The 72089-nt window shown below is 32.9% G+C and overlaps 1 protein-coding gene and 1 non-coding gene across 3 annotated transcripts; one reads left to right on the top strand and one right to left on the bottom strand.

Annotated features, from left to right (window-relative positions):
• Nucleotides 1-21236: 21236 nt before the first annotated feature.
• Nucleotides 21237-21343, bottom strand: LOC128032093 (small nucleolar RNA R71). Its single transcript, XR_008188223.1, has one exon. It is a non-coding gene; the product is annotated as a small nucleolar RNA R71 (small nucleolar RNA).
• A 22152-nt stretch (nucleotides 21344-43495) lies between these two features.
• Nucleotides 43496-47338, top strand: LOC105791220 (uncharacterized). Of its 2 annotated transcripts, none has more exons than XM_012619187.2 (5): nucleotides 43496-43990; nucleotides 44088-44293; nucleotides 45584-45682; nucleotides 46585-46658; nucleotides 46866-47219. In XM_012619187.2, exons 1-5 carry the CDS (start codon nucleotides 43660-43662, stop codon nucleotides 46966-46968), a joined length of 813 nt encoding a protein of 270 aa, XP_012474641.1. In that variant the 5' UTR covers nucleotides 43496-43659; the 3' UTR covers nucleotides 46969-47219. The 2 variants fall into 2 exon arrangements, with proteins under 2 accessions (XP_012474641.1, XP_012474640.1); XM_012619186.2 differs by having other exon boundaries at nucleotides 43497-43990; nucleotides 46888-47338.
• The last annotated feature ends 24751 nt before the right edge of the window (nucleotides 47339-72089 follow it).

Raw genomic sequence — 72089 nt, 5'->3', positions numbered from 1 at the left:
ATAATCATAAGATGAAAAAAAATATGTTTACATTGTGAGAAGCTCATCCAAGTATGTTGGTGATCATATGATATTATGTGCTCAATATATTTGATTAAGTGAATATGGTATGCGAATTTTTTTCAAATAGAATGAATGTGTGTTACATTTGTTTGAATAAGTGAAATCAGTACGTTCATATGGTAGAATCTTATGTTAAATTGTTAAATTAGAGATAATATTATGTTTTGTTTTATGTCTTTACTATTGAACCATGAATATTACAATAGTATGAAAATTGAATTGAAAGATCAAATTGAATAGAACGCAGGAATGAGTACTTTCGTTCTATGATATGTGATGAATTGACGGAAAAGGCCATGGTTTGACCATGGCAACATGTGAAAATGTGATTATGTGATTCCGTGTAAGACCATAGCTGGGCTATGGCATCGGTATGTGATATGTGATTACGTGTAAGACCATAGTTGGACCATGACATCGAGAAAATAAAGTACTCAATTCCGTAAGACGTTCTCTAATTTGACAAATGTCGACAAGTAAAATGGAAGCCAAGTATTGGAATTTAATTAGATATTAATATTGAGCTCGAGAAGGTAAATCCATTATGTGAAATTGTGAGTGACAGAAAACATTTGTAATAAATAGATGTGTTAATTTGCTTAGAATGAACTATGTGGTTATGATGGTATTACATTGATGATGAAAGCTAATTTTTATATATATGTATTTGTGAGACTAAGTTAGAGGCTTTACGACCTCACTATCACCCCCTCATCAGTATTGTTTTATGATGAAAATTATCTTGATGAGACATATATGTTTTTCAATTAAATTAATTCTTACAGTATAGAAGTAAACACTTAAATGTTTGAGTGAAAATGTATTGATTATGAGTTGAAACTCATAAAAGTATGGATTAAAGAGTATAACATTTTGTTATTGATAAATGCTATAATTATATGAGCACATGAGTTATGATATTTGGATTATGATGCTATATAGAAATTTCGATTGTGAATTAGTGATTTGAGTTGGCATATGAATTAGGTGTTGAGAAAAAAAAAAGTGATTAAAAGCAAATGTTTATTAAATGTTTTGAGAATGTGAAATTAGTAATGAATTGGCTATTTGTGATAGTATGTGTTATGCGTATTTATGTGTAGGATAAATTTGACCCCCATATCAGTAAAATGTTACAATAAAATTTGTAAGATTTTGATTGAATAAGCTTATGAGTGCAGTGCTTCAGAAGTTTGTGTACGGAAGATTACTAATGTGATCAAAAAAGTGAATGAATTAGCAAATGAAGACAATATAAAAAGAGAGAGAGATATTGGATAGTTCTAAAAACTACTCAGATTATGCAAAGTTACTATCACAAAAGAAGTTAAATCTGAATAAATAATTTATTCAGGTATGTTATTTAAAGAACGAATTAACCAGAAGTTTGTCTGGATCGATTTCTGTTAGTAAAGAGATAATGTGAAAATTTTTAATGACAGAATTAGATAGTGGAATAATATTTGTATAGTATTGATAGCCGAGTACAGTAGCTATAATTGGATAGTTACTATGATTTCTTTTGAACATTCTGTCTGTACGATTATCCTCAGAAGTATATATGACTGTTTAGTTCAGAAAGAATTCTTATCGTATGAGAATATTAGCTAAACATATTAATAGATGAATGTATTATTGGTCTGTTTGGGTTATGTTAGACATTGTCATGTCTTTTTTTGGTATTTATTCCCTTGTGAGAATATGAAAATTGACGGTAAAGTTTGTATAAGGCTAATATTTTGTTTTGTTTTGTTCAATATACGTGAAGATTATATTGCTTCTATTACTTTGGATTCTAATATCTATGAGAGACATTGATCTTTTAGACATTTTTGGGATATCATTGGAATTGTTATTATTTTATATGATGGTTGTGGCTTTTGTATAATGATATGTCCGGGTTATATGAGTTTGAATATATCTACCGGATTTGAAATCAACTTTGAGTGTATATATAGATTGAGGTTTAATCTAGAAGAAGAATTTGTATTCTTGAAGACTTGATACGTAATTATATCTATCGTAATGATTCTAATTGAGAAATGTTGTGGTAAATTAAATTTAATCTGATTGTTGAAGCTTTCTTTTGTACGAAATATTGTCAACTGATACATCTGTTATGATTCAGTCTGAGTTGAATAAAGAGTTATTGATTATCAACATACATTAATGAACTGTTTGAAGAATGTTCTAGTGAAAGAGTGTACAGAAGTATTTTGTGATTTCTTATAGTTAAAGCTACAAGAAAAGAGTTATGTGACATATTTGATGAATATAGGGGTTTAAAATGTTTAATGTCAGTAAAAAATCTAAAGTTATGTCTGAATTTAAAATGTATTGAGTGGAAGCAAATCATTAATTTACTTTTTGATAAGATTTTCGAGGACGAAAATCCCTAAAGGGGGAGAGAGTTGTAACAGCCCGATTTCAGGCCTAGTCGGAACAATGGTTTCTTATTCTTTATATTTTTAGAATCTCGGTAACTTGCTTAAGCTATTTCTACCATTAATTCGAGGTAGAATTTATGTTTGAAAAATTAACCATAGATGAAAAGTGTGAATTGTGATGTTTCATGATAGAATATGAAGCTTAGAATTATGTTAAACAATTTTTGCTACATGATTTTCAGCGAAAATGAGTGAAACGACATAATTGGTAAAAATTATTTTTGTTCATAAGTGCACTTTAGAGCAAGAATGTGATGTTTCTATAGAAGGAAAAAATGTTCAGCATGTCATAAAACATAAGAAAAATGAATAAAGTTTAATTTCAGAGCCTAGAGCCAAAATGTGATTTTTGGACTGGATTAATAATGTGAGTGTTAAATAAGTTAAATGTGTTATTATAAGTCAAGAAAAACAAGGAATTGACTTTGATTAGTGAAAAAGAAAAAAAAATAGAAAAAGTGAGAAATTTCCCGATTGAACATTCGGAATAAAAAAGGATACAAATGAAATGACAGAAATTATCACATATGTGGCATGGACTGTGTGTAGGCCACTATGTGAAAGTGAAAGTGATGGCCACGTGTGTAGTATTATGTGTAGGCTACTACGTGTACCAGAATGATAGGTCGCATGTGTAGTACTATGTGCAGGCTACTATGCGTACCGAATAGCTTCGATCAGGTGTGTAGTACTATGTGCAGGCTACTACGTGTATCGTATAGTGATGGTCACATGTGTAGTACTAGGTGCATGCTACTATGTGAACCGGTATCATTAATTATAAGGTGGTTGCTATGTGCTGATCCCACCAGATATCATTGATTACAAAGGGTGGTTGCTATGTTCTGAATCCACCGTCTATCTGTTATTATTCCGAAGTGTTCATCGAGAAATTGACTAAGTGAAAATACATGAGATCATGTAATGATTAAGTGTGATTGAATGATGAATATATGTGCGGAATTGAATTGAATAATGATTGAAAGTGAAAAGTGAAATTATGAAAAGTAAAATGTGCAACAAAATAGTTTTAGATAGTAACAATAGTGTGAATTTGAAAATTCACAAAAATGGTGGAAATTTAATTAGAGAGTGAATAAGATATGAAATTAAAGCTTAAGGAGTATATTTTACATAAAAGAAACACAGTAAGCAAAAGAATTATACATTTTGAGATATTTGAATTTTAGTGAGGTAGGGTCGAATTGATTTGAATCCCTGTTCTAACTTTGGAAAATAATTAAAAATTGTAAAAAAAATAATTACGAGTTATAATTTATATTCTTAGAATTCTTAATGAGCCTATTTTCAAAGTAAACAAACAGAAATATCATTTGAATTTGGTATAATGAGATAATTCATTTTTAGTGAAGAGAGGTCAGAGATGTTGAGCAGTGAAATAGGGGTGACTTTAAAGAATAAAATATCCTAATTGGCCAAGTAAAAACTTTTGAAACTTTTATGGTAAGAAGAAATATGAGTCTATTTTCGGGTAAAATTTACGGATCTTAATTTTGAGCTTTGTAGCTTTTGATAAAAATTATTTTGTTACTCTGACTCAAATAGACAGCTTTGAATTTAAATATAAGTGAATATTGAAATTTTGTATAATGCTATTTAAGCATGTTTTATACATAAAGGTTGTGGAATGGAGAGGAGGAGGAGGACAATAAAATGAATGAGTGAATTGTGTATAAATGGTCATATGCCCGATTATAATCGGTAAATGTTAAATTGAATGGTAAATACGTATTGGTACTTGAAGGAACTATTGCGGTATTGAAAAGCAATTGATCAAATGTTTAAGAAATTTAGTCATGATATATATATGTGTGATAATAATGATATATGGATGATTATATCATTGAGTTGCATTGATTAATTCGGTTTATGTGATGGAAATGTCAAGAACATTTGTCTTTGATATGTGATGATCATGTAATGCATGAAAATTTGTTTATTTGTGTGGTTTAAAATGTATCAATATTTTTTATATAACTTATTTTGTAATCTATTTGACGAATGATAAAAATAATTCAGTTACTATGTGAGGTGAATTATGATTTGTGAAGCATATCTATATTCGCAATAATGGATAAAATATATTTATGTCATGGGTGAATGGTTAAACACTTGGGTTAGTATAAAGTGTATATTTAGTAAGGTTTGTTGGAAAAGAAATACGGGTTTTGGTTTATATCGAATAAAGAATATTTCTACTATCTTTGTGGCTATTTTGTTAATGTATGGGAGTTGAATGGATAATGTATATATGTGACAATTAGCTTACTAGATAGTGAACAATTGATATATTACAATAGTTAAAAAGAAAAATTTGACGATATGAGAATATGTAATGACACGAATCAATTCAGGTACTCAGGACGAATTCAACAAGTAAGTGAAAATTTATAAATTCATACGATGAGGAAGTGAAAGATTGTGAGTATATTTAGCCAAGTAAACCCTAATTAACGACTCAGGAATAACAATTTGAAAGTTTTAATTTAGATGAAATTTTACAACTCGGTTTACTACGGTTAAAAGTGTATATGTTCTGGTAATACCTCGTACCCTATTCTGGCATCGAATACGGGTAAGGGGTGTTACAAGAATTCAAACATAAACATTAACCAGTCAAACTAAAACTTAACTAACTTTCATAGCTTCTATGATTTAGTCATTTTTACTAAATTAACTATCTAATCGTTACAATTTTCTAACCATATTTTGATACGACATTGTAATAGCCTTGTAGATATTAAATAAATAATAAAATACTGACTAACTGATTGGAATTGTGGTCCAAAAACCATTTTTTTACATCACTAAAAAAGGTTCTTATAGAGGCCCTACATGAAGGTCATACGTAGTTGAAATGTTAGTAAATTATTTGAAAATGGGGATTTTAATGGAAATTTCATGATCTTGTAAGCAGTTGCTACTACTGGATTAGGAAGGAAAATCGAAACAAACAGTCCATGTCGAAGCAAAGGTAGGTCTCTGGTGAGTCTCTAGACTCGACTTCTACACCCTATATTATGATGATTCCTTGTACGGTCGATGTTCATATAGATGTGTATATCTTCTTAAAAAGTTTGTGTATGTATGTATGGTGGTGTGTGTTCTCTGTGAAACATTTGTATGTATGCACTGAAGTGTACGATGCACTGCATGAATATGATGATGTGTGGTAAGCATGCATGGGAAATCATGTGTTAAGAAGTATGATTTTGTTAAGATTATGAGTGAAATATGTGTAGATGCATCGATTATTTTATTTGAGTGATGCACGATTAAGTGTGTTTGGTGATAAGGGGTTCGATGTCGCTTGTGAGTATGATGTGCGAATTGTGCAAGTATACATCTCGAACAAGTAATAAAGTGATGAGTGAGATCATCTCCATAGGGTTGGATTAATGCTGAAGCAAAACAACAGTGGGAATATAGTGGAAAAATGAGAGAATGATGATGTATAAAGTGTGCAACACAAAAAAAAGTAAATGAAACAAGAATATCATGACCAAGTAACTACATAAAAGAAGATTAAGTAATTGCAATCTTGATTAGGACGGTTGGGATTACTGATGCATCTACCTTCTCTAACTATTAATGCCACAACAAAGTCTTGAACATTCTACTGCACGATAGGTTTCTATAGTAGTCTGCTTCTCTCGAGAGTAAACCTAGGGCTACCTTTCTTAAGGTACTATATGTCTATAGACTTAAGTTTGGCTACCACTAATATTTTGTACCCTCTTCTGAATGAGGCAAGGCTCTATGCCTAGAGGTTGCTGCGAATAAATAATTTTTCATTCACTCATATTATCCAATGTCTATCCAAATAACCTAACCCTATCGACATGAAGTTATCTTAATAACTTGCTACGTATTTGTCAATTCACAGCCTGTAATAAGCATGAAATACCATTGAATAAAATAGAAAAATAATTTCAACCTAAATTGTGAACACTAATAGAAATTAAAAGGTTCAGCCAAATAATCCCAAGCCTAAGAGATTTAGCTCATAGTTGGGAAAATCGAGTTCAAGTTTAATGTAGTAATCAATATAATCTTTTACAATTAAGTTCTAAAGGAAATGTGATAAGAATCAAAGAAGAAATTTCGGGATCTTTGCTTTCACCTTTTCAACTCTCATCATTGACAACATAATGTCTTGCAGCTGTCAAAGAGGATGCAGTCATCTTCTCCTTCTTCAGCCACATTCCTTCTTGTTCCTTCCCTCATTTCCTGTCAAAAGTTGCTCCTCTTTTTCTTCTATTTGAAAAGACTCCCCTTTCTAGGGTTCCCCTTTTGGCTTTTATAGGTTTGACCTTCTAGGGTAGGTCTATCAGCCCATAATCCTATCTCTCTTTTTCAAGTGGATTTTTTTGGTACGAGTATAGTTGGGACTCAAAACGGTTCGCATTAAGTGCTCACTAGGCATCTCTCAAGTATTTTCATAGCATTTATGTTGGCAAGCTACCTGAAATTTGTCACATCAAACCTTCAACCCTCTACTCTTTCTCTTACACTTTGCACTTGCCATCAACCAGTAAACACATCCTTCTAACAAGCATTAAAAGCAACATGTAATAGAACTTAAGGACAATCCAAGATTTTTAATGTAATGCTCTAAAAATACTAATGCAATATCCTAAAATGAAACTAAATCACTTAAGTACAGGCAATTAACTAAGTCTAAAGGCATGAAATGTAACTCTTTCCAAGAGTTATCACACCTCCAAACCTGAGTTATTGCTTGCCCTCAAGCAAACTATTCGTGAATGCGTGAATGCAAGAATTGCCATGGCCACATAATCACTTTTGTATTGTCAAACCATATAGAGAGCATTTTATACTTCAGTTCTTAACAATCTTCTATGTCTAAAACATTTGTTCAAGTTTCATAAGTTTCTTCAGCAAAGACAGTGCAGAAAATATTGCCCTAAGAACAAAAATTCTACATACTCTTGTATGCAATTTGACTATAGCAAATAGCTCCTAATTTACTTGGCTCATCTTTCATCTAAACTCAGTTTGGTTTTTTTTCTTATTAAAACAGGGGGCTCAAATCATCACACAATTCTTTGACTCGATAATCATAATGGAGCATACACTGAATTTGTAGATACTTAATCTTGTCACAATTTGAATAGAACTCACTCATGAAGCTAAGGCTTTGGACTTAGAAGATGGATGAAACAAATAACTACCTCCTTAGCTACTCAGCCTATTACTATAGTAGAGTGCCCCTAAAATTCTTTTTCTTTATTATACACTCTTGCCTAAACTCGATTTTCATAATCAACAACACAATGGAGCAAACAAAGGGTTGTTGACTTATTTGGTAATTCTAAGCATTAGATTGTCTTATGGCATTTCCTTGATTTTTCTTAAACTTTGCGATTTTCTTCATTATTAAGTATTTCCATTTTACTAAGCTTATCTTCAAAATTCTTTAAGTTTATTAAAAGAACCTACTATAGACCAATTGCAATAGAAGATAGGATATCTCATTTTTTAAGGGTCGATTCTCAGGAAAACTATCCTAGGATGAATTTGCCTAATCCACTATCTCATTTTTCTAGATTTATTAAAAAATAATCTCATCGTCGAACATCATAAGTGAAGATTATACTTTGCATAGGTAAAACAATACTTAGTAGTTACATGGCAGTGGCAAAACAAATTTATTGAGACTAGAATGACCATATGTACTAGATATATAATGCAACCTAAATGTATAATACACCCCCAAACCTAAGGGATGTATTGTCCTCAATGCATGTAGAGATATGTAACAGAAAAATAAAAATATAGATATGCGCAAAAAATTTCATGGAAAAAGAAATAAAATACATGAGGTAGGGAAAAAAACCATTCTTGGCTTGGGCTGGAGTGTAATTACTTCATTTGGCCCTACGAGTGGATTTTTGGGCCCTGACTTTATACTACAGCTTCCTCTTCATGGTGTTCATTTCGTCCCCCACCTTATCAGTTTCTGTGAGTTCATCAATAAGATGATCAATGTCACGGTCTTGTGCAGTGGTGGAAGTTGGTAGGCTGGGTGGAACAAGATCCTTACCTTTCGTGGTGGCAATAATGTCTGTGGCAATCTCATCTTTCTCTTCTTCTTCTTTGTTCTCAAGATTTAATGATGTCATCTTTTTAGGCTCCTCAGCAATAGTTTCCCATTTGTTAGCACTGGTTCCCAAATTTGCGGATTCGGCTCTAGCACTAGGAGTTTGAGCTGGCTCCTCTACATGTAACAACCCGTTTTTAGTGAAATCAAAACAGTGGTTTTGAGACCAAAAATTTGACATAAAAATATTTATTTTATTATTATTTTAATGTCTATAGCATAATATTATTACCGTATAAAAATTTTGTTAAGAAATTTTACCATTTGCATGTTTAATTTTATAAAAAGAACTAAATCGCATAAAGTGCAAAAGTTGAGTTGTAGTAGCTAAAGGTATTAAATGGCTATATAACCTTAAAGTATGAGTCCTTATGTGGTAAATAGACCATTAATGAAGATAGTGGATGTACATGGCTTGGTATTAATGAAATTATGAATAAGTTTTAAGGATTAAATGGTAATTTGGTAAATAATGATAAATAAAATAAAACAAAATCAATGTATCATCTTTTTACTCTTTCATCAACCAAAAATAAAAAGAAAAAGAACTCATGGAAGCTTGCTAGGTTTAGCCTTGGTGTTTTGTGTGCATGGTATGTATATTAGTCCCGTTTCTAATTATTTATATGTTCTCGGGATCATTGTAGCTTAATCTAGCTAGCCCGGGGACTAATTTGTGAAACTGTTAAAAGGTTAGGGTTTTGCCATGAATGATTGTGTATGATTTTTGATGTTTTATGGAAGAAAATGGTTAGTTAAGGCTTGTTAGGGACTTACATGAAACTCGACTATGGTGGGTTAAAGGTGAATTGCATGAATTTTCATTTCATGAGCTACGGACTAAATTGTAATGAAATAAAAATTACAGGGGCAAAAATGTGATTTTTCTAGAATTTGAATTTGGATTGAATTGAATAGAATAGTTATTAAATTGATCGAATTTATTCAATTAGATAAAGATAGACCACACACGGCTCTAAATCGAGGCAAGGAAAAAGCTTCATATTAATCGACTCCATTTCTACATTTATCGTTGAGGTAAGTTTGTACGTTTAAATAACGTTTTAGATTATGTTTTAAATGATATTATTTTAGATAATATCAAATTATGTTTCGGAGGAAAATCCAGCGACGTATCAACGATTATCAACTAATGGAAAGGGATAGCTTTGGCTATCAAATTAATGAAAAGGGATAGCCTCGGCTATCAAGTTAATAAAAGGGATGGTGACGACCATCAACAATGACAAGGGATGATGATGACCATCGAACAATGAAAAGGGATAGCTTCTGCTATCGAATTATGAAAAGGGATAGCTTCGACTATCAAATTGTGAAAATGGATGGAGACGACCGTCAAATTATGAAAAGGGATAGCTTCGGCTATCAAATTATGAAATCAGTTAGCTTCGGCTATCGATTGGTAAAAAAAAGCTATCGATTGGTAAAAAAAGGTATAACTTTGTGTGAGCTCCGGTAAGAATTTTCAATGCAATTTATTTTATTATGATGGAAGGTAAGAAGTGTGTGATTTTATGATAATGAATAGCATGATTTCATTTATTTAATCTTAATAATTATCTGTTCTTATGTTTGATTGAATTATATTGTTTTGAGATTGTTCAATGTAGTGATGAGTTTAGATTGCATACGTTACGAACTTACTAAGCATAACATGCTTACCTTGTGTTTATCTTTTTCTAGTTTTGTAGTCAAGCAGAAGCTTGTTCGGGTTGGAAAGTCGTCGAAGATCTTTCACATTATCCATCGACTAAATCGGTAGATTTTGGTGTTTCTGAGTTTTGGTTGTAATGGCATGTATAGGTGTTTTGGTTGATGTTTTAACCATTATGTTTTGGCTTGTAAATTTAGTATTTTGAATGACTGAAATGGTTGATATGTTGAGATATGTATGTGGCCTTTTGATGGATGACTTTATAGTCGTTATGATGCTTAGATGATCGAAGTTGAACATGGTCATTTTGGTATGAAAAATGTAGTTAGTATTTGTGGCTTTTGATGCTAAATGTTAAATGGTAAATTTGGTATATATGAGTGTGGATTTGATATGTATAAAAAATGGTAAGTTTTGGCTAAACTAAGCATTTAGTTATACAGGTTTAATTGTTGTGATTGAGGTGCCTTTCTGGGCATATTGGTTGTGTGAATATATACTTTATTGGTCTAGCTTGTTGATGCTTTATTTGGGGATTTTTGAATGCTTGTTTATATGTGGAAAATTTTTTATAGGTGGGTGCATGAATAGATGAGAAAAATGGCTTGGAAATAGCCTATTTTTCTTCCACACGGCCAGAGACATGGGCATGTGTCTCAGCCATGTGTCATGACATGGTCGTGTGTCCCCTGTAGCTTTCAAAGGGTTGCAAGTCAGGCAATTACACGGCCTAGCACACGACCTGGAACACGGGTGTGTGAGCCCATTTTTAAAGGTACATAGCCTGGCACACAGACGTGTGGCTTGGCCATGTGACCCAAGGCAAAGAGTTACACGGGCATGGACACAGGCTGGGACATGACCGTGTGTCCATACTTCAAATGCCACATGACCTGAGCCACGGGCGTGTGTCTCAGCCGTGTGAGTCACACTGCCTGGCCACATGGCTGTGTGACCCCTACAATTTGAAATTTTTTATCTTTTTCTGAAAAATTCTATATGTTTCTGATTTAGTCCCGACTTGTTTCTAACGTGTTTTTAGGGCCTCGAAGGCTCGTATAAGGGACAATATGTATGTTGTTGTTCGACTTTTCTATGATTGATGTTGTGATATTAAATGTCTAAAATTATTGATAGTTTAGAATCGTAAACCTCCGGGAATGCTCCGTAACCTTATTCTGGTGATGGATACAGGTTAGGGGTGTTACACTGTAGCTTTCGGAATTGGGAGCAAAGAGGTGGGGAAGGCAAGAAATTTTGGCATCGGCTCTGTAAATTTCTTCTATAGGGATCTTTTTAGAGCCAAATCTCTGCTCCTCACATAAGTCCAATATTGAGCCTGCTACTCCTAGGCCTTGACCATCTCCTCAGCTAGTTGAAACTGCTAAATCTCAAATAGGGAAATCCTTTTCTCCAGTTACTTTAAGAAGTGCAACACTTGTTGTTGAAAGTGCTGCAAGATGATGAGAGTGCTGCCATGGGAAAATGTGCAATAGTAGAAGTGGTAGGCTGACTATGCTGAGTTAATTTTGCAGCATCAATGCCTTGGACTTTGGCAAAAATGGCTCAGGATAGTCCACCCATGCTGCGGTTGACATCCTCATTAGCATTGAGAAGGACTTTAGTAGTGCGGCACAAACAAGTAATCAGGGAGGGGAAGTTTAGGCTGCCAGTATTTTTCTCGGCACACCATTACACCTTCTAAAAAATGATCCAACCAATATTGATTCTTCTCCCCATGATGATGGAATGTAATAAGAGCATTATCTCCTTGAAAACAATCGTATTGTGAGTTGATGGCATGAGGCAGCTCTTTAGAAAATGGCACCACCCTTTCCCAATAGGCTTTAAAGAAGCCCTCTCAACAGTATAACAATCTTAACTCAAAATAGTCCAACACGGACCTTCGACACATAAATCATTCAAGACTTGAGTCAATCCATTAGCAGTGACATTGTTAGTGAAGGGTCTGTGTTCATCTTGCACATCCGTGATCCCAAATTAGGCGCTAATATGATCTTCATCGAACGGAATTGAAGTGCCACGAACATAGATAAAAGGAGAATTAGGTGAATTAGCATGTGCATAAAATTCACAAAAAACCTTTCTAAAAATGTTCTCAGGGTGCAAAAAGAAAATACTCCACCTGTGCTTCTCTACGATGGAGGACACAGACTCATCATAACCCATGTGTGGTTCATCTTTGAACAAGAACCCTTGTTCAAAACAAAAAAGGGCACCTTTAAGATGTTATTGTTGTATTTTGTGGCCACAACACTATTGAAAAAGGTTTTAGGTCGGGTAGTGTTGGCCCGTGATGATTTAGTAGCCTTCGAAGCAGTCTTTACTCAGCATCATTGAAGGAGGACAGAAAGAAATCTTTGAAAATGTGGTAAGAGGAAATGTAGGAGAAGTTGAAGAGAAAGAAATGATAAAGATGGAAACTTTGTGGGAAACATAATAGATGTGAGTAGTTGAAAAGAGGTGAGTAGAAGAGATAATGTTGACAATTCAAAACAATGAAACATGCAGAGTAATCTTTGTGGTGTGGAGAAGGGAAAATAATGTGGTTTTTTGGGAGGAAATGTGAGGTAACCTAGCCCCAAAATAAAAGTTTTAGCTTTTCCTCCCTGAGGCTACCCAAGTAACAGAATGGGTTTAGCTATCCAAAAATCTCTCCCTTGGACTTTTCTGTCCGATCAACCGATGTTACTTCGTACCTCGACATTCATTCACCCAGTTTGTCATGGCATAATTTCCTTTTGAGATGTTGCGGTAAGGTCCTCTTTGTATCACAACTGATAATGCCACACTTATATTCTGTCTTCGAAAATCTGGAAAAACTGCTCATTAATCAAAGATAAAAACATAAACGAAACAACATTAAATAATTAATGATAACAACTAATAAAAATGAAGTGGAAGTAAAGCAATTAAAGAAAAGAAAAATAAACACAAAATTGCTAACTCAAACATCTCGAAGGTCAATGGATTGATAGTCACGAACCACATGAGCACCCCAATAGTGCTTCAAGCGTTGTCCATTAACTTTGAATGTAACCCCTATTTTTAGGTCTTTGATACTAATAGCTTCATGAAGGTATACTTGAGCTACTTCAAAGGAACCTGGCCAATGAGATTTTAATTTACTAGGGAACAATTTGAGCTTAGAGTTGAACAACAACACCTATTGCCATGGTTCAAATTTCCTAGGCATAATTCTATTATCATGCCAATGCTTGGTCTTCTCCTTGTACAGTTTAGAATTTTCATATGCCTATGCCTTGAATTCTTCCATTTCATTCAGCTCTAGCAACCTTTTATGTCCAGCAGCGATCAAATCTAGATTCAGCTTTTTAATGGTCCAAAATGCCTTGTGCTCCAATTCAACAGGTAGGTGACATGGCTTTCCATATACAAGCTTAAAAGGTGACCTCCCCAATGGTGTTTTAAAGGGCGTACGATAAGCCTACAAAGTTTCATCCAGTCTGGACAACCAATCCTTATGAGTTGGGTTCACCACTTTTTCTAGAATATTTTTAATTTCTCTATTAGAAATCTCAGCTTGTCCATTTGTTTGGGGATTATATGTCGTGAAAATATTATGTTCACCTCATACTGATATAAGGCATTAGCTACTAGCTTGCAATCGAAATGAGATCCTTCATCACTGATAATGGCTTGTGGTGTTCCAAACCTTATAAAGATATTCTTGTGCAAGAACTTTAGCACTAGCTTTACATCATTAGTTGGAAAAGCAATAGCTTCGACCCACTTAGAGATATAATCCACTGCCACGAGTATGTATAAGTTGCCTAATAAGGGTGGAAATGGACCCATAAATTCTATTCCCCACACACCAAACAACTCAATCTCCAGGACATTTTGTAGCGGCATTTCATTCTCCTAGATAGATTGCTTTCCCTCTAAAAATAGTCACATGATTGATAAAATTCATGAGCATCCTTGAATAGATGATCGGTTGTTTAACGTCGCAACAATAATGTGCAAGCATACACTGTCGATGCAAGTAAAGTAGACAGATATGAGTCTGTTGGATATCGATCCCACGAGGATGGTTGTCTTTTGTTTATCAGTGTTAGTGCAATAAATGGATGGAAACGAGATAAATTGTGAGAGTAGGTGTCGAAGCAATAATTTGAAAACAACAAGATAAAATATGATAATGATAAACTAGTATCCCATACATGAATATTCAACAGAATGTTAAGTGCTCACAAGGTATAAAAGGATAGGTGATTGTCAATGCATTAAATTGCAATGAATATCTTACCGAACTTAACTTCTATATTTAATCTAAGACTTAAACATGGAGATTAACCCCAGCTTCTGATGCTGGCAATGGAACACTATTAAGAGCAAGTGGATTAAATTCCTCTAATCCTTAAGCAACTTTTGTTGTCATGCTTGTTAGCTTGAATTGTCACTACACCTTCCAGTGTCAGTGACTGCAATAACACTTCAATACTAAAAACATTCAAACCCAAAGATTAAACAGTAGAAGCAAGATTCAATAAAATAACATTTAACCTAGAAATCATGTGTACTTCCATACTAACATGAAATAGAAAGTAAACACCAGCGTTTAGAAAAGAAAAATAAAAGAAATAAGTAGAGAATACTATTCCTAGACAACTCGACTTGAATCTCTCTATTCCCTCTTATACTGCACTCAGGGCTCCTCGTCAAGAGCTAGTTTGCATCTCTTTTGTGTCGGTTCACCCTTAGGAGACTTAAGCCACCATAGCTGAAAGCTTCAAAGGATAGGTTGAAGAAGATGATAATTCAAAAGCTCTTTTTTTTCTTTTTATGTGAATATTTATATTTTTTTCCCAAATAGCTTAGGTGTCCTTTCATCAGAATCATGCTACCTCTGTACGTACAAGCTAGTTGTACCAGACTGGATAGCTCACACATTTTTGTTCCTATCCGGATAGCTGTCATATGCGGCGACAATTATGGGCGCAATCTAAAAATACTCATGCAATCTTGAATAACATCTGCTACAACAGTCTTCTGTTTAGCCTTTTCAGTTGTCCTCTTCTATAGTGGTGTCTTGAATAACATCATCCAACTGTGTCCCACTTCTGAGAGTGATGGCCTTGCACTGTGCCTTCCCTTATGTTCTCAAATTCTTGGTATTTCTTGGCAATGCTCCTTGTGGCCTCGAATTTAAAGCATTCACTATCTGCCCTACTTGATTCTCAAGAGCCATGAAGGACGTAGCCTGGCTCTAAATTACAGCATCATTTTTTGCCATATATTCCTTAAGCAAGGCTTCAATGGAGGTGGAAGATGATGCTTGACCCTATTAAATATTTTTCCTTAACATAGGATGATTATAACAAGGCGGTGCACTATTAGCATTCTGTCTCGCAACATTATTTAAATTCCAGGCACCTTGATTATTCCAACTAAAGTTTGGATGCTACTTCCACCCTGGATTGTAGGTGTTGGAATAAAGTTTATTATTCTAATTAAAAGTATTCATGTATATATAGATGCTAGATTTGATGGGCATTCATCAAACACATGGTCTTCACTGCTATAAACACACGATAGTTCGACTGATTTCATCTCCTGGATTGTTGATAACTCTTGAAATGAGTTATATTTTAGGCTTCTAACCTAAAGTATTTGTAATACCCCTAACCAACATCTGTCATCGGATTAGGGTCACAGGTATTACAGAACATTTAATTACAACATAAGCAGAGGAGCAAACTGACAGTTAACATCATATTATATAAGAAGCAGTACATACTAATTTAATATTTCCATATAATTATCTTGAATAACTGAGTGATGAGATATGCTATGCAATGCTAAACTTAGTCTTCCACTGTCTACACTCTTATCACTATTTATACACTCTTGAAAGTTAGAAGTTGGATACATAACAAGACTATTCCAATTATTAGCATCAAAGTATTGAACTATACTCCGATACCTTTGATGATATTAGTAGAATAACCTACTTCACCTAATTTAGGTTTGTTATTTCATTCAAAATCAGAGTAAAATACTGTTATAGTCCTTAATACGAGTTTAAGGGACCCTAAAAATAATCAAAAAAACAAGCAGGGGCTAATTTGAAAGAATTCAAAAAGTTCAGGGAAAATTTCAAAAAAACTTAGAAATAGGGGTCACATGGTCGTGTGGTATGCCCCAGGCTGTGTGGCTTTCAATGTTGGGACACACGGTCGTGTCCCAGCCCATGTCCCTACTTGTGTAATTCATTGACTTGAGACACACGGTCGTGTCCCAGCCTGTCTCTCTACTCTTATAACTCACTGACTTGGTTCACACAGTCGCGTCGCAATCTGTGTGAACCATGTCTCAAGACGTGTGTACCTAAATGCACCCTAAACCTCAAGTTTACCAAATCATGCTTACTTGGACACTAAGAAACCCAATTACAAGCCATTTAACCTATTCAAAACACAATTAAACATGCTTAAAACGTTCCTAAACATCCATATCAAGTGTCTAACCAATGTATCCTCATTGGTACCACATTTTATATTTGCAAACACATTAGTAAGGCATTAATCATCCAAACTCTCACTCATACTAATTTGCCATAATCAACCTAATGTTTTAGCTATTTAGGCTACCAAGCTTAAAACTAAAACACATGCAAAACATTAGCTTGACTATCATACCAAAACATAAATTTAACCACAACCATATGAACACTAAGTACCATTACACGTGGAACTCAAAATAACATCACATAAAGGCCTCTTAGGTATATGCCTTTACAAAATAAAACACCACCACACTTGATTCTCAAATTGTTGTTGGATGCTGAGTTGTCGATAAACTGAAAAGTACCTAACCTACGCACGGGAAACAAAACTGTACGCTAAGTATAACTCATTGGTATTTCTATAATCCGAACAATTTAAACTTGATATAAGTAATTAAAATTTAAGAATGCAACAAGAAATGTTATGAACTTATGTTTCAATTCAATAATAAAAAACTGTTCATTCTTTATTCACATCCACATGTCCTAGTACATGACAATGGCATTTCATATAGCATTCAATAATTTCAACTCATGCAATGGAATGATTCATCTCTTTGTTCAACACATGAATTCATTTCAATACTCATCCCATTTCATCATTTCATATTCCATTTCTCATTTCATATCCATTTCTCATCTTTGTCATCTCAATATCAACACATAAATATTATCATTTAATTTCCCTTATTAACAAGACTTAGACTCAGACAGATACACGGATCCAACCAAAACACCAATTTGGCACCCAGTGCCTCATCGGATAAATCTGAAGTAATAACTGCATCCAATGCTATATAAGTTGACACTAAGTGTCTCATTGGTTAAACCGAAGCAAATTGGCTCCTAGTGACTCATCAACTCAAAGTCGAAGAAATCCCTAAACTCTTCCTATCCTATGGTATGCCATCTATATCCGACTTAGCCTAAAACAGTTAATAGAGTTTCATTTCACTTTTAATAATCCAATGTTCCAATTTCACATATGTACATCATCACACATATTATATGTTAAATTTCTCAATACACATATTCATAAGAATACCACATTTCTCAATACACATAATTTGTTCATTGTAATCAACAATTGAGTCAATTCGGCCCAAGTACAAGAGTTCTTACCTTAATTACTTACCATATGCAAACAATTCAAAATGCAATAATTTGTAATTTAATTCAGATTATATAAACACAAACTGTATATCCCGAGCTACTCGACGTCAACCTTATTTTTCCCCTTCTTACTCGAGGATTCTGGAACGACATTTGCTACAGAATAAAATAATTAAAATAGATTAATAATACACAACTCAATTTTTATTAAGTTTCAATTTTTATACCACATTTTGCTAAATCTTCAATTTAGTCCCTAAACCAAGACTAAATTTAATCTCCACATTTAACCTCTAATTTTTATACTAATTTCACTCTAAGCTAAATTTAGCTCCATGTTTTCCAATTCTACCCCTTAATTTCAAATTTCTTTCAATTTAGTCCCTATTGCTCAAAATCAATAATTAACTTCACTATTTAGTTCTATTTCACTTCTAACTTTAAAAATCTATCAATTTAATCCCTAAAACTCTAGCTAGATAACAATGGTAACATCCTCAATCTTGAGTAACATTAAAAATTGTAACATGGGTCGGATAGCTCTAAGTATCGGGATTCCAAAAACATAAAAATTATAAGAAAATGGACTAAATTGACTAACCAATTGAATTTGAAAGGTTAAAAGTCTTTAGGTGTCGTGTGTTTCTATCTTCTCTTCTTCCCCAATTTTTTTCTTTGTTTTGCATTTTAAGAATAAAAGATAGGAAATGGTTTTTGTTTTGTTTTTAATGCACTAACTATTATTATATAACTTATATATATAATATACACATGTATAAACTATTAAAACATGACTGTCCACTTTAAATGAAACAAAGGTATAATTGCTTCTTTAGTCCCTTTAATTTATTTCATTCTATTATTCAACTTATAACTTTAATGCGATTTAGTCCTTGTACCTAAAGAACTCTTAATTTCATGAAAATTACTTAACCAAAATCAAATTCACCACTAAACTAACCTCGTAAATATTTATAAATATTTACGAGTTCATTTTACAAGAACAGAGCCCCGAATTTCACTTTCCATCACCCCTGACTATCGGGTCGTTACAATATTTACTTGTAATTAAGAAAATATGTTTGCATTTTAGACTTATTACAAGAGCATTACATACTAAAGCTTGGATTGTGTTATAACTATAAATTTATGTTACTTTTAATTGATGGAAAAGAGGTGTGGTAGTCTTTGGTAGTAAGTACAGATAGGATGAAAGAGGCAAGAAGAAGGAAAGAGAAAGAGGAAAAGAGAATGAAGGAAGTGAAACATTGCCGTAGCGAATAGTGGGATAGATTGCTAACAAAAATGCCATGGCAATTCCAAGAATATAACGCAACACTCATTCCACATCACTCTCAGTCAGTTGTACGTGTGCCAGATAAATCACCCTAGAAAATAGGAGCAAAATATGTGTTCTGAGAGGGATGGATCTACCGTATAAAGGAGGAGAGAGAAGAGAAGAAGAACACGTGGATTGTGAGGAGAAAAGAAAAGAAAGAGAACGGTTTCTCTCTGTGGAACAGAACCCTGTGGGAAAACTATATGGAAGATTTAGAAGAGAAGAAGAGGGTAGCAGCTAAAAAGAGGAGATCACAGATGTGACAAGGGGAAGAGAAATTTGCCTTGGGTTTTGCGTAAAATCTTGAGAAGAAGATGAAGTGTATAGAGAATTTCTTGGAGTTCTTCCTTTTTTTCTATTTTTCTTGGTTTTAATTTCTGTGATTCGTAAACTTGAAGAATGTTGATGAATTATTTAATTTTGGTTTTCATTGCCCAACCCATGAGCTAATTTTCTTTGGGCTGGAATTATTTGGGTTAATATTGAATTATTTGTAATGCCCATGAGATAATTTTGATTAAAGTCACTATTTCATTCGATATAATTTTGATTAAAGTCACTATTTCATTCGATTCTTGTTTATTTGGAATGCATGCATGCATGCTCTAGACATAGTTAACTACGTGTTATGTTCTTATATGGATTTGAATCTGAAAAGATTAAATACATCAAGTTATTAATCGATTGATGCAAATAAGCACTCGAAAGAATATTCACAGCACTCTAGGAATAGAAGATGTGATTTGTACAGGTGAAGAACGTTAGTGTGATTATCATTCGTGAGTCTTGTAGACATACACTGACTCCGAATAATAACTATAGTCTAACTCTCAAAAGAAGTAGGCTGCAGTGGTAATTCTATGGGCAATAGTTTAGTCAAAAATTTGCCATAGTATTATTATGTCATGAAAATATTTCCTTGAGTAATTCCAACCTTTATAATTCAACAGCAAAAATACTCTCTACTTGTTCTTTGTGAATTGCCACGAAATTTAGAATGTTTTGTCACTTATCAGTTGTAATTGATATTATTAGTTAATTCGTCAATTCCCTTCACCAATTTATACTTTGTTTCTTTTGCATAGCTTCATTAGTTAAATTTACAGTAATACTTACCAATACTAATCAATTTATGGTCCATGTGGAGATGATACTCACTCATCATTATATTATTTGAATTGGCGTGTACACTTTCACATTTGCATTACACATTTACACGCAACAAGTTTTTGGCTCCGTTGCCGGCGATCAACACTATTGGTGGAAAATTGATTTGTTATTATCTGTTTAATTTTTGTTAGTTTAGTTTGATTAGTTGTTTTAATTTTTAATTTTCAAGTCTGTGTTGGTGCATGCATAGAAATATTCTGGAGAATTCAAAATAATATTTCAATCTAGTGATCGAGAGAACCTTAAGGCGAAGGAATAGAGTGTTGTGAGAAAAGGAAAGAATTAGAAATGATCAAGTTGGAAAAGAGCCACTATATCAAGAAAGAAGGGATGTTGATATTGCTCAGATTGTAGGTGACAGAGATAGACCCATCAGAGAACATGTAGTGCCAATCTTAGATGATTTAAATCTAGGAATTGTGAGGCCGCATATTCAGGCTCAACATTTTGAATTAAAGCTGGTGATGTTTGAAATGCTACAAACAATGGGGAAATTTAGTGGGTTGCCTACTGAGGATCCAAGGTTGCACTTACGACTCTTTTTGGAAGTCTACAATTCATTTAAGCATCAAGGTGTTCCTGAAGATGCCCTGTGACTGAAGTTATTTCCTTACCCATTACGAGATGGTGCCAGAGCATGGTTAAATGCATTACTGTCAGATACGGTGGCATCATGGAATGAGCTGTGTCAGAGACTTCTGCTAAGATATAATCCTCTTAACATGAATGCTAAATTGAGGAATGACATTACATTGTTTAGAAAATCAGAAGATGAAACATTATATGAAGCATAGGAGCGGTTCAAGGAGCTACTGAAAAAATGCCCGATGCATGGTTTCCAGCATTGGATGCAAATGGAAATGTTTTACAATGGATTGAATGCTCATACAAGAGTGGTTGTTGACGCATCTACCAATGGAACTTTACTTGATAAATCATACAACGAGGCTTATGAAATTCTGGAAAGGATAGCAAATAACGATTGTCAATACCCCACTACCAGAGTTGGAACTGGCAGAAGAGTTGCAGGAGCAATAGAGCTTGATGCAATTACATCTCTAACAACTCAGGTACCATCCTTAAAAAATATGATTAAAAAACTAAAAAAGCCATCTACAAGGTGGGAAATGAAAGCAATAGAGTTAGCATGTGTTTACTATGGAAAAGATCGTGTCTTTGTTGAGTACCCATCAAACCCAGCCTTAGTTTATTACATGGAGAATTTTAATTGCAACAACAACAACCTATACTCTAACACATACAATCTAGGGGTGGAAACAACATCCTAATTTTAGTTGGAGTAATCAAGGGGTGGGAAATGTCAGTAATGCCATTCGACAAAATGTTGGAGTGTACAACCTTGGTACAATAAATCTTTGACAAAATGCCCAGCAAAATTCATCTTCAAGTTCTTCATGTATGGAAGCTTTATGGAAAGAGTATATGGCTAAGAATGATGCTATCCTTTAGAGCTAGGCTGCATCTTTAAGAGCTTTGGAAAACCAAGCAGGGAAAATTGCCACTACATTTAATTCCAGACAACAAGGAGCATTACTGAGTGACACTAAGAGTTCTCAATCTCAAGGGAAGGAACAGTGCAAAGCCATTACACTACGAAGTGGTACTCAGCTGCTAGGAGTTGTGAATGACACCATTATTGAAGAAGGTATTTCAGCTTTTACAAATGAAAAGAATTCTGAATCAGTAGGGGAGCAAGCTATAAAGGGAAAGAGCAACTAAAAAATGCTGAAGCAGATGCAACTTGTATTGTCGTTAAAAATGTCACTAGAAAACAATCTTGACAAATGGATGGAAGGCCACAACTACCTTTCCCTTAACGTTTCCAAAAATCCAAGCAAGATGTTCAATTCAAGAAATTTTTGGAGGTCCTGAAACAATTTCATATTAATATACCATTGGTGGAAGCATTGGAACAAATGCCTAACTATGTGAAGTTCATGAAAGATATTTTATCAAAGAAGCGAAGGTTAGGAGAATTTTCAAACTACTACTCTTAGTGAAGGGTGCACAGTAATGCTCGGAAGCAAATTGCCACCAAAATTGAAGGATCTAGGGAGTTTTACTATACCTTGCTCTATTGGCAATCACTATGTAGGCAAAGCATTATGTGATTTAGGTGCAAGCATAAATCTAATGCTCATGTCTATTTTCAAGAAGCTAGGAATAGGAAAGGTGAGACCCACAACTACCACACTATAGTTAGCTAATAGATCCTATACACATCCAGAACGTAAAATTGAGGACATGTTGCTAAGAGTTGACAAATTTATTTTTCCAGCATATTTTATTATTCTAGAATGTGAGGCTGATAAAGAGGTACCAATCATACTTGGGAGACCTTTCTTAGCAACAGGTAGAACATTAATTGATGTCTAAAAAGGCGAATTAACTATGAGAGTTAATGATCAAAAGTTTACTATTAATGTCTTTGATGCTATGAAGTGTGTAGATACTGATGAAGAATGGCATGCTATTTAGATTATTGATACAACAGTACTAGAAAAAATTGAAGATTTTTGTTCTAACAATTCAAAAATTGATGTAGATGTATGTGAGTTAATTGACACAGACATTATTACAGATCTTGATAAGCTGATGGAAATTTAGCAAATTGGAAATGAATCAAAGAGAAGTTTCGAATCATTAAATATGTTCAACAGTTCGTTTAAACCTCCTTGACCATCCACAGAAGATCCCTCTATACTGGAATTGAAGCCTTTGCTAGTACACTTGAAGCACGCATATCTAGGAGATAACAACATATTGCCAGTAGTCATATTTACTGAGTTACCAACATAACAAGAGGCTCAATTGTTGGAAGTTTTAAGAAAATCTAAGAAAGCCTTGGGGTGGTCAATTACAGATATCAAAGGATTCAGTCCAACAATTTGCATGCACAAGATAATACTGGAGGATTGCTAGGGAAAATCTATTGAGCAGCAAAGGATATTGAATCCCATCATGAACGAAGTGGTGAAAAAAGAGATTATCAAATGACTGGATGCTGGAATCATATACCTAATTTCTGATAGTTCTTGGGTGAGCCTTGTTCAATGTGTACCCAAAAAAAGGATTGTCACTATGGTAAGCAACAATAACAATGAATTTATTCCCACTTGTACTATCACGGGATGGAGGGTTTGTATGGATTATTAGAAACTCAATAAAGAAAGAATGAAGGATCATTTCCCTTTTCCATTTATCGATCAAATGTTGGATAGACTAGCAGGGAAAGCCTTCTCTTGCTTTTTAGATGGATACTCTGGGTATAATAAATTGCTATAGCTCCTGCTCATCAAGAGAAGAACACATTCACATGTTTGTATGGAACTTTTTCATTTCGAAGAATGCCATATGGATTATGCAATGTCCCTACAACTTTTCAACATTGCATGATGGCTATATTTTCATACATGGTGGAAGAATTCTTAAAAATCTTTATGGATGGTTTCTCAGTGTTTGGCGATACATTTGAAGACTATTTGCAAAATATAAAGTTAGTTCTTTGTCGATGTCAAGAAACCAATCTTGTACTGAATTGGGAAAAATGCCACTTCATGGTGTGTGAGGGCATTGTTCTGGAACATTAGATTTTACAACAAGGAATTGTTGTTGACAAAGTAAAGATTGAAGTTATTGAGAAATTGCCACCACCTAATTCAGTAAAAGGTATTTGAAGCTTTCTCAGTCACGAAAGATTCTATCATCGATTTATCAAGGATTTCTCCAAAATATCAAAACCTCTTTGCACATTATTGGAACAGAATAGATCTTTTAATTTTGATGGGTCATGCTTGCAAGCATTTGAGGAACTGAAGAACTGATTGATCATAGCACCAATAGTCACTGCACAAGACTAGAACCTACCATTCAAATTGATGTGTGATGCAAGTGAATTTACCGTAGGAGCAGTACATTGACAGATTCACAGCTAAATTACACCACCACTGAGAATGAGCTGTTAGCTGTAGTATTTGCCTTCGACAAATTTAGAGCTATTTCTTGGGCTCTAAAGTCATAGTGTATATGAACCACTCTGCTATTAAGTACTTGGTGACCAAGAAAAATGCTAAACCCGGATTAATTCGATGGATTTTCTGCTGTAGGAATTTGATCTGGAGATTAGAGATAAGAATCCCACAAAAAATCTAGTGGTTGATCATTTATCACGCCTGGAAGTAGGAAATGAATATGGTAACATTCATATGATTAAAGATGAATTCCATGATGAGCAGTTGCTGGTTTCCATAGCATTACCATGGTTTGCTAATATTGTTAATTTTCTAGTCAGTGGATTGTTGCCACCCAAGCTCTCTAGTCAAAGAAGAAGGAAATTCCTCCATAATGATAAGCAGTACTACTGGGATGAGCCATTCTTATTCAAGCAGTGTCAGACCAAATCATTCGAAGATGTATTCGAGATGATTTAGTATGTTCTACACCACTGTCATTCAACACTGAATGAAGGCCACTTTAGGGGTATACGAACTACTGCAAAAGTTCCCTAGTCTAGTTTTTTTGCCAACAATGTTTAAAGATGCTCATGAATTCTGTAAGGCCTGTGATCGCTATCAAAGGACTAGGAATCTATCCAAGAGATATGAAATGCCCTTGTAAAATATTTTAGAAGTGGAACTATTTGATGTTTTGGGAATTGATTTTATGGGGCCATTTTCACCTTCTTGGGGAAATATCTATATATTGGTCATTGTTGATTACGTCTCCAGGTGGGTTGAATCCATTGCTCTACCCACAAATGATGCCAAATCGATACTAAAATTTCTTCATAAAATATTTTATGCTATTTGGTATCCCTCGTGCGCTAATCAGTGATGAGGGTTCACACTTCGATTGCAAGTTAGTTGCCAATGCTCTTAACAGATATGCGGTGTGACATAAAATTGCCACGGCGTATCATCCTCAAACCAATGGACAGGACCAAATCTCTAATAGATAAATTAAACAAATTCTGGAGAAGGTACTCAATCCCAACCGAAAAGATTGGCCAGCAAGACTAGATGAAGCTTTGTGGGCATGTCGTATAGCTTTCAAGACACCATTGGGCATGTCACCTTTCTAGCTTGTTTATGGTAAATCATGCCACTTGCCTGTTGAACTGGAACACAAGGCATTCTGCACAATCAAGAAACTAAATATGGATTGGCAATCTACTGGAAATAATCGCTTACTAGAGCTGAATCAGATGGATGAATTTCAAACTCAAGCCTATGAAAATGTCAAAATGTACAAAGAAAAGACCAAACGATGGCATGACAACAAAATTTTTCCATGGAAATTTGTTCCTGGACAACAAGTATTGCTTTCAATTTTAGGCTTAATTTTTTTCTTGGAAAATTAAAGTATCAGTGATTGGGTCCATTCGAAAATGTTCAGGTACATCCTCATGGAGCAGTAGACGTCAAAGACAAAAAAAAACTTGGTCTACTTTGAAAGTCAATAGCCAGCGGTTAAGGCATTACTTTGAAGCTCCTACACTTCATGATAAAACTTCCACCATTTTTTCCAACTGATTAATATTTCTCTCCTTCACTATTTATTTTTCATCTCTTTGTTTCAATCGATTCAATAAATTTAATTAACTTTTATTTTCTTTTTATTGCATGCACGTTGCGGCCCAGGTTTGTAAGCCTTAACTTCCTCATTCTATTAGCCATTTTTTAGTTCAAAAAATTTACTTAGTATTTCAATTTTTCCCCTTTAAACATTTACTGTTACTTATGCCAAACCATGATTAAGGCCCAATCTTATCACCCACGTCACAGATTCTTTCTCTTCAATTTTTTACCTTAGTCGATTCAGTTTCCTTTTCACCATTACCTTCACTTTATTTCTCTATTATTTTTCTCTTTGTTTTCATCCCAAACTTTTATAGGTCTCAACTTTTTCACTCTTACAGTCATCATCTTTTGTGCAGTGGCTCATCAAGCACCATCTACTTCTTCTGCTACCCAATCACGTACATTCGTTAGTAAGACAATGGAGACCAAATACCACCAAAACATCTCTAAATGCCCGTTGTGCATGGAAAAAGGATTCCTTTTTCAAGATTCCCATTTTATTGGCTATATTAAATCCATTTTCTCAGTCGTAGAGCAACATGGATGGCAGTTTTTTTGTCTCCATCCTAACAATGTTTTCCCTCAAGTAGTGAAAGATTTCTACGATCAACTTACCTCCACTAAAATGCATTTATATATGTGCAGGGTGCTTCAGTACTATTTGATGTTGACTCGATAAATACATCATACGGGTCGTCTGATGGTCCTGATGAACACACTGATTTTGACAAGACAATGACGGTAGAAAATTTAAATCACATGCTTATTGATGTCTGTGTTGAAGGGACTGATCGACTATTTAATGTCACAGCAATAATGTGCAAGTGTACACTGTTGATACAAGCATAGTAGACAGATATGAGTCTATTGGATATCGATCCGACGAGACTTGTTGTCTTTTGTTTATTAATGTTAGTGCAATAAATGGATGGAAATGAGATAAATTGTGAGAGTAGATGTCGAAGCAATAATTTGAAAACAACAAGATAAATTATTATAATGATAAACCAGGATCCCCAACGTGAATATCCAATAGAATGCTAAGTGCTCACAAGGTATAAAAGGATAAGTAATTGTTGATGCATTAAATTGCAATGAACATCTTATCAAGCTTAACTTCTATATTTAATCTAAGACTTAAACATGCACATTAACCCCACCTTCCGATGCTGGCAATGGAACACTATTAAGAACAAGTGGATTAAATTCCTCTAATCCTTAAGCAACTTCCGTTGTCATGCTTGTTAGCTTGAACTATCACTGCACCTTCTAGTGTCAGTGATTGCAATAACACTTCCGTGCTAAAAAAAATTCAAACCCAAAGATTAAACAGTAGAAGCAAGATTGAATAAAATAACATTTAACCCAGAAATCATGTGTACTTCCGTACTAACATGAAATAGGAAGTAATCACCAGCGTTTAGAAAAGAGAAATAGAAGAAACAAGTGGAGAATACTATTCCTAGACAACTCGACTTGAACCTCTCTATTCCCTTTTCTGTCACAATCAAGGCTCCTCGTCAGAAGCTGGTTTGCAGCCCTTTCACGTTGGTTCACCCATAGGAGACTTAAGCCGCCATAGCCGAAAGCTTCAAAGATAGGTTGAAGAGGATGATAATTCAAAAGCTCCATTTTTTTATTTTTATGTGAATATTTTTATTTTTTTCCCAAATAGCTTAGGTGTCCTTTCATCAGAATCATGTTGCCTCTATACATACAAGTTAGTTGTACCAAACTAGATAGCTCACGCATTTTTGTTCCTATCCAGACAGTTGTCAGGTGTGGTGACAATTCTAGGCGCAATCTGAAAATACTCATCAGCGACATCAGTACCAAAACATGACAAAATTAAGGATAACTAAGTTAAGATCGACTGAGTTATAAAATGTAAATTACTAAACTAAAAATGCTAAAATATGTGCTAAAGATAATTAAATATGGACAAATTAACCAATAAGTAGGGAGAAAATGTTTGTTCTTTCTAGTACTATCAGGCACAAAATGGATGGTCTCAAGGAATGATTGTTACACCATTGACAGGGAAACTTTGAAGCCCCACTCTAAGGTTTGGTATCATTTCCTTAAAAATTGTCTCATTCCGTCCATCCACAATTCCACAATCTCAATGGATCGTCTACTGCTACCCCTTTCAATTATGGTGGGACGAGGGATAAATGTTGGGAACATTATCTTTCGAGAGGTCCAACCTTGTGCTTAGAAAAACATCAGTACGTTGAACTTTTCATCATTTATAACTGCACTCTGTAAGAAGGTCAAAGTTTTTCTTCAAGTTAATGCAGACAAAACCCCAGACAAAGGTTTTATCACTAAGCACATTGCTCTGAAGTTTTTTGACGAGGAACTGCCACGGCATCTGAATCCTTCCCCGACATCTTATCCTCCTAGGCCCAATGATGCAGCTCCATCAGCCTCTACGAATGCATTTGAGCAGAAGGTGATCGAGACTCTACAGGTCTTACAACAATAATTTTAGAAACTAGAAAAGCAACAATAGATGATGGCCATTTATCTCGGCAAGGCTCAAGAGGAAATGGCCATATTTTGGGGATATGTTAGACGAAGGGACAACGCTATTAAAAATTCCCTTCAAAAGAACTTTACTCATCCAATGCCAGCATTCCTTATTTTTCCTAAGGCGTTGTTGCCAAAGCCTGCAGAGGATGATGACGAGGGTGAAGAACCTACTGCGGAGAAGCAGACCACCGAACAAGAAGGAGAAGAAATGAAAATCAAATTTGTCCATGTTGAATCTAATAAGGAAGATGATGGTGTAACACAAGCTACTGCACCTACAGACACTACCACTACCACCACACTGAGATCTAAAGCACTTATAATTGCACTAAAATGTGTAGTTCATCAACTAATTGATGAAATCATGAAATCAAATTCTGATGATAAGGAAGATGTGCCTATTAATCAGCTTAAAAGGAAGCATTGCAAGACAACTACTGGAAAAGTAGTCTCAGGTGATAGTGGCGAAATAGAGAGGCAGTCGCATTACAAATGTGCAGCCAAGAAGTTTACCAAACCTAATTAAGAGTAACAAATATTATGTCCAAGCTTTTATTTCTAATTCATGCATTCATTTTTTTCTGTCATTGCATTTCCATATTGGTATATATGTGTTTTGTTTTCTGACATTTTTCAAAAAAAAATTGTTTTGCATTGAGAACAATGCATCCCTTAGGTCTAGGGGTGTGTGTTCATCATATAGGTTGCATTAGATATGTATGTTAATATTTGTTGTCTTGTCATTCATTTTTCCATGACATACAATTGCTAAATAATTTCCATACTTTGCTAAGTATTTTTTGTCTATGATGTTCAATGAGGATAATAACTTTTCGAAAAATTTAGAAAATTGTGACAGATGATTGGGTATGTTTAGCTTAGGATAGTTGTTTGAAATTTGATCCCTAAAAGTAGAACGCCCTAATTATAATTGCAATTAGTCTATAGTAGGTTTCTTTTAATATACTTAGAAATTCTTGAGCCTAAGATCAGTAAATTAGCATTGTGTAATAATAAATACCACGGCAAAGTTGAGGGTAAATTAAAAAGACGTTATGGGGCACTCCAATGTTTGAAATTGTTGAGTAGGTCACTAATACTCTATTTGCTCCGCTGTATTATTGATCAAAAAAGAAAAATCAAATAAGAGTGAGTAAAAAAAAGAGAAAATAGTTTAGGGGCACTCCATTGTAGTAGTAGGCTGAGTAGCTAAGAGGGTAGTTATTTGCTCCATCTATCTTTTTAGTCAAAAGCCGTAGCTTCATGAGTGACTTCTATTCAAATTGTGGTGTGATGTAAAACTTGGCAATCTAGTGTATGCTCCATTGAGATTGTCAAGTAAAGAAATCATGTGACAAGATGAATTCCCTAGAAAAATAAATAATTAAAGTATACAATAACAAACTACTTATGAGTAGAGATACTGAGTTTTAGTTGAAAGATAAACTAAGTACATTAAGGGGTACTTGCTATAGTAAGAATTGCATAAATATTTAGGAAATTTTATTTTTAGGTAACATTTTCTACACTTCGCATGCTACACAAACTAATAAAATTTAAACCAATTTTTTGAGATAGAAGATTGTTGAGAATGGAGATATAAAATATACTTCTGATAGTTTAGCAGTATATTATGTAAGTGAAGTGTTATGGCAAACTCATGTATATCTGCATTCATGCATACTCATACATATTTGCTTGAAGACAAGTAAAAATTCAGGTTTAGGGGTGTGACAACTCTTGAAAAAAGTTATATTTCAGGCCTTTAAACTGAATTATTTTCTTGTAATTAAGAAAATATGTTTGCATTTTAGACTTATTACTAGAGCATTACATACTAAAGCTTGGATTGTGTTTTAATTGTAAATTTATGTTACTTTTAATTGCTAGAAAAGAGGTTTGGTTGTCTTTGATAGTAGGTGCAAATAGGATGAAAGAGGCAAGAAGAAGGAAAGAGGAAGACGAAAAGAGAACAAAGGAAGTGAAACATTTCCATGACAAATAGTGGGATAGATTGCCAACAGAAATACCATAGCAATTCCAGGAATATGACGCAACACTCAATCCATGTCACTCTCAGCCAGTTGTACTTGTACCAGATAAATCACCCTGAAAAAGAGGTGAAAAACATGTGTGTTGAGAGGGATGGATCTACCTTATAAAAGGAGGAAAGAGAAGAGAAAAAGGACACACAATTTGTGAAGAGAAAAGAAAAGACAGATGGTAGTTTCTCTCTCTGAAACAGAATCCTATGGGAAAACTATGTCAAAATTTAGAAAAGAAGAAGAGGGTAGAAACTAAAAAGAGTAGATCACAGACGCGAAGAGGGGAAGAAAAATTTGCCCTAGGTTTTGTGTACAATCTTGAGAAGAAGCTGGAGTGTAGCGAGAACTTCCTGTAGTTCTGCCTTTGTTTTATTTTTCTTGGTTTTAATTTCTGTGATTCGTAAACTTAAAGAATATTGATGAATGATGTAATTTTGTATTTCATTGCCCAACCTATGAGCTAATTTTCTTTGGGTTGGAATTATTTGGGTGAATTTTGAATTATCTATAATGCCCATGATATGATTTTAATTAAAGTCACTGTTTTATTCTATTCTTGTTTATTTGGAATGCATGCATGCAAGCTCTAGACATAGTTGACTGTGTGTTATGCTCTTACATGGATTTGAATTTGAAAGGATTAAATACATCAGATTATTAATCGATTGATGTAGGCGAGTACTCGAAAGAATATCCACAGCACTCTAGGCATAAAAGGTGCAATTTGTATAGGTGAATAATGTTAGTGTGGTTATCATTTGTGAGTCTTGTAGACATATACAGACTCCGAATAATAACTAAATTCTAACTCTCGAAAGAAGTATACTACAGTAGTAATTCTCTGGGCAGTAGTTTAGTTAAAATTTTTCCATGGTATTATTATGTTATGAAAATATTTCCTTGAGTAATTCCAACCTTTATCATTCAATAGTAGAAATACTCTCTACTTGTTCTTTATGAATGGCCACGACATTTAGATTGTTTTTTCATTTATCAGTTGTAATTGATATTATTAGTTCATACGTCAATTCCAATTGCCAATTTATACTTTGTTTCTTTTGCGCAGATTCATTAGTTAAATCTACAGTAATACTTACCAATTCTAATCAATTTGCGATCCCTATAGAGACGATGCTCACTCATCATTATATTACTTGAATCGACGTGTACACTTGCACATTTGCGTTCCACATTTACACACTACAACTATTCTGATCATATTAGCTAAAGAAGATACATAGGCTGTCAATGGAGTGATTGCATCAAGTTCAATGGTGCCAGCATCTCTCCTACCAGTTCTAACTAGCACGGTAGGATATTGATAATCATTGTTGGCAATCCATTCTAAAATCTCATATGCTTCATTATACTATTTATCCAACAAAGTACCATTTGCAGAGGCACCGACTAGCATCCTTTTATGTGCATTCAACCCATTATAAAACATCTCCATTTGAGTCTAGTGTTGAAAACCATGGATAGGGCATATTTTAAGTAATTTTTTATATCTTTCCTAGACTTCATAAAGTGTTTCACTCTCTGATTGCCGAAAAGATATGATGTCATTTCTAAGCTTGGCATTCATGTTTAGCAGATTATACCGTAGAAAAAATTTCTGGCACAAGTTATTCCATGATGCCACTATTCTTGACAACAAAGCATTAAGCCACGCTCTTGCATGATCTCTCAAAGAGTATGAGAACAATTTAAGCCACAAGGCATCTTCAGGAACACCCTGTTGTCTAAATGAGTCACAGACCTCTAGAAAAAGTCTTAAATATAGTCTTGGATCTTCAGTGGGCAATCCCCCGAACTGCCCTACGTTTTGCAACATTTGAAACATTACTGGTTTCAGCTTTAATTGTTGAGCTTGTATGTGTGGTCTTACTACCCTTGGATTCAAATCATCCAAAAGTGGAACAACATGTTCCCAAATTAGGCTGTCTCGATCATCTATCACATAATGAATACAAATATCAACATCCCAACCATTTGGATCCAATGCATCATTCAAACCAGGATCATTCCTTTCCCTAGCTATATTACGTAATTCCCTTATTCTCCTTACAAATTTCTTTCAATCTCTGGGTCAAAAGGATACTCTTTGTTAACAGGAATGCTTTTAGTCATGCACTGATGGCAACCATGCAGTAATTAAATACAACAAAGTTAGTTAAAACTAAGAAAACAGAAGAAAATAACAAAACCAAATTTCACCAATTATCAATCCCCGGGGATTAGAATGGTATAATTTGGTCGAGTTATTATAGTTAGGTTGGATTAATGCTAAAAAATAATAATAGTGAGAATGTAGTGGCAAAATGAGAGAATAATGATCTATAAAATGTGGATCACAAAACAAGTAAACGAAACAAGAATGTCACGACCAAGTAACTATAACAAAGAAGGCTAAGTAATTGCAATGTTGATTAGGATGGCTGGGATTGTTGATGCATCTACCTTCTCTAACTATTAAGGCCACAACAAAGTCTTGAATATTCTACTGCTCGATAGGTTTCTACAGTAGTATGCTTTTCTTGAGAGAAAACCTTGGGCTACCTTCCCTAAGGTACTATATGTTTATATACTTAAGTTTGACTACCACTTATATTGTCTATTCTCTTTTGAATGAGGCAAGGTTCTATGTCTAAAGGTTGCGACGAATAAATAATTTTTCATTCACTCATATTATCCAATGTCTATCCAAATAACCTAACCCTATCGACATTAAGTTATCTTAATAACTTGCTACATATTCGTCAATACACAACCTGTAATAAGCATGAAATACCATTGAATAAAAAAATAGAATAATTCCAACTTAAATTGTGAGCATTAATGGAAATTAAAGGGTTCAGCCAAGTAATCCCAAGCCTAAGAGATTTAGCTCATAGCTGGGTAAATCGAGTACAAGTTTAATGCAGTAATCAACATTATATTTTACAATTAAGATCTAAAGGAAATGCGATAAGAATCAAAGAAGAAATTTCGAGATGTTGGTTTTTGCCTATTTAGCTCTCAACACCGGTAACACAATGTCTTGAAATTGCCAAAGATGATGCAGTCATCTTCTTGGTCCTTCCCTCATTTCCTATCAAAATCTGGTCCTCTTTTTCTTCTATTAAAAAAAATCCACTTTCTAAGGTCCCCCTTTTGGCTTTTATAAGTTTGACCTTCTAGGGTAGGTCCATCAACCCATAATCATTTCTCTCTTTTTCAGGTGATTTTTTGGTACAAGTACTGCTGGGACCGAGAATGGTATGCATTAAGTGCTGGCTAGGCATCTTCCAAGTATTGCCATAGCATTTGTGTTGGCAAACTGCCTGAAATTTGTCACGTCAAACCTTCAACCCTCTACTCTTTCTCCTACACTTTGCACCTGCCAATCAACCACCAAACAAGTCCTTCCAACAGGCAATTCAAAGCAACATGTAATAGCACTTAAGCACAATCCAAGCTCTTTAATGCAATGATTTAAAAATAATAATGCAATATCCTAAAATGTAGCTAAAATAACTTAAGTATAGGCAATTAATTAAGTCTAAAAGCATGAAATATAACTCTTTTCAAGAGTTATCATTTGGGCAGAGTGTTGAGAAAGTAAGAAACACTATAAAAATAAGAAAGAAATGAAACCCTAGACTATGGAAAAGAAAACAAAACCCTATGAGATAAACAAAGTAATCCTAAAAACCTAAAAATATGAAGTGTGTAATTTGCTTCAGCCAATTTGGCCTGTTTCAATTGAGTTCATATACAAAAATATTAACCAAATTGCCCCTAAATGTCTAATTTTAGTTGGGGGACATGTTGGACAAGGACTGCCCCTATGGTCGATTTTCTCTCCCTCAATAGTGATATCGCGATACCTAGAACCTGGTATCGCGATAACAACTCCAGTATTGAAATGGGGGTCCTTGGGAGTCTTGGGTATCGTAATACCCTATCGCTCGCTATCATGATACCACTATTGGTGGCTCGAGCTTCCTTATTTCAACACGGTCAGGGATATCAGGACTTCAAGGCTTCGATATTGTGATACCCCCTTCGATGATGTTCTCGCTCCATTTGGGCCACCATGGGCTCCCTACATCATCTACCAGCCTCGCTAGATGCTCCAGATGCCAATTAGTCATATTAGGTCTCAAAATAGCATAAAATACACACTAATCACTTTTTTGTGGAAAGAACTAAAACTACGTAAAAGCATGAAAGAGACATATAAATTACTCAGAAACAGGCTCTTTAAGCGTATTAGGGAGCTTAATTTGACATTAAATTACAGTAAATCAGCAATTACAATCAAATTTAAAGTAATTAATCTTTTACACTTGTAATCTAATACCAAATACATTCAATTCATGATAAATAATCAAATTCAAGTCTTAATTGAGCTTACGAAAGCTCTTATATTAACCCAAGCACAAAATAGGGCCAAATTGTAAGGTTTTAAAAGTTCAGGGATGATGTCATAACGTCATCAATTCCATGTCAAGAGATCGCCAAAATAGTATGTCACACTACGACGTCGCGACGTCACTTACTATCGGTCGATGTTGTGATGAGAAAATATGCTCATCGGGACGAGGACCCTGTATTTGGGAAATTTTGGGTAATTTGGTACCTATTTCATGTTTCCAAACAAACAAACCAGTTTTTACACCAAATACCAAACTCAATTGAATCAAAACATACCGAAACACATAACATTTCATGTCAAACCAAGTCATTTAACTATTTACATTCAACAATTTCAACCTAGGTTCAATATATTACTAATTATTCAATTCCATACATTCCACCAAATACCAGTCCAAATAAAATCATTCAATTATCAATTTTTACCTAAGTCAAGTCATATTGAATCATGCCATTTCATTTCCATTTGAAGCACTTAAGCATATATACACATCTATTCATTTAACTTAACATTTCTTCAAAACTCAACTTTTAGCATATCTAATGACTTATTCAAGTTTAAAACCATCAACTGATCCACATCAAACCTTACCTAATTCATGCACCATTCGGTACATACCAACCTTTCAACAACTCAATATTTGCCAAAAATATCCAACATACCAAATGATCAAGATAATGACCACTTTCTTAACATTTAATCCCTATATACATGCCACAATTCAAAAACCCAAAGTGATCCAAAAGCTACAAATTCAATGATAGGATAGTGGAGCTTCGAACAATTTGATTTGACTTGTTGACCGGTATAATATCCCGAAAATTACTACTGTAATACCCCGAAAATTACTACAGTAAGAAAGTAGGTATCCCTGATAGTAAAATAAGGAAATAAAGTGACAAAAAGGGAAATTTTGAGTTATGGCAACATTGGGAATTATATTATGACATATTAATTCAAGAAAGGATTAAATTGCAAAAGTGAGAAAAGTCGTGTTGCCCAAGAGTAAATACTCAAAATTTGAGGGGTTAAAGTGTAAATATGAAAAAGTTAAAGGACCAATAGTGTAAATATTTTAAGGGTAGAATAATCTAGAAACTAAGGAAAATGGATGAATTAGGACCAAATTGAAAAGGTGAAGAATTTTGAGGGACTAAATCACAATTTTATCAAATTAGTTGATGACTCAAGGATGGAACTTTTAAAGATTATGAAGGGTAAAATGGTCAATTAGAAGAGAGAGAAATCTAGAAGGTAATGATGATGTTGGTGATATTTTAGATTATTTAATTAAATAAATATTAGTTTATTAATATTTTAATTTGATTTTAAATGATATTTTATTATTTTAGTATTATTCTATTTAGTATATATATGGAAGGAAAGATGAAGAATCTTCATCTTCTTCGCATGCATCCAACGAATGAAGAGAAAAGAAAGAAAGAAACATTCTTTTCTTTACAATTTGGTCCTTTCACCAAAAATTCACCACTTTCACTTAGAAATCAAAAGAATTTCCATAGCCATCAAGAGAGAAAGATAACAAGAAGACTATGGGGAGATAGAATATCAAGTTAGATTCAAGTAATAGAAGCTGGAGGAGAGAGAAAATCAAGTTAAAGGTTGAAACCAATCGGACAAGGTAAGAACATTAAGATTTCAACATATTTTTAAGTGTGATATTATTGAAAAAGTATGGAAATGATGTTATAGTAGAGTTTTCTTATATAAGGTCTTATGTTTTTGATATATTAGTGAAGACAAATAAGAGAAAGTGATGGGAAATATTATAGAGAAAGGAATAAGGGTGTTATAAATTTAGTAATAAACATTTTGCACTAAAACAGTTATGGACAATGACAATAGTCTAATTTTGAAAAATTATCAATAAATTGTGGGAATCAAATTAGAGTATGAATAAATTATGGAATTAAATCTTATTAACTCTAGTTTCTCATAGAATAAACGGTGTAAGTAATGAAATTGTAAATCATGAGATATAATAAATTATGTGAGACAAGGTCAGAATAAATTTGGGTTCCCCTGTTCTGACTTTGGAAAATTATAAAAAATTGGAGAAAAATAATTATGGGCTTAAATTTATATGTTTAAAATCCTGAATGAGTCTATTTTCAAGAAAAACAAACCAGAACATTATCTAAATCCTGTACCAGGAGATAATTAATTTTTAGTGAAGAAGGGTCGAAATTGTCAGATAGCAGGACAAGGATGACTTTAAAGAATAAATTGTACTTATTGGCTAAACCAAAATTCTTAAAATTTTATAGTAAAAATATATGTGAGTCTAATTTTATATAAAATTTACGGATCTCAATTTGGAGTTACATATCTCAAGATATAAATAATTTTGTGACAATGGCTCAAGTGGACAGCTTTGAATGAACAAATAAATAAATAGTGAAATTATAGATAATGTTACATATAAGCATGTCATATACATTAAGGATGTGGAATGGAGAGAAGAAGGAGGAGGAGGAAAATATATGATTATTCAACTAGCATGAGTTTTCATTAAAATGGCTAATTTTCATGTTTTAAGTTCAGGGACTAAATTGAATAAAAGTAATATTTTAAGGGTAAATTTATAAAAATGTCAAAAAGTGACCAAATTGCATGAAATGAATTGTTTTATTATTTAAATTAATAAATTGAATGAAATATTAATTTATATCAAGATTGGATGGAAATTGAGGAAAATAGAAAACTACCAAAATGTCCCGAATTTTGGTATTTCTACAATTTAGTTTGGTAAGTTCGTGTAACTTGAATTATATTCTTAGATGATTGAAATATATATATTGGATTGAGAAATTGATTTGGATTGTGAACATGAGAAATTGTGAATTAAATGAAATGGAAATGAAGCTTTGAATTACATGAGTAAATATCGGGTCTCGTAGGCCCTATTTGTTATGAATATAATATTTCGAGGATATGTTGTAAAGAATTATAAAATCACGTTAATAATTTAAAAGTTTTAATTTGGATGAAATTTTACAACTCGGTTTAATACGTAAGCAAATGTATGTCTTTTAGTAATGCCTCGTACCCTATTCTGGCGTCGAATACGGGTAAGGGGTGTTACAATTTGACATCGCCAGATTCGATCATAACTTTTAGACCGGGTTTGGGGTGTTACAACCGGCTCCAAACGTGCAAACATTTAGAGTTAAATCGTGCAAATAAAAAAAATATATATATATATATATATATATAGAAATTAAGTGTGTATCTGCAAGCAAACATATTAAATTGTAATATAGTTTTGTGTTACAACAGAACACTGATAAGTATTCTAAGGATCATACCCAAGGGATTTTGGATTGGAGAAATTTATTATTAAATTAATTATCGAAAATAATTACTAATCTAATCGATTTAAAAATTAGTAGTGTGAATATAAAATTAAAATATGAATTAAACTAATTAAATTAAAATAACCTAATTGAATTAAGGAGTCTAAAATAACTTAATGGAATTTCCTATTCCCAGTGTCAACGATGCGAGTTCCCAGCCTATTTTCAATTAAATCACTAATTATCAATTAAGTCGCTAATTACCCTTGATTGAGTTATTTATCACCTTTAGCTAAGAATACCCTATTGGTCTCATCTTCACTGAGGATTACCACCTAAGTCACCCTTTTCGTCTCTTCCTAGACATTCGGATACCCTCTCAGCCTCTAACCGCCTCCAGACAAACTAATGTCAAGAGTGTGAATACTGCAATAAAATATAGAAATACGAGGCGGTATTCGCAAGTATACGGGTCAAGTTGTAATATAGTTTTACAACGAAGTAGGTGAGTAGAGGATCATACCCAAGGGAGGTGAGTGCCAGATCAATCCTAACCTAAATGCTAAAAGATCTAATTAGTACTTTAAATTAGTTATAGTACGAAAACATTAAATATATGATTTTTAAGGTTTTTATAATAATAAAAAAGTATCATAAAAGAAATAAACTTCAAAAGACAGAAAAGGAGAATGAATCAAATCTTGATTATGGGTGATTAGCTCACTTCGGTAATCCCCATCAACTATCGTTTTGGGTTCGTTGTCAATTAACTAGTCGCTACCCTAGTAGGATCTTCAAATCTTCCACTAACATAACGAGTCAGCAAGGACTACTTATCTTCCAACCTCATAGTCTAGACTGGCTTGGGGTAAAGGTGTTCAGGAATAGATCATACTAATTTTAGGTTAATTCCCACCTTGATGACTTCCCGGGGTTGTCATGCCTAAGGTTTGTTTCACGTTCTTCCTTTCCCAAATAGTTGATCCGTTGAGTAACCCTACAAAATAGTCAATAGATCATACCTTCACTCGTTAATCCCACATAGAGGGATTAATTCCTCATGGTTTTCATAGATAATATAAAATCAATATAAAAAATCCCTCGACTGCAACAAGAGAGGCATCTACGTACATGCCTCTCATAGAGGCTTTATTGTCCCGTGGTTTCAGAAAAATCACATAGAATTCCTATACAATCAATATAACGGTTGGTTTCTGAGTATGTCGGCAAAATGTGTTCCATTGTAAGCGATCAACCCTTGTAATTATAGGATCGTGAAAATTTTGCGTGGCAAAATCGAAGCCACGTTCTGGAATCAGTGGTATATCCACAAAATTGCTAGCTCGGGTAATGGCATCGGTGGAGACAAATCATCTCCTTAGTTCATTGGGAATATCACGTTCCTTGATTCACCGAGACATGGGTTGTTTGCGAGGAGGCATGCTTAACTATATTCCAATTTCAACAGCCAATAAACCCAATAATATTGATGCAAATAAGTTTGCTAATCTATTTATTAAAATAAAAAATCAATGGAAATATACATTTAAATTTAGAGAAGATCATTATATTACTAGGTATTTGTTGCTGTTGTCGCGTCAGCATTACTGTGATTCCACGTCGACCGTTGTTGGTATCTTTGCCGAAGAGGGTTGAAGCACTTAATAAGGGGTTGTTTCGATCCGAGAATGGCAAGCAAATAGATAAGAACGGAAGACTAAAGACTAATAACTAAAGAAAAACTAAAGAAACATGGGTTTTAAAGTGGTGGTGGCGAAGAATGGTGAAGACGATGAAGAAAATTACGTTTGGGGTGGCACTTTTATGACTCATTGTGATGAAACCCTTACATAATTTATTTTATTAACCAACCTATTCGAAAAAATTACAAGTTTACAAATGAATATACTACACTTAAGGCAACAGATCCAACATCACCTACCTAAACCTAGAGTCGTCAATTCTAAGTTTTGAACTTTATTCAATTTAGTCAAATTTTTACAATTTAGTCTTTGTACCCAAAACTAGTCAAGCGACATTTTCGTCAACCAACCACCATAGATTTAGTTACCATTCATTATCATCATGCAAATAATAGTCAAACACATGCACAAATAGTTCATTAAAATAAAGGCAAAAGCAAGGTTAGAGGAAGCTTAGGAATTTCTTGATGGATGCTTTGAAGAAGATGATGGAAACAATAATGGAGGTGGAAACACAACTAAAGTTAAGATTTTTATGCTTTGGAAAGTGAACGCAACTAAAGTTAAGAAGTCTTGTACCCTCAAGGCAAAGGGACTCGACTTCATGAAATCCATAACATCAATATCACAACACCCACGTTGAATGTTGTTTCCTCAAGGTTGGGCCATTGTCGTCTTCCTACACTAACTCAAACGCATCATTAGGTTTCTCGTGACACAATTTTGCCAATTTTGGTCTCAAAAGGGGTAAAACTAAAAAAAGATTATTATTAATGATAAATATTAAAAGTCAACAAAAGTATGTAAATGACTCGTAAATTGCTTGAGAATAAGCTCATTGAGTGTTGAGGGGAGCCTAATTTGACGTATCAAATTATAGCATGTTATTTTGCAAAGTTATAAAGCAGACACCCCGAGAGGAGACTTCTCACTAAGTTTAATAGAAGAACCACTTATAGCCTCATAAGGCACTTAGCTTTATTTTGCAAAGTTACAAAGCAAACACCTCAAGAGGAGACTACTTGCTAAGTTTAAAAGAAGAACTACTTCTAGTCTCTTCAGGCACTTAAATAAATTCAACAAAGTTATAAAGCAGGCACCCCAAGAGGAAATTGCTCGCTATGTTTAATAGAACTACTTCTAGACTCTTTTAAGGTACTTAACTTAATTTTGTAAAGTTACAAAGTAGACACCCCAAAATGGATATTGCTCGATTAGTATATTCATACACTTTCAATAGTATCGAATATGTGTAATTTGATAATTGACACTCTTCGCCAACCCTTCACCTATTTAATAAAAATATGCCCATATTTATATTTTAATTTAATTTGTGCAAGCAATGTATCTCGACCAATGCCTCACTCATATGTAAGCAGTCATATAACTGGTCATCGGTACAAAATTGGTAACCCCTTTATTAGTATGAGAAATTGAAACCGTTAATAAAATAGTGTCTAACATACAACACTGAGGCTTTGCTCATACTTTTGTCTTGGAAAAATGTTACTTTATAACCTCTACCTCAACAGGAAGGCAATTGTTATGCATATAAAATATTATATATATAAAATATATTAGGGGACCTACAAGTCTATATCCCTTGTAACCTTATGACAACCTAAATATAGTAGGCTATCATTACCAAGGCCTTAAGATAAAAAGGAGACAATGAAACAACAAAAGATCTTCTTTTCCAAGCTTATCTATTCTTCATCTTTCTCTATAACTCTCCATGAGAGAGCTTACTCCCTTCATGATTCACCACTAGAACAATCAGTTTGTCGCCTCACCTTAAACAATTAATTTGGTGCCTCATCTTAAATAGAGTGAACTGACTGATAACATCACAACCTCCGTCTTATCTAATTTTTGCATTAACAATATTCAAATCCATTTTTCAGATTTAGATTTTGGCTGAAGTAGCACGATACTTACATAACTATATTTATTTTTTTGGTAATATTTGATAGCAGTAATTTGAATCACTCTATTAGGGGCGAGCAAAACTCGATTCGACTCGAAAAAATTGAAAAAATTCGAATTTCGAGTTAAACGAATCGAGTTATTCGAGTTAATCGCGTTATTCGAATCAACTCGAATTTTTTTTTCAAATTTCGAGTTCGAATCGAGTTGAGTTTTCGAATTCGAGTAACTCGAATAATTCAAATAATTCGAATATCAAACTATAATATTTTACATTTTTACACCAAACTCCTAAACCTTTTTACTTTTCCCTCAAAACTTTTACTCCTTCCCACTTTTCCCCCAAAACTTTTACTCCCCTCCCCTCCCCTCCCAACTCCCCAATCTACCCAAAATCCATTTCCCACCAAAATTTTACTCTCCCATTTACTTTTTCTCAAAATTTTACTCCCCAAAACCCTCAAAACCTTTTATTTTCCCCCAAAATTTTTACTCCCTCCCACTTTTCCCCTAAAACTTTTATTCCCTTCCCATCCCACCTCTCATCTACCCCAAACCCTCCCCCCTCCAATTTTTTTTTTATATTTTCCCTCCAAAATTTTACTCCCCCTATTTACTTTCCCCCAAACTTTTATTCACCAAAACTTTTTATTTTCCCCCAAAACTTTTACTTCTCACCCTTTACTCTCAAATAAAAAATCAAAATTATCCAAAAAAAAATCACTAAACATAAATAGTAATAATTTTATTTATATCTACTATTTATATTATTGAATTAAATTTCACATTTTATATTATTTATATTATTGAATTGTTTAGTCATATTGAATATTTATATTAAAATTGAATTATTAATTATGTCATAAAATATTCGTGTTAAAATTTTATATTGGTATCAATTTCACATTTTATTTTTAAAATAACTTTTATTAAAAATCATATTTTTACATTTAATATATTTTTAATTCCAAAATACATAGTAAGAAGAATCAAGATAATTGAAACAACTAAGCAAACAAAGAAGCTAACCAATATATAAAAAATTAATAAATAAATTATGAGGTGATGAAAGTTAATAAAAATTTTAATTAAGGTGGACAAATTTTATTACGATGGGTGACAGTGGTTACAAAGACCCAAAATTATTTTTTAAAATTTAACTCGAACAAATATATTCGATTCGAATTCCATCTCACTCGACTTGATTCGAGAAAACTTCAAATAAAGTTAAGATGAAAAAATAAAATTTAAAAACTCGATTAACTCGAAAATTTTCGATTCGATTCGATTCGATCGAATGCTCACCCGTACGCTCTCTAACCTACTTTCACCCACTTTATGTATAGGTTTTCGATCAGCTTAAACGACATAGTTTTATTTCCCTTTTTTTCTTTTTTTCTTTGATCATTTTTATTTCCTTTGTGGCTGAGAACGTGCAAGATATATTTTTCCGTCTTAACTCTTAAGGGAACACAAAGATTATTTATTTTCCTCCTCAAAATTTCCTCCTCGAATTTTCCTCTAAACCAAACAGGACCAGAAGGAAAGTTTTAGAGATTTTCAAATTCAATAGAAAACATTATTTTTTGAAAAAAAGAAAAAACACAGATGAATTTGAAAGAACCATTATGGAGCAAGAGAACAGAGTCAAACGAACCTCCTTCTCCATCATCGTCATCGCCAAGAGACCCAGAATCAGAGGCTGCCGCGGCTGCTGCAACGAGTGCGGTTGAAGAACTTGTTAACTCTCTCAACAAGCAACGAATCTACAGAGAAGTCACCCTCGCTCTCCGCACTGGCTTGTGCGACGTCCGCGCCGAGTTCTCTTTCCTCCGAGTCCGTGGCCTTCGTTTCCTCCTCAAATCCCTCCGATCCATAGCGCAGTCTGACTCCTCCATCACTCTCTTTTCCCAAACCCAGTCCATCCCTGACCTCCAAGGTTCGTGATCTTTAAATCTTTTATTTTTCTCTAAAGAATCTATCGGTTTTTATTTTCTTATTTTTTTATGTGTGAATTATGAGTCTCTTGATGGCAGTGGTTCCGCTGTTGTTTGAGCATTCATTTAAAGAAACAGAGGATGAAAAGGTGGGAAGCTTGGATCACATATTCAGCGTGGAGCCAATGAAGGTTAAAAGTCCTTCCACGGATTCAGAAGTTGCTCTTGCGCTTAGAGTCTTGGAAGGTTGCTGTCTACTTCACCCTGAAAGTACTCGTTTGGCCCATCAACATAAAGCCATCCCGGTAATTAGATTGCTTTCGTGAATGACTGACAAATCTCTCGTTGATGGGAAATGTGAACTAGGATTGAAAAGTGAACATTACATACCATTGTAGAATGTAGTTTTGAGCATGTCAAATTATCTTAAACCAAAACCATAAGGGGCGTTTGGTTCAAGGAATGGAAGCTTACCTTTAGTAAGGGAATTATCCAAATGTAAGATTACTTAGCACTAATCGGATATATTACATTAACCTGTCCTTGTTATGGCATTTGCTTCTTTTTTAACATATATAAGGAAAGAAGTTGAAACAATTTTTTCCGTCGTTAGCATGCAAATTAAACTTATATATGCTCCACGAATGTATTGAGATTACCCCTATATTACTGAATTTTAGCTCTGTTCAGAATGTAAGATTACCTGCTCGATAGTCTTTGGAGTCCAAACTAAGGGAATGTAATTCCGGCATTTTTTATTATCATCAGGAATGTAGGATTTTATGAACCAAACGCCCCTTCAGTGTGTTGTTTTACGGCTGCAATTTGCCGACATTTAACCACTTTATTTTTTGGATCAGGTTTCAACCAGCAGCATTTCCTCATCCATTGCCTACAATAATATGCTTATGGATTCAAATTTTTTCTAAACATTTATTAAATTACTAGTTCCATTCATTATAGTTGTCTTGAATAAATTTGTCATAGTCTATAATAGGCAGTGAATATTTTGGCTGATTAGGTTTATATAAATATATATGTATATATTTGGAATTTTGTGGTGGTTAAAATTTACAGTTAATACATGCATTCAATCTTTTTGCAAATAGAAATATATGCTAAGTTTTAATTTTAGCTTTTACTTGAGCATAGACTAGTCTACTGAATTTAAGTTTGTGTCCCTCAATAAACAATACAAGCCTTTTGAAACAAAATAAACTTAAAGGTTGTTACTATTGACTCAAGGAAAGAAAAACATATAATTAGAATCTTCTATGCTTAATAAAACTCTTCAAATGTAAGATAAATGTAGTGGATTATTGTTATCGAATTTTTTTTATGTGGAAGAGGGAGAAGTTGACCTCAACTCTTTGAGTAGGGGGAAGCATACGCCTAAATGAACCAACCGTTTAGTCGTGTGAATTATTAATTATTAAGTACCATGATATATCTTTTTATTGTACTCAGAATTTGGTAATATCACTTCAGTGCTCATATGAGTGGACAAAAATGTTTCAAGAATGGTGCAAAGTATTCGGTCTTTAGTTATATAGTATAATGTGTAGTTTAATCCTTGACTGCTTGATATGATACAGGTTTTGATGAATGTTTTGTCAACTCGAGGAGTTCTTGAACAAGGTGCATGTCTGGATGCTTTAATCTCGATACTGTTGGATTCGTCAGCCAATCAAATGGTATTTTATCCTTTTTTGGCTGTGGAATGTTATATCTAAACTTACTAATGCTTTTGTTTAAACTATAGTCTGTTGGTTTATTTCAATTTTCTTTTTGGCTGCCAACTTTTATTAACAGCTCTCAGTATTCTAATGCTACTGTCTTATGGACCTATATTCCTGCATCATCATGGTTGCATAACCTTGATATCTGTTTCAGCTTGGACAATTACTCTTTAAATTTGTTTGTGCCATTTGTAAATCCTCTTTTCCGTCTTAATCCTTAAAGAAGTTAAGTTTTCAAGTGTTAGCTCGACCAGTATTAGTAAATAATAGTGAAGGCGTTCTTCTGCAGCCTTCTCCTTTTGTCTAGGAGAAGAAAAAAATAGCCCAACTTTACTTGGTATCCACTTCGTTTTGTTTCTTTTATGAAGAAGAAATAATCTCAAGTTCTCTCCAGGCCTTCTCAGTTTTTAACAAGTGAAAGACTTGGTGACTTCCAGGCATTCAACAAGATTAACACTATAGGCTTATAGGAAGCAAATTGGTCTCCTATCAGCTAGTCAAAATCCTCTTGAAAGTTTGTTCCTTTAAGCAAGAATGATGCACAACGGCTGTTATAATTAGTTACTTAGATTTACACCAGTCTCCTGCCATTTCCCTTGTATAGGTCTTCCTAGAAACTTAGTTTCGTGGAAACCAAGTTTGTCATAAAACAGAAATATTGTAGCAAGGATTGGATACACTCAGGTAAGTACCATAAGAATGCATCTTTCGTGAAGTTGAGCTGAGGTTTTATTCTAAACTTTGTAGCCGAAATGAGGCATCCCCTGACTGTTTTTGCTTGGTTTCTGGTTAATGATGTCTTTCATTTGTTCTTTTGTTCGTTGTATTTGCATAATGTTTGTGCTATTGCATCCCAGGATTTTGAAGCATGTAATGGCATTGAGGAAGTTGCTGAGCTCATACGAGACAAGCAAGTGGATGAAAATCTTAGGTACTTGAAAATAGTAGTTAGGATATTTATTTCAAGGCCTTCGTTCTCTTTTTCTGATGCTCTTGTTTGTTTTTCTTTTATTGTATCCCATGCGATAAACCAGTGGAAATGAATTAGGTTATTTATGTAGATTACATGATCTCTGGATTTTCTTTTTTGTCCGATTAATGCAATACCATGTCTCATTAATTTAGTTTTACTGAAAAGGAAAGATTGTTCTGCCGATCAGATTGAAATGTGGAGAGTTCTTGCTTCTACTCATTGGGCATGTAAATGGGAGGGAAAGGTCTCCCATAGCAACCATTCATGAAGAGGTAAGGCGACTTTTAGGTGAAAAATCTGCTTCGTTGATATGGGCCGCTAGTCAGTTCGGTTCAACTCTTGATCCAGAGCAGAGACTGACAGCTCTTCACATCCAAGCCCGTCGGGTTCTAGAATCCCTAGACTTGTACTGAACTTTAATTTCTACTGTTCTTTATATTGCTTGTAGTTTCATGGGACATCATTGTTGATTTAGAAGGATGCAAGATGTTGCCTTATGGAACCAGCACTCTTCTGGTAGTTAGTGGCTGCTAGTTAAGTTAGGGGAGAATATTGCAGAAATTCAGATCTTATGATTCATTCTATACTTATATAAAAAGAAAAATGAGACAAAGCAGAAAGTATCATGCATTTACCAAGCAATTGTTTTCATGTTAAGGGTTAGTTGGTCTACACTAGCATACATCATACATGTCTTATGAATGAAATTGCCATGCGCATGGCATACATGAATATCGTCTCGTTCCAACTATGTTCTGGGACTTTTTACACATTACATCGACTGAGTTTTGCCAGTATAACCACATGTATGTGTATTTGTCAACAGTAGTACATGGTCCCCTGTATTATGTGGCTCCGATCTAATAATTGCCTGCAGCAATTTCCCCCAACGCAACGCTACCATGTATAAGAGATCAGTGAACCAACTTCCACTGAAACGCTATTGATAAGTTCATAAGCTTCATTAATCATGCATGTATATTACTCTATGGTGATGGGTTAGATGTTATAATCCTGCATCAGATGAAACAATTCTTGGCCCCAACCCAGTCAAGAACACATGAAGTATTAGTGGAAGGAAACCGTTACTAACTTTTGAAACAAACTGATATTCAATCCATGTAATTCTCTTCGTATTTCCATGTTACCAATAGAAAGATGAGTGAAAACTATGGTAAGATATAAGACCTTCAAAATAAGCAAAAATTTCTCTCAGCTAAAAATAAGTCATGAGTTGCTAAAAATGACATTACATTAAATAAATAAAAGTCATATGGTAATTTCTTGATAGGCTAAAAGGGACTTACTATCAACACTAGATTATGACATTCTCACGATATATTTCTTAAAGATTTATGAAAAAAATATAATTTTGGTTGAAATGGTAAAGATGAAAGTTTACAAATTATAATATCTTGCCAACAATCATTTGGTCTAGTGGGAAAAGTATTAATTTGTGAGACATGATAGCTTGGGTTCAATTTGAATCATCCACATCCTCTACCCCAATTAAATAAAAATAGTAAAAGAAAAAACACCATTATCTATACTATATATAAAGTGGTTCGACACTAACTCGTTATGAAATTATTAAAATACCCTTACTTTAAAGTGTTGTTAATATTATTATAAGAGTATTTTCACCTTTTTCATACTTTTATATAATTTTCAAATAAAACAACTGAAAAACATTACTTGGAAATCAAACACAAGACCAATAAATTCATATAAAAACACTTACCACTCCACTAATAATCAATTTTAATACATTTTATAAATATATTTTTCCATATAAAATATTTCTGTTCACCCACATTGTGAGTTAAAATCTAGTATTCAAATCTTCAATTTCTTATTGAAGAGCATTTAAGTAATTTCCTTGACTAAGTTGGTGACTTGTATTTAGAACACAAAGGTGTGTTTAAAAATAACATATAATAAACAACGAAACATATGGTTTTAAACTAAATATTAATTATAATAACAGATGTACTATATTAAAATGAAAAATAGATTAATTTGTGAGGAAAAAAATTTAAACATGTAAATACATCAAATTATAAATATTAAATGCACTACAATTGTTTATCTTTGTATTGTCATCAATATTTAGTTGGTGTCGATTAACTTTGATACCCTTGAGTCAACAACTTTACCAATAAGAAATTCTATCACATGCATATGTGTGTGCAAATTACGTATTTAGAACATAATGATGTGTTTAACAATAAAATATAACAATTAATGAAACTTATAGTTAGGAACTAATTAATAATAATACATAAAATATGTATGATATTAAAATGAAAGAAAATTATTAAATTGTGAGTAAAACGAAATTTAAACACATAAATACATCAAATTAAGAATACTAAAATGCACTAGAATTATTTATCATGGTGTTGCAATCAATCTTGAGTTTGTGTCAAGCTAGCTTGTGACACCAACAACACAAACTCAATCAACAACATTATCAATGTATACAAATGATGGAGGTAATAAAGTGTGCACAATAAAATTAAAATGTATAAAAATATTAAAATAAAATTTTGTTTGAGTGGTAAAGTTAAGGTTTTATTGATGCAATTGACATGAGTTTAAATCTTATCATAAGCAATTTTATTGATTTTAAAAAGAATAAAACGACTAAAGTACCGTCAAATAATATAACTTATTCTAAATACGGAAAGACATTTCCGTAACTTAGTTAGGGTTTAAATAGAAATAAATATAGATATACAATTGACGGAGGTAATAAAGTATGCATAATAATATTAAAATGTATAAAATATAGTAAAATAAAATTTTGGTTGAGTGGTAAAGTTAAAATTTATTGATGCAAATGGTATGGGTTCAAGTATCTCAATAAGCAAAGTTTTTATTTTTAAAAGAATAAAAGTTAAAGTACCATTTAATAACATAACTTATTCTAAATACGGAAGAATACTTTTGTAATTTCTCTAACTGAATTGGTGTCACGAGTCAACTAGACACTAACTTGGTTAGGAAAATTACTAAGATGTTCATTCATATTTAAAATAAGTTATATTATTCAATGATACTTTTAGTATTTTATTTAAAAAGAATAAAAATATGCATATGGTAGGATTTGAAGCCAAGCTAATTCCATTAGTAAAACGTTAAATTTACCACTTAACCAAAAATTTGTTTTATTACTTTTATACATTTTAATTTTATTATGCATACTTTATTATCTCCATCAATTGTCTATATTAATAATGTGTTGATATTAATAATTTTATTTTTGAGTTGGTGTCACAAATTAACTCGACACTAGTGATGATAATACCATGGAAAATAATTGTATTCATTTAGTATTTTAATCTATTTTTATATTAATATAATATATATTGTGCTATTATTAATTAATTCCAAACCATGTTGTTAGAATTGAGTGACTCGAATCCTTATTAAAATAAAATACAGTGGTAAAATAAAATAAAAGTAAAATACATATAAAATTACACTTCTTTTACTTTATTTTAGAATAAGGTTTTTAAACTATATTACACTTCATCTATTTGATATTGATTAGACTAAGGTGTTTTAATCTTACTACACTTCTTCTATTAGAATATGGTTTTACAAGCCTATAAATAGGCATAGTCTACTCCTCTTGTAATTATTCGAATTCAACTTAGTGAATTATCTTTTCATCTGCCTGTGGTTTTTTCTTGAAAGGGTTTCCACATAAAATCTGTGTGTTTTTTTATTTTTTCTTTCTCTTTTCTTTGCGATACATTGTCATTATCGACATTCTATTTTTTAACACATGCTTTTCATTCCAATCTGATCGTCGAATCTAAATGCATGACGTTACATTGCGTTGTCGAAACAACTCGAACAACATACATCATTGAGGTCAAAGAAGTAGCTTTCAAAAAACATTTTATAAAATAAAGAAAAACAATGAAAAACATTTATTAGTATTTAAAGTCATATTGGAATACTTTAGAATTGGTTTCTAGGTGATTGGAAGTATTCAGGGTCGAGTATGAATCCTTGATGGTCAAAACAACTCAAACATGGGAAGAACCTTGTTATGACCGGCTTGTACCAATATAAGTAGGGACTTTTACTGATACAAGTCTATTTTATTGTAGCAGTTGACATATTGTTTTACTTGTATTTATACAGGTGACCCCTTGTATCAATACAAGTTTGCTTGAACCCAAAAATCTCCTCAAAACTCATTTGTTTTAGCCCAAAACAACACCATAATGAAATCATGAATTGTAAGACTAAAAAATCAAGTTCAAAAAATTGTTCTCACTCACATTAACACATTCAAACATTATGGACACAATCATGCTCAACAAGTATCAAACTTAACCATTAAGTAAGTTTACTTGGGAACTAAGCAATCGATCATTCATGATCTTACTTACCTTTAAATACATATATACTGTTGGAAAATGTGTCCATATTGTAGTAAACATGCAATTGTTTTCTATGTATTTGAACGATTAATAAATAAATTTCACATTCCACTGTTATGTCTTTTGTAGTTCTGTCTTTCATATTTTGCATGCATAGCGAAATTGTCGCAAGCAAATATTAGCTCATTGATTGCTTAAGTTCAAACTGATGATAAATGGCATTGTAGAAACATTTACATTGTGAGAAAGACAACTTACTTCAGTAGATAATCTAAACGAGTCCCTAATCCCGTAAAAGGATCAAAGTGAGAATTTGATTCAATAGTGAGAAGGATTATTATGTCGTCTACAATTCCAATTGAGGAGATGGATAATCTTGGCTATTAGAGCAATTGAATCCACGGGTAGAGACATAGATGTATTCATTGGTAGAATGATACATTGGGCTGGACCCAAGATGAATTAATTCTGAATCCGTTTCTAAGTTAATTCACTTGTGCCATTCATGGTGTGATTTGCGTATGTAACTCTTATGCTTTGATTTAAGTGGAGACTTATGCTCTAAAGATGATTGAGCTGATAGCCAATATGTTGGGTACATGACTTGTGTATGGCATGGCTTTACTAGCAACAATGAAATTCATAGCTCAATTAAAGAGTTAACGATATCCTCTGATTGGTATTGTGTGGATTGATAAATATGGAACGTGGTCGTGGGTTGCTTGTTCTTGAACGAGTAATTTATCACATTCATTTGTTGAAAATGATCATATTAATCATTAAGAAGACACAATGGTGACAATGAGATAAAATAAGATTGTATTGAGTGAACATATTTAACTTAAAAGAATCAAGGATATCATATGAGCGTAACACACACATGACAAGGTCATTGGACAAAGTAGTTGGATGAATTGCTTTCGTAAAGAGTATACTTGTGGACTGACTCCATGATTAAGTAATTGCGAATCATCGGAATGATACTTCTGGACATAATTGCAATTACTAGAGCGTAATTGTATATGTTTGATTGGTCTCTCCACTAGCTCAACAAAAGCTTGATCGGATTACATTTGAATCAGAAAAAAATTCTACAACTTTAGAAATAATTTAATTGAGTCGATTTATTCGATAAGGAATTAAATTGAACGATCATAAGAATTGTTCAACTAGAGAATTTGTTTACATAATTTTCTTGAAAATTAATTTAGAAATTCTAAGTGATTTTTGAGAAAATTAATTTTGATCAAGTAAAATTAAATTAATCAAATTAATTAAAATTAATATGAAATTTTTGAAAATTAATTTTCAAGTTAGACAATTGACCCAATGGGTAGTTGAACTTGACAATTGGACTTGAGATCGTAAATTGGGCCCAGGAGCACAAAACTGAAACCAAGACCCAAAAACTGGTCGAACTGGGCCTAATATGTGAAACCGAGGCAATGGTCCAATCGGTGGCTAAACTAGGCAGGCGAGCCATCATCGGCCCATCGGACTTCAATCGAACCAACTATATATACATATATTCTTCATACTTCATGCATTAAACATAAATAAGGTATATACATACAAGCCATAAACATAATTTAGTTCAAACTATACAATCATCTAAATATCAATGTCTGATAGGACTCCAACAATTACTTATTAAATTAGGTACTATTGAGATCTAATACCCTTAGTGTAATCTTTTCGTCTATGTATACTTTTATTTTTAAAAAAAGTAATTTAATAAAATATCAATTAATGGTATTAATATCATTTGTATATGATCCTCAATGGTTTTTTCACGCAAAGCAAAATGGAAGCAAATATTGGCTTAGTGATTCTCTAATGTTTAACTAATACCAAGCAGTATTATGTGGTCGGATCATAATACGGAAAGACAACATATATTAGTAGATAATCTAATCATGTCCTTAGTCTGATTAGAAACGAGCAAGCTGATGGAAAAACTAATATGTCATTTATCAAGTCCAATTGGCAAGATGCCTTCTGTTGGGCATTTGAGTGGATGAGCCTTAAAAGATAGAGACATATATGTGACTTATTGGATTGACAATACATTGGAAATGGCCCAAGTAGAATATATCTTAGATCTGTTTGTGGATTTATCCCAAAAAGATTAAGGATATCCTATGGGCGTAATACACTTATGACAAGGTCATTGGACAAACACTTATTAAATAGTTTTCATGATGTTATATAATAAGGAAATGTTCAGTCACAATACTTTCATGAAATGACTTTATGACTAATAAGTTTATAATTAATAGGTGAAAATCTAAAATTCAGTTATAAATTATTTGAGCCCTAATTTTATATATCCAATCAGTCCTCCGCTAGCTCAAAATAACTAGAAACAAATTGCATGTAGAACCAATGAATAGAAATCAATGGAAACAATGAATTAAGAGAAATAGATCACATGAATCACTGTTCGCAATGAATGTGTTTTCTTGCCAAGTACAAAAATGACTTAAGAATTAATACAAGGGTCTTCAAATTATTATTTAATTAACTATAATTAAATAATTGATGTTCGAATGTAATTAAATGAATTAGTCATTACGAGATTTGTTGAATAATGAAAATAAATATATTTCTTCTTACATTTTATTACATAAAGTTGTTATGACTTTAATGAAATTATAATTGGATTGAGAAAATTTTTAATTGAGAAATTAATTAATTTACTTTATTAATTAAATTAATTGATCAAAAAATATTTATTTTAGAAAATAGAAAATAAATATTGTGTTAGATTTAATCATATAATGTTGAGTTGAAAGTCCATGAAGCACAAATGATTGAACCCAATACATGAAAGACCCAATTAATCCTCATAACAGTATGAGGGGTAGCAACCCTAGTAGGAAATACAAGGGTGTGCCGCCCCCTACTCTAGTTGGAGTAGGATTGTATTTTCTAATTAAATAATATTATTTAGCCATTACTTATTCAACCAAAACTCATGTACTTCCATCTATGAATAGAGAGCACCTGTTGAGCTAAACACACAACATACATTGTTATTCTTCCATCAAGTAATGAAAATTTATAAATTTTATTTTCTAGGAATTACAAGTTTTACCAATTTATAAAGATAACTTGCTTTCCTACTTAAAGTAACTAAATCGTTTCTTTTTTGTTTCTGATTTATGTTGCTTGAGCCTAGACTTGATGGAATTTAGAGTATGAGGATAGCGGAGAAGTTCATTTGTTTGAAAGCTAGGATCGACTTGAGTCTGCCTCGCACAAAGCATAGGTATAATTCTAGTTAAGATTTATTACTATAAATATCACAAAAATGTTCGATTTTAGAATATTTTTTAAAACTTTCACTGTTCCTAAAGTAACCATTTTCTAAATAAATTTTTTGAACAATTGGTATCAGAGTCAGTTTGAGTTATATTTATAGTAAGTGATTAAATTAGATAAAATGTGACACAATATATGTATGTGACTGAGTTTATGAATATTATTTTATTTATGATAAACTAATTTTACCAAAAGTTGAGATTCCTAGAAACTAGATTGGGTGCAATTTAGGTTTTTCATAAATTTTGGATTATGTAATTAAATTATGGATTATCATCTCCACACAGATTTTATTTATTTTTAGAATCATTCATGTGATCTAGAAACAGACTGAGAATTTATGTAACCTAATTTTTTTAGCGAGAACCCAAAGATACGAGACGTATCCCAAAATGATTGAGGCAACAGAAGCCGACCAAATCAACTAGTAGGAGATCGATAGTGGGTCAACTGACGATGTCCGCCAGTGAGTTGATTGGCAGTGGTCAGTGGTGAGCTGGCCGTGTGGTCGATGATGTAACACCACAAATTTGGCGAATCCAAGAAGAAGACGAATAGATGTGAAGGTTACTTATTTTGGCGCATTGTGGTAGCATAGTCTGCCATTTTACAGGCTTCTGGCTTGCTAAAGTTTGGCGCATAAAGTATTCGCCCGGAGAAGTATCTGAGATTTTCATCTTGGGATGTTTCTTAGAAAAGAAAGAGCGCGCCCATGAGAGTGTGTATGTAAGCTCCCAAACCTGGCCTAGTTGTTATGGTCAAAGTCTAAAAGTTACATTGGCCACCGGAATGACCCAAAAAATCTTTCGTGGTTTTTAAGCATACTTTTAAACCATTTGTGTAAATCGTTCAAAACTAGTGAAATCAAATATTTAATTTAATCTCGTAAAAATATGAGAATTATAGAAATCAATAATTTTGGGGTTGTTGCCGCTCATACTATTGTGTAAAATAAGAACTTGATTATTCAACATCATTCATTTATTTATTCAAAACTAAAGAACTTAATTATTCGTCATTATTCAAGAAAAACATGTTAACTTCGAAATAAAATGTCTTAAGAAATCTCATTTGTAAACATTAGTAATTTAAAACTAATTCTAATTTTATTAAAACTCGTTTATTAGAATTGCAATGAACAACTGTAATATTGATGATTTTTATAAGAATCTCAACAAAAGTTTTACTAAAACCATATTTTGTATAAAATCAATATTTCATGTAATTTCGATAAAACGTTAATAGACAATTTTAAATCTCAAAAACTATGTTTTTTTCTTTCTAAAACTCATTTCCATTATCGAAGTAGAAAAGAGTGATTTTGTCATGTTTTAATAAAAATCTAGTTTCATGCTTAATCTTATAAAATACTAATTTATGCAGTTTTTAAAACTTAATGCCATGCAAACAATTCATGAAAATCAGAATGAAAATCCCCAAAGTAATGTCCCATGCCACAGTTTCTACTTAAACTTGTTACAATCCCAAAATAACAAAATATTAAGATAAACTTTAATTACTTTAACTTAAAAAAAATTCTAAGGAACTGCAAATGCCACCATCGAATCCTGACCTCGGGGTTATATGTAAAATCAAAAAACTAAAGGGGGTGAGCTATAAAGCTTAGTGTGAGTTTTAACTCCAGTATTAAGTCAAAATTCAATATACAAATCAAATAACAATAAACACATACTTATCATACAAAATAACCAATATTTATACATATGATCATGACAATGCAGTTTTTATAAAATAATTATGCAAATCTTTTAAAAACATCCTACCCATCATCACTACACTCCAAAAAGAGTTCCCCATAACTCATCCATCTAAACACTCCAATGTGGACAAAGCCACCAATATTAGTAGACAAGCTGTCATGTAGGTTGTGGACAAAGCCACCAATTCCTCCTCCTTACAGTGTCCCACTCCATGCATGTGATATGGCCACAATGAACATATATAAACATATTTTTGATTTCAAGGCATTACTAGTCACATTGGGCATGTTGAGACTGTTGGAACGCCGGTACCCCCACGGCGCAACAAAAATTAATACTTCCGGCGATCCAACCCATGGATCCATGTGCGAGGAATGAATCGGGATGAAATAAGGTTTTGAAATTACCGAAACTTTAATCTTAGTAGACAACGATGCCCCGGTAACGAGTATTCTAATCTACTATCGAACCAAGCCGCAACCTTTCGTGATTTCGACCTCTACGTAATCCACCCAGTTTGACAATGAATGGAAGAAATCCCCAAAACTATTTTTGGAGAATTCTTTGCTTGACGGCTACTAGACTTCACAAGCAAAATTTTGGGATTTTATTTTTTAGGGTTTTTTTAAAACTCTCTTACACTATCCCTCTTATAATTGATATATATAATGAATCATAATTCATAAAATTTTTATCCGGACATAATAGTCATAATTAAAAATAAATAAATATAATAATTTTTTAAATCGAAAATTATAATTACATTAATTATAACAAGGATTTGGTAAACTATATTTATTTAAATTTTATACTAACCAAATTCATATATTAATAGAACTATGTTCTCATTATGTGTACAACAACCTTGTACATATAATGTGTTCGATATTTGATTACCCAATTAAATTAATTCTATAATTAATTTAATTCATGTGACAACCAAACACAATACCAACTATGTTTTATTCCGTTCATTTCAACCATAGGGTGTGACCCTGTCGGTTCTTGTAACGTTAGCAGTAATACTAGAACGATTCTAAAGTTACAAACAATGAGTGGCATCTAGCAATGCATCATTGCTACCTAAGTTACAAGAAATCATGATTTGACATAACCTTTTTGTGATTAACCTTTCATGTATTAATCCTTAAGTCCTTTATCTCTGGATTGGACACAAGTCATGGAATAGTCACACTTGCATAGTCCATCCCATGTTACTTGATATCTTGAGTAGACTATGATATACAAATAAGTATGACATCTCATATCAACTTATTTGAGCATGGCCATGCATTTTTAGTCTCACTCAATCAAGTGGCCTAAGATATTACTCCCATTATGTAGGAGGGACTTATCCTATATTGATCAACCATATCCCTCTACATAGATTGTGGTATATCCAACATCAGCCTTTATAGAACAACCGATTCTGATTATACGTTTGATCGTATCAAAATATACAACTCACGATGTTGGGATAATGATGATCTGAAGTCTGAGGATCATATACATATTAATCACTATGAGTAATGTTGTGACAATTACATAATAATCCAATAAACATACTCACAGCGGGTCAGTCCAATATGTTGTTCTCTAACACACATATTCATGCATTGATTTTGACACTCTATATCAATGACAACTCTTTATCATCAATCAACTACATGTTCATCTTAATGCATTATTTTGTCCTAGCCAACAATAATACTTGACTAAGGACCTTTTAAGAATAATCATATTATTCTCAGGACATTATTATAAAACAGCTTATTTATACACAGAAAAGAAACTGAAATAATAATGGTAACGCCTTATATTAATAAACATGATAAATCAAGTATGTTATTACAACCATCTCATGATTAATCTTTGGGCATACTCTTACAAAGTATGCAAATTGGATAATATCATGTTGGGCTTGTTTAGCATGCAAATTAGATTTACATCATAATCAATATTGTGGGAATGTTTAAGATGTGAATCATATCTCAATTTCAATATCGGTGGCATGATTTATATATCATGCCTATTATATAATGTCATCGTATCACACGTCATGAGAAATGGGATTATACACATAATTTCACAAGATTCATTAAATCACATCAATTAATAGATACAATTATAAAACGATCAGTTCGAGGTACTTACTTAAGTATCGCCCTTTTTACGAATTTAGGATCCCTTTTTGAATTCATAGTGTATTCTCAATATTTCATATTATAGGGTTTTTTAACAAGGTTTCAATTTTAATTAAATACATATAATTTAAATACTGGAATTAACGTATCTCTATTCCCTTAAAGAACATTTAGCTGAAAGGAAAAGTAGGGAAGCAATAGTGTTTTTCATTCCACTACCATGCTTATTCTAACTCGATTGATTCGAAAGGAATGATGGGTCACAGAGGTCTTGAGTTGGAGAGGAAATCAGATTTAGAGAAGTTGGTCACTTGAAAAAGTGATTCAAAAGAACAATATTTAAATAAATTAAATTAAAACTAAAGAAAATAAGGAAATACTATTTTTTTAATTTTTTTACTAAAGAGGATGACAGAGATTGAAAAATGATGAAGAAATGAGAAGGATCACTGAAGCCGGTGAAGGCGCGGTGGCACGACGACGACTGTGGCGGTGGCGATCCGGTGCTAAACCAAAAGAGGAGGAGGAAAATGGAGAAGCGGTACTTGAGAAAGGGAAGAGAGAATAACAATAAAGAAAGATGAGAAGATGAGAGAAAGGTCATCTAAAAAAATTTTGAGTGTGACTACTCTCTGTTCATTAATCCAATTTCTACTAACCCGATTTTTAGGATGTGACAACTGTCCCCTCAAAAAAATTTCATCCTCAAAATTTTTGTTGTCACTCTAATACACTTATCCACAAAATCCATAACTCTTATTTCCAAACCAACCACTATGCTTTTACTGTGCAACTTTGATTCCAATGCAGTTCCAATACTTCACTTTAAAACTCCAACGAACTTCCTATTTACTATCACAGATTATCTCAACGGATTATCTATAGAAACATTACTAACGATTTCCTCATTCCCAAATTCTCAATTTAATAGATGCACTATTAACAACAAACTTTTAGGGAAAACAAATATTCAATCAATGCAAGGTACAATTAGAATGGATCATAAAAATACCTTCATTGATGCTAGATTCATCTAGATCCTTTCGACGCCTAGCAGCATAGACCAATCACTGATTCTATTTCTAAGTTGAAGCTTGCATTTAACTAAAAGAATAACATGAACGATCTTTAAAATGGTGCTCAACGGACCCTCATCTGAAGCGTGCACATTACTTTTTTGAACATTTTCCCTAATGAATCTTACTACAATATTTACAAATAAAAATTCTTGTTTGAACTAATAGAACCTCTAGTACTATCTTTTACAGCATTCTATTATGGTCCATCCTTTCTGGCCCGCTTCAAAGGCTGTGAATTTGGGCCAGTAGAACTAGACTTTCTCTTATTCCGTACTTTATTCATTTCTTTTCTTTCACATTCCAACCACTTACTCCCTTCTAATATCTTGTTCTCCTCAACCATAGTCTCAAACACCCCTTTCTAAAACTCCCAACATTGCTTGGGATATTGCATCATCCCTAGTCTCTTAATTTTTACCTTTAGCGGTAGATGCATTAACAATGTAATTTATCTCAGGGTCAGACACAAGTCCTTGAAAAACAAACGACTAATCTTGAGCTACTCGATGTTGTGCTCCTCTGAATCACCTACCATGAGTTCACATACCTCGGGTTTTCATATTGTTTTCTCAAGTCTAAAGTTTTATGTTAATCTATAGTTCAAAAATAAACCGTCTAATTATTTCCTGAGTGTTTACAGTCTAAAGTTTCCAGTTCTGATATATAATTTTAAACAATACATTCTTAATATTTATCTAAAGTTTAACAGTACTAACTTAGGAGCGGCATCGAAGTTCTCAGATTTAACTTTTTGAAAATCTCGTGAAATTTTTCTTATGGCATCCCAAAATGCCCCTTTCAAATATGCATGCAGAACTAAAAAAATCCACGGTCTGAGTTTTGAACTAGGCTCTGATACCACTAAATGTAACCTTCTAAATCTGATTTAGTTGTTATGGCCAAATTCAAAAAGCTACATTGGCCACTGGAATGACCCAGAAAATCTTTCGTAGTTTTCAAACATACTTTTAAACCATTTGCGTAAACAGTTCTAAACTAGTGAAATCAAATATTTAACTTAATCTTGCAAAAATATGAGAATTATAAAAATCAATGATTTTAAAATTTTATGTATTTGTAAAAGTTTGATCACTATTCAAAACTTTCAATCATATTTCAACATCATTCGTTTATTTATTCAAAACTAAAGAACTTGATTATTCATCATTATTCGGAAAACAATGTTAACTTCATAAATCAAATGTCTTAAGAAACCTCATTTATAAAAATTAGTAATTTGAAAACTAATCTCATTTTATTAAAACCTCATTTTCGAATTGCAACGATGAAACTGTAATATTGACATGCTTTTATAAGAATCGCAACAAATTTTTTACTAAAACCATATTTTGTAAACATGTTAACTCGTTTCTCTTTTATATTTTTTCTAGATTTTGTAGGGATTTTAAAGGACAATTTATGTATTCAATTGACACTTGTCAAGATCCACTAAGAGGTATTGAGTATATATGGTGTGAAGGGAATATCCTATATTCTGATTCTTCTTTTTAAACTGAAACATTCTCTCATTCTTTGTTAAGTTAGAAGCTAAGTTTTCTAGGATAACCAGTGGATATTTCAACCTTATGGTAAGTTTGGTAGCTCTGCATGTTATGATTTCGAAAGAGTAAGGATATAAAAGACATAAATACAGTAGAGAGCAAATAAGAGACCCTACAAAGGGGTTGTATGTCATGGATATATTGGTAAATTATTTGTAAATGGGGTTTTAATGGTAATTTCATGTTCTTTTAAGCAGTTGTTGCTGCTGGTTTGAGAAGGACGATTGGACATAGAACTCTGAACTACAGTAAAGGTGAGTTTCAAGTGAGTCTTTATCCTGACTCATGCATGTTAGTTTATAATGGTAAATAATGTGTAGATGTCTTTTCAAATAGCTGGTGAGTGTATGTGAATTATCGTAAAGGTTCTACATAATTACAAATGAGATTTATGAGTTGCTGCATCAATAAGATGATGTGTGGTATGTGCGCATGTAAAATCAGGTATGGAAGAGTATGAATTTTTAAAGAGTGTGTGAGTGATTTTGGGTAAGTTTGTTCTATTTTAAATGAGAAAAAAATCATTTGTGATACCTCTGGTAGGGCAGGAACATTGCTAACCGGACTGGAAAATCACAACATGCAGATATGTGTAAGACCATGTGGGAGAAAGCCATGGCACCGTTTGAGATAGTTCGATAAGACAGTAAACATGTAATGTTCTGTAAAGCCTGTACGGTATATTCTGTAGGGCCTTTGTGGCGTAACCTGTGATCTCGGTGTTGCATATTTTGTAAGGCCTTTATGGTGTATTCGATGATACCTGTGTGGCATATTTTGTAATGCCCTTATGTTGAAGTCTGGTCAACTGCTTATGTGGCGTGATCTGGGTAAGCATTGAGACTCTCCGCTAGTTGATGCTATGATAAGATATGGTAAGTTTGAAGTCATCTATGTTTGGATAGTTTTGTGGCAATTAAATATGCCTTGAGGTCATTTCCTGAAAAGAGTTTCTAGAAGTGTTTTTGAAGAGAGAATCCGCCATAGTAACTCACCAATATAGAGAACTTGGTGTAATCGTAGATATGGGTGGTTTGAGTGTTCGTAAGATCTGAGTTTGTTTACGTTATGTAAAGAAGTTATCTAAATTCTATGGTATCTGCCAAATCTGAGCATTTCACGCTATATATATAAAGGGTTATCTGAAGTATAAGTTGTTCGTCAAACCAGAGTGTCCTCATGATATGAAATAAGATTGTTTGAGATGACTTAGAATGTATCATCTATCAGAATAAGTTATGGTCTTGGTCGATGTAAGGTATGATCTAAATAGTAACCTGATAGTTGTCAAACCTAGTAAGAGAATCCGCCAAAGGTAGGATTTGTAAGAAGTTCATCTTAAAAGATCAGTTAGTATAAGTATTTTCCAGAATAAAATAAGTGGGTACACCATCCTAGGTTAACTGTTCAACATCTATCTGAATGAGAATCCGTCGAAGGTAGATTCTATAAGAATATCCTTCTGAGGAATGTATCTGTTATCAAGAAAAAAAAAGAATGAGTTTCATATTGAGTGAAAAATCGAGTATTTGTCTAATGAGTGAATTGTGTATGCAGGGGTCAAGTATGAAAATTGGCATATATGTATGCACCGATATTAGAAAAGAATTCGCCAAAGACTTAAAAGAAATTAAGAATCTCCAAGTTGAGGAATTCAACAATAAATATGTCAAGGTGATTCGGGTAATATTCACTAAGTTCGGTTGAACATACAAGAGTCTATTTATGATGCAGATTTCGATTAAATAGTAGGTACGCTGGAAGGACTAGGCCAGGAATGCGCCAAGGTGGCAGTTCGAGTTACATTGTTATGCATATAGAGGGCACCTTAGGAAATTGGTGTTTAATACATTATGCCATGAGAAGTCTGTTTTTAACAAAGTTTTAAATTGTAACACCATTTACTAATTTTGAAAATCTAATGTATTATTATATATTCTCTTTTATTTTTTCAGAAAAATACAAAATGAAATAAGAAATATATTGTAGAATAATTTTACATCGATTGTAAAATTTTTGTTAAGTGTTTATGTGTTGTAACATCCAATATTTGGATCCGGTGATTTGGGTTGGGTAGAGGGTGTTACAGGTGATGGGGTTTGGTGGTTGACCGATAGTGGCCGATGATGGTGGTAAGTTGTGGCGAATGGTGATGATGATCTGTGGTGGCGATGGCAGTTCAATGATAGACTCGTTCAATGGGTTGTTCAAGCTTTTTGGGTTAATGTTTGGAAACCCCAAAAGAGGATATTTGAGTTCACCTAGAAGACCCAAAGAATTCATTAGGAATAATAGATGTAACTTATTTATTTTTCTTAAGATCAAATCATGAAATCTTTTGGTTGGTCAGAGTCAATTTAGTTTTAGCTTTTATATTATAGCAAGTGATATAATATGATGAAATTAAATTTGATGGAAAAATATGTTCATGCATATGTATGAGATAAGCATGCTATATAGTTTAGTGAAAAGAATGCCACATGTACTTGTCATTGCATTTTAATCATTCATGATTGAAATTAGAAATAATAACCTTGAATGTTTTTATAAAAATTGAATGGAAAAAAGTCCTGAAACAAGACCTACGACCTCCATCAATTATCTTTGTGTGATGACATGATAATTTGTCATCCCCGAGGTAGGTATTATCATGTGGATTTCACTAGGAAGATTTCCTTTTAGAGGGAAACTAGTTGTACATGTTTCTCGTTGAAATTGTCCTTATATGACTCATTTGTAGTACATGCTATGATGTGTGTTGAGTTGATGGTTACAAACTCAAGATCATACTAGTTAAGTAACTTCCCACAAAGCTTTATGTAAGTTAGAATAATGGCCAAACGTGGAATGATTATTAGTACATGTGAATACCTAAGGGATTAGGTTCACATATTAATTGGATGGAAATTCATGTTCTTACTAATTGATTAAAATTACCTCATGGTAACTTAAATCAATGGGTGTAGGAAATATTGTTGCAATTGCTTACAAATGTTTTCAAGGTTTAATGTAAGTCTCATGCATCTTCTTAATACATATCGTATGTTGCAAAAAAATTTCAAATATTTGCTTAATACAAAGATATTAATGAAGGGATGTTTTTTAATTTCAGTTCAAAAATGACACAAACTCCCTTATTGACTATCCTTATTGAGAAAAAAAGGAATGAAAATAACTATAAAAAATGAAAAAGAAACCTTATGATTGTCCTAAGTTGTGAGAAACTCAAGATATTTCTTGATAATAAATTCCCTTCGACCAACCAAGCTGAGGTTAGAAATTGCTAGAAAGAATCTGATGAGATAGCTCGTTGATATATGTTGACAAGTGTGATTAACACTTTTTATAAGCAACTAGAGAGTTGGTATTCAACCAAAGATGTATTGGACAAACTAGAGGGCATGTTCGAAGGCCAACTGACTTGGCTTGATAGTTTGTTATAACTAGTTTGATGAATGCCCAAATAGAAACCCGATAATCTTGTTAAAGACCATATGGTTAATCTTATGGGTTACTTTGTCGAGGTTTTGGATAATATGGTCAATTTGGACTAGAACACAAATTGAAATGGTGTTCAAAAGATTGTCCAAGAACTTTGCAGGCTTTAGGGCTGCATATTACCTTGGAAATAAGAAACTAATGCTTAAACAACTCATGAAGGAGTTAGAATCCTATGAGTTGATGTTGAATGGTGGTCAATTGGTTTGAAAAGTAGAAGCTAACTTTGCATTTGCTTATTCCTCTAAAGGGAAGGGAAAGCATGCTAAAAGAAACAAGGAAAAATCCTCTAGGCCACTTAAAGTGGAAATGAAGAGAACTAAGTAGCCTAAAGACTTATCTCAATTTAAGTTTCTTCTACAATAAGAAAGGGAGCTTCAAGGCCAACTGCAAAGAGTGAAAGGATTACCTAGCCACCGAGGGAAATGGTTTGAAACTCTTTATAATAGAAATTTGTTTAGTGGAAGATTCAATAGACCACTAGGTCATTGATTCTAGGGCCATTCATAATGTGTGTATTTCTCTATATGGGTTTAAGAAAACAAAAAAAAAATAGAGATAAGAGTCTCTCATTGTGGATCGGAGATGGGACAAGTGTGGCAGTTGAAGTAGTGGGAGATTTACATCTTTACTTTGATAATTTTAGGAAGATTATTTTAAAAGGCGTTTTCTATGTACTATGTTTAAAAAGAAACTTAATTTTTGTTGCATGTTTATTTAAAAACGGCTTGACTGTGACTTTTAATAATAGTATTGCAATATTTAGAAAACATACTCTTATATGTAATGGATGGATGTCAAATAATTTTTATTTTTATTCAAAATTGATGTACACCCTACTTGAAACTAAATTAATGAATAAAAGACTTAATACTTCTCACTCTAATGAGGTGTACCTTTTGCATTGAGACTTGGTCATATTGATGCGAACCCGGTCGCATCATGTTTCGATACTTCTCGACGACATGGGATTGGCCTAAACTTGAGGGGCCCAAGTGCAAAATGAGACGTTTAATTTCAGTTTGTTAATAAAATTCAGTTGTTGGACTTTATTTTTAATTAAGTTGCTTGAATAAATTACTCATCTTAGTTAATTGAGTAAATATTAGTTAATAACTCATCTAAGAATAATAAATGAGTTGATGGTCATTAATTAAACTCATCTTAGTTTTAATAATTGAGTTATTATTGAACTTCATTTATGAGATACTTCTTAATTAATCTAGTTCTTAGGATTATTTATTGATGCATGAGTTAAGTTCATTTAATTATACTTCTTTAATTAACTAGTTGTTGGAAGAATTGATGCATATGTTTTAGTTCATTTACTTAAGTTAAGTATTAATGTGTGTTATGTTTAATAAGTGTTTACATGTGTTTAATAAGATCATTTTAATGTGTTTATTGCAGGAGTCTTTTCAAGTCATAACCGTTTTCAAGGTTGTTGCAAATTAAATAAAGTGGTTGTTCAAGTCATTTTCGGTTACAAAGTAAAGGGGCTGTTACAAAGGAGGTTTAACACATCATTTAAAAGAGTTTAAAGAGTGGATTATTGCCTCTTTAAATTCGACAATAAGCTTTTCAACTACCTACCGTTTTTGCTGCTTCAAAAGAATTAATCCAAGCATTCAAAACACCATTAAGGTGCTGGTGACTATTCAGTTAACCAAAGGACATTTCAAGAGTCACTTTTCAAGCATTCAAGGTAAATTATGCAGCTGAATTGAAGTTAATTAAATGGTGGAGTTATTTGGTTCAAGAATTCCAAGAGGCTTGAGCTTTATTTTAGCTTTTAAGATGAATACTTGTGACCATTCAGCTAGCCTTTTTCTAGCCTTATAAATATGCGTGTAATCAGCCTTTTGAAGGGACTTTTGGAACTTTGATAAAATTTTATGAACATTTTGTTCACGAGTGAATTTACCTCCTCTCCTATTTTGTACAAGTCTTGTTCGACTTATCTAGCGTTGCTAGTGGCGTCTTCCCGACTTGTTTCTTTGAACTTATCACTCATCACCGAGTGTGGCGTTCTTCAAAATATACCTTTGGTTCCTAACCTCCTAGTTAACAGGTCAAGGTCCACCTTAAGTGACGTATAAGTATCCAGTCAGCACTTTGATATAGTGTTGGTTCTTTCTTGTCCTTAAGATTGTTTTTCCACATCCACCACCTATCCTACTTATCAATCCTTTATTTCTTTATCATTAAACCGAACCTATATATTTCTAAACCCTTCGTTCATTCCCAAAGCCACTTTGTTAGCTTCCGCATATCATCACCAAACTTGTGATTTCAACGCCCGAACATTCTCCTCGTCGACGATCGATGCAAACACGTGAATCGACTCGACTCTCCCGGGCCAGATCACATCACATATTAACCAAGAAAGAATCACTAGAGTTGTGAAAGATGACACCTTAAACTCTCTTAAGGAAATTGATCTTCCACAATGAAAATCTTGTTTGGAAAGTAAGATGATTAAGTGACCTTTTAATACAAAAGGAACGAGGGTCATTAAACCCTTAGAACTTGTACACACTTATAACGACCCGAATTCTAATTATGCCAAAAAATACGATTTTGGAACCTCATTTTCATAAATCGAGCTCGTAAATATAAAATAAAAATATTTGCAGAGTTAATATAAAAATATATTGAAAATTGTTAAAGTAATTTAGCTGAAAAAGTAGTTAATTAAGGCTTAGGGACTAAATTGTAAGAGTCCAATCATTATAGAGTTTTAATTAAGAAAATGCTTGAGGACCAACATAAAAATTATCTAAGGGCTAACATGGTTAATAAACCAATTTAGGATAATAGTTAGTGGATGATGATGGTGGATTCATTAGCTTAATTAATTGACAATTAATATAAACTAAACTAAGATTAAACTAATTATTTAAGATTAAACTATATTAATTAAGATATAGATAACAAACAAAGTGGATAGAAAAATGAAATACCGTCTTCTTCTTCCCCAATCCGCCAAGTTAAAGAAAAATAAAAGAAGAAAACTTTAGGTTATTCAAGCATTTGTCTAAACAAATTCATAATGTAGTTGTAACAACTTGAAATTTAGTGGTGTTGGAAAATGTAGTTTCGAAACCGCATTTCTGTAAACCTAGTATGCAAATATAAAATAAAAAGATATTTATGGATTTATTATAAAATATATTGAAATTCAGTTAAGTAAGTTAGTCGAAATAGTAGTTAATTAAGGCCCAAGGACTAAATTGTAAAAGTCCAATCGTATAGAGTTTTAATTAGGAAAAGGCTTGGGGACTTGGATAAAAATTATCCAAAGGATCCAAATGGTAGATAAACCAAAATTTAACATGTTTTAGTGGATGATAATGATGATGATAATTTAGTTTAAATTAATAATAAATTAACTAAATAAAGTATAATTAAACTTGTTAATTAAAATTAAACTAAACTAAACTAATTAACTTATATAAGAAAATGTTCATCATTTTCTTCCATCGGACGTCCAAGCTTGAGAAACCAAAACTCAATTTTTGGAGCTTAAAACAACTGATCAAAATTCAAGTAAGTCTCTAAGCCATTTTCTTTTGATTTTTATAGATTTTTTTTTATCATGAGAGCTTGATTTAGCTAGCCCATGTATCAGTTTGTTCAAATTTTAAATATTTAGCAAGTTACCATTGTTAAGAAATTGATGAATTAGACTTGAAATTGATAGAAATTAAACTTAGATAATGAAAATGACTAAATTGTAAAGCTTAATAAGCTTAATTGTTAACTTTGTTACATTAGGGATCAAATTTAATAAAATGAAAACCTATTATGAAATTATGTTAGGAATAGAAATTTTAGGGTCCTTAATGAGTAAATGTGAAATCAATTTTAATGCAAAACTTTGTATTGAAAGTTATGTTTGTCCCGAGTTTAGGGATTAAATTGAATAAAATGCAAAATATGCTTTCCTTGATGTTTGAATGTGAATTGATGGAAATTTCTATGATTCATTACTGTGTTATCGTACGTAGCTAACATCAGTATTGAGCCATCGAGAAAGGAAAAGCGAGAGTTGTCGACGAGTGACATGAAAATTTCGATTTGTACTTTTATGATTCAAGATAGATTTAATTGCTTGCATATACATGTTATTTGCATGATTGGACATCGAGGTGAGTATATAATTGTCATATGAGTTGATTTTCTGTGTTTGTTATTGAATATTGTGATAATGGACTAAATTGAATTAATTGAAAAATATGTATAAATTTGGGGAAAATGATGTGTAGTATGAGAATGAATTGAAACATGTTATATGGTAAGAATTATTTGTGTGTCAATGATGAGTGCGATGAAATTATGAAATTGAATGTGAATATATATATGGTTTGAATTGAAATGGAATGAAATAAGTGATTGTTATGTGATAGTACAATGCACAAGGTATGATATGTAAATGTGGATCATCATAGGGTATAAACATATGAAATCGATTGATTACATATATGGAAATGAAAATATGTATAATTGATGCCCATGTGAATGTAGTAAAAAGGTTAGGATGTGATTGGCATACGAATAGGGTCATATGCGCGCTTGTACAAAGATTATTACAAGTTTAGCTCAGACAATTAACCTGATGTGTTCTGGTATAGGTTTAGCCTGGGGGGGTAACCTGATGTAGTTCTAGCTCGGATGAGAAAATTGGTGTGATGTAGTTAACCCAGGTATCCGGGTCTATTTTATTAGGGTTCCATCAGACAAAACATTATAATTGAAATTATAAACTTGAAAATGTAATGAAATATATTGATAATAAATTATGGTAATGAAATGAATTATATGAAATTGGTATGAGTTTGTGAATTGATAAATGTATATGGAACTATATGTGTACATATATGTGATTCATGATATATGTGTTTCATGTTAAAGAGAGTAAACAAAAGAGCATGATAGTTGGAAATGAGCCTTGGGGGCTAAAATGAATTCGAATGAGTTGATAATCTTCAGGAAGATATTTGGATGATAAATTAAATGAGTAAATCATATGAATTGAACATGAAATTTGCATGGCATAATTTTAATGGTATATAGGTATTTGTCATTTATTCATGATTGGTATTGGATGTTAGGAAGGCATGAGAATTGGTACTTGGCAATTAGTATATATTGGCCATTTCTTTTGAAAATATTCAAAGGATGGAATTTTTATTTGTTATATGTGTATCCACCTATGTATATGATATGAAATTGTTTGACATAATAGGATATACCTTCGATAAACATTGTATTTGAACTTATTATGGTTATTTGTTAATGTTAATTTCATGTTATCTTCAATCATGAAAGTACCATTGAGCATTATCGCTCAGTGTATGATTTGCTTATTTCGTGTGTAGGTATAGGTATTTCTCAAAGCCCCGAGAGGTGAACTTAGCATCCAGATCGCAACCACTGACTCAATGAAATTTGTAAAGTACTTTTCATTTTTTCAAATGAATGTACCTAGGATAGATTTGGTTATAAGTTAAAAATGGTCAAGTTTGTGTATTAAGTTATGAACCCATAAAAATGATGATGGTTCATATACAGTAATGGTTTTGATGATTTGGGAATTGCATGTTAAACATGTTTTATAAGTGTTGGATTGTCATTTGTGGACTTAGGACCAAATATTGTTGTTACGTGTGTAACATTCTAATATTCAGTGGTACTAGAAAAGGCGATTTCAGAACCCTATTTTTGTAAACCAGGTCCATAATATTAAATACAAATATTTACGAAGTTGGTATAAAAGTTTATTAGCATTTGTTCCTTCAAATTTGTCTTTTATTTTCTTAATTAAGGTACAGGGACTAAATTTGAAAAGTCTTATTGCTATAAGTTTTATGTAACACCCCTCACTCGATCTAGTTGCCGAACCCGAGCGATAAGATGCTATGGCAATTAATAGAACAAATACACACAATTCATAAATAAAAATTCATTTAAACATTGAATAATCACATACATTCACATAAATCATGCTTTTCAAACAAATCGAGTTTAAATTGAGCTTACGAAAGCTTCGAGAACAAACAAGGATTAAATTGTAACATTTTCAAAAGAATAAGACAATTGTACGAAACTGGGTTCACACGGTTGTATGTCCAGGCCGTGTAACTCACTGTGGTTGTGTGGGTTAAAAGTCTAATTTTACCAAAGGTCACACGGTCGTGGGGATCAAAATTTTTACCGTATCTATAGTACTCACACCGGCATGTGGCCAGCCTGTGTGACAATTGGGAACCGTGTGGCTAAAAGACTCCTGAATTCTAGTGGTCACATGGCCGTGTCATCAGCCCGTGTGTGGCACACGACCTTGTGTCGGCTCGTGTGGTGCATGAATGTACCATTCGGTAACAAATTTCATGCCCAAAATAAAAACATTCTCAAATGGTGACCTTTGACACCTCAAACCTTCTATTCAAACCTCAATTTCAAGCACAAAGCATATTAGTTCACATTCAAAAGCATTAACATACCATATGCATCAGCTAAGCATCATAGTCCATTACATTTATTATAACATTATTACTTACTTAAAATTATACATTCATTTACAACCATCAATTACTTATCTCATATCCTACTTAATTATCAAAGTATACACCATATCATGTTATACTTTACGTTCACTTCTAGACTTCTAGCATATCTTTCATACCTTAGGACCTTAATAACCCATTTGATCATGCCAAGTCTATCATAATTCCATGTTAATACATTACTCAATCATTTTACTATCAACATCATCCAAGGTACTTATCTACCGGGTATATTATTTCACTCCCATTTCACATACCAAGCATAACACAACACATTTATATACATATGAATCATATCATTTTCAGCAAACTTTAACATATACACATATACCATACCAAAATACCAATCCATCGATCAACTTAACATTATATCAAATAAGACTCCTTTAGGTACATTCAACAACACGCTGAGTTTGGGATTACGATTGGATGCTGATATCTATAGATGACCACAATCAAAACCTACCTTGCGCACATAAAATAAAACCGTACGCTGAGTATAACTCAATGATATTTCTATAATAAAACATTAGAATATAATATAAATCATATAATGTATTTTAACATGTTAATCTACAAGTCCTAATACATCACCTAATTATTCAATCTATTTGTATATCTTAAATTGAGCTATCATAGTTGCAGCGTATATATTTTCCCTATCTCAATCGAATTGATTAAATCATAAAATGTCAAATTAAAATTTTGAGCTTATAGTCTAATATCAACTATCCACTCTTATTTTAATTTCATTTATACTCAATATCTCAATTCCACACATGTAACAACTTACTTCATCTTGAAACTGATTTAATTGCACATTTACAACAATATACAATAGTGTCAAAACTATTAGATTTAGTCCTTATCACTAACAATCAATTCAATTAAGATCATTTTATCATTTCTAACTTGCCTCATGATCTTACCATGCAACACAATTCATAAACAGGACAATTGAAAATATTCGGATTATAGAAATACAAACTGTAAACTCCAAGCTATTCGCCTACAACTTTATCCATACCCTTCCTTTTCAAGGAATTCAGGTTGGATTAGCTATAGATTAACATAAACACATAACACTATCAA

The sequence above is a fragment of the Gossypium raimondii genome, chromosome 8, assembly GCF_025698545.1.
Source record: "Gossypium raimondii isolate GPD5lz chromosome 8, ASM2569854v1, whole genome shotgun sequence".
Taxonomy (NCBI): Eukaryota; Viridiplantae; Streptophyta; class Magnoliopsida; order Malvales; family Malvaceae; genus Gossypium; species Gossypium raimondii.
Note: the sequence above shows the minus strand (reverse complement) of the source record. Positions and strands in the feature narration are given on the sequence as shown.

What these genes read in the sequence shown, in the direction of transcription:
- LOC105791220 (XM_012619186.2), top strand. Translation starts at nt 43,660, where the DNA reads ATGAATTTGAAAGAACCATTATGGAGCAAGAGAACAGAGTCAAACGAA. An exon ending in GTCCATCCCTGACCTCCAAG is followed by an intron (nt 43,991 to 44,087) that starts GTTCGTGATCTT and finishes TCTTGATGGCAG; the next exon opens with TGGTTCCGCTGTTGTTTGAG. An exon ending in ATCAACATAAAGCCATCCCG is followed by an intron (nt 44,294 to 45,583) that starts GTAATTAGATTG and finishes GATATGATACAG; the next exon opens with GTTTTGATGAATGTTTTGTC.